Below are 72,089 nucleotides of genomic sequence, written 5' to 3' on the forward strand. Positions count from 1 at the left end.
AAAACTAATAGTTACAATGTTTTGAGTGAAAAGATTTACACTTTTACACATTGCAAATTTTTTTGTTTTGTGTTTGTTTCATTTTTGTGCATTTGTTCATTTTCTTGTTGAAGTGTGCCTTTTTATTTTGATATTGTCCACATTTTCCTGTATTTTCATTTGCATTCACAATTTAACTAACTTAGTTATTTTCATTGCTTAATCATTGCACATTTAATTAAATTTAACACGTGAATTAATCTGCATTTACTTAGAATTCTTTTCAAGTTTTATTATTGTTTAGCACTTGTGAATTAATTTCCAAATTTCAATTATTGCCTAACACTTTTGAATTTTGATTGAATTAATTTTCTTGAATTTTGTGATAAATTAATTTTGATTTAATTTCACTTAATTGATTCAAGAATTAATTAAACTTTACTTTGTTTTCAAGTAGCAGTAATTTTCCCTGATATTGTGAATTTCACTTATAAATTTTGAGTTTAATAATAAATGTTTGTATTTTAAATTTTTGTAAGTTTTTTCTTTATTTTATACCAGTATATAATTATATTGATGTTAGGTAGAAACATAGTGGTAATTGATATGTTTTTCTTATTAACTTAAAGTGACTTAGAACCAGGGAAGTACTTAGACTTCTGAAATCAGGGAAATACTTAGACTTCTAAAGTTGTTGATGGAGTGATGCCCTTTGATTAATTTAATTACTTACAAGATTACCTCACACCTGTTTTGATGAACTTGGTCTGATTTTCTGCAATACTGGTAAGTGTTAAGGGATTACTGTTGCCTTTAGAGTATTCAGTCGTTTAATACCTGTGATGAGGGTTCAGGTGTTTGGCTTTTGTGAGGTATCAGTTAATGAATGGTAAGTGTAGTAACCAGATACTTGGCACTTCGTCACAATATATATATATATATATATATATATATATACATATATATATATATATATATATATATATATATATATATATATATTAATTATATATATATATATTATAATATATATATATATATATATATATATACTATATATATATATATATATATATATATATCTATATATATATATATATATATATATATATATATATATATATATATATATATATATAGATATATATATATAGATATATAGATATATATATATATATATATATATATATATATATATATATTTATATAGTATATATACATATATATATATATATATATATATATATATATATATATACATATACAGTGGAAACTCAACATACGAAAGTCCCTACTTATGAAAAATCTAAGTTACAAAAGCAAATATGATGATTTTTTGCTTCTGCATATGAAAATAATTCAGGTTACGAAAGGGTGTTACTGTAAAGTCCCGAGATTCGCCCAGATTACCAATAACAATTTTAAAACTTGTGCGCCTCTAACTCTGTAGACTCGCCACCATCCTCCCACTCTCCCATTGGTTCCTGATGCTAGTCACTGGCGTAAGATCCTGCTCTCCTATCGGTCAGCATCTATCCCATCATGCCTCTACGTAAAGGCGTCCTTTCACCACTTTGTTGCACCAGCGTTATTGTACGCATGTGGAATTCGTTCGTTCACATGTAAGTATTTCGTTTTTCAATGTAAATTCGTGTAAGTGATTTCGCTTTCTACTTTATCGTGTTGTGTGTGAACTTAATTAACTTAATTATAGTCATGGATCCCAAGAAAGTTGCTGAAGTTCACGGAAAGAAGAGGATGCTTTCTATGGAGACAAAGATGGAGATCATTAAAAAGTATGAAGCTGGCATGCGGTTGAGTGTCATCACTAAGGAATATGGCCGAAATCCTTCGACGATAGGCACCATCCTTAAGCAGAAGGAAGCCATCAAAGCAGTTATACCTTCCAAGGGCGTGACTATTTTGTCCAACAAGAGGAGACACGTGCATGATGAGATGGAGAGGCTGCTTCTTGCATGGATAAAAGACAAAGAAATCACTGGCGATACGATAACTGAGACAGCAATCTGCCACAAGGCCAGCACTATTTTCGGTGATCTGATTGCCCAGGCCAAAGACGATGGAGGAGAAGGGACATCGATGCCAACCCCAGACTTCAAGGCTTCTCATGGGTGGTTTGATAAATTCTGTAAATGGACTGGCATCCATTTGGCGGTGTGGCATGGGGAGGCTGCCAGCTCGGATTCAAAAAAGGCCAAAGCCTTTATTAAGACGTTCGACGAGATGACGATCAAGGAAGGCTACAGTTCTCAGCAAGTCTTCAACTGTGACGAGACTGGCCTTTTTTGTAAAAAAAAAAATGCCTCATCGGACGTACATCACGGAGGAAGAGAAGAAGCTACCTGGGCATAAGCCTATGAAAGACAGGCTTATGCTCGCACTATGTTCGAACGCCAGTGGGGATTGTAAAGTCAAGCCCCTACTTGTGTATCATTCAGAGACTCCTCGAGCCTTCAAGGCCCACAAAATGCTAAAGGAGAAGCTTCCAGTGATGTGGAGGGCTAGTGCGAAAGCCTGGGTAACGAGACTTTTGTTCACCGAGTGGGTAAATCTGTGTTTCGGCCTGACAGTGAAGAAATTCTTGGAAGAGAAGCGCCTCCCCCTGAAATGTCTGCTGTTGTTGGACAATGCCCCTGCTCACCCTCCTGGCCTCGAGGAAGATATCCTAGCGGAGTATTCTTTCATCAAGGTTCTTTATCTTCCGCCTAACACCACCCCTCTCCTCCAGCCCATGGACCAGCAAGTGATATCGAACTTGACTCATCAATCAAGCTTGGCAGGAGGTTTCGAGGCGAACCTTGAATTCTTCGTGGAGGAAACTCTGGCCTGACGCCATATCCGCCCGAGACTTCGAGGGATTCAACGTGGGCGAAGCTGATGCAGATTCAGAAACAGTTGACAATCCTTAAACTGTTTCGCAACCAGATCTTGACGAGATCGTTGCTCTCGGCAAGTCCATGGGGCTGGTCGTTGACGAGGACGACATCAATGACCTTCTCCAGGAGCACCAAGAGGAGCTTATGATGGATGACCTGAAGGAGTTGGAGGCCATGCAACACAACGTCGTTCAGGGAAGAGTTCTCTAGCAGTGGCGAGGAGGAGGAGGAGGACCCTATGACAACAGCAGAAATTAAGGATGCTCTAGCTGCTTTTCATAAAGTGCAATCACTTGTAGAAAAGTGACGCCCTGAAAAGGCTTACACACGTTTGCCTGAGTCGTTTCAGGAACATTGTGAAAAGCAGGCAGAAGCAATCTTCCTTGGATGGTTATTTTTTCAAGAGGCCTTTGGTAGTGTTAACCAGACAGGAAGATCCAAGTAATACGAGAAAAAAAAAAAAAGTAAAGTATTATAAAAAAAAAAGTAAATAAATGTAAAAATCTAAAAAAAAAAAATCAGAAATTTAATTTTAAGTTTTTTGTAAAGTTAAGTGTTAATGTTTTCTGCCATTTGTTAATGTGTTTCATAAAATTTAGTGTTAAAGTTTTCTGCCATTGTTTAATGTGTTTCGTAAAGTTAAGTGTTCATGTTTTCTGTTTTCTCCCATTTGTCCTCCTCCTCTGTCGCCACTTTCGGAGATCGACTCACTCGAAAGGTAAGGTTCCACATTTTACTACATATGTACATACAGTATTTCTTGTACCATGTACACTAATACACTTTATTTACAGGTACATATAGTATATGTAGTTTGTTAGGTATTGAGTGGTCCAAATTGTTGTATTTCATTGTTTATTGGTCAATTCAGCTTTATTATGAAATTTACTGTGGTGTTTTTGTAGGGCTAGGACTGAATTAGGCAATTTGCATGTAGAATGTGGTTCAAGATACGAAAAAATCAGGTTACGAAAGCCGCTTCGGAACAGATTAATTTAGTATCCTGAGGCACTACTCTATGTATGCATGTGTGTATATATACATATATTATATATATATATATATATATATATATAAAGAGTATTATAATATTATATATATATATGATATATATTATATATTATATATATTATATATTTTATTATATATATATATATATATATGTATGTATAACTGAATCACGAAAGTTTGGAACGTTATAAATCCATAAATAATGGTATAAGCCACGAAGGAAAGATAAACAACGGAGTTTCTGCAAGATCTTCTGACTCAACGTCCTTTACTTAGCAGGCAAACTGACTTACATGAGAAATTGAGGGTACAGGAAAGGTCGTATAAGTGACAGATAGGGATTATAATGAGATTAGTACCTAGAATCCGACACACCTGGATAATGAGTAACCTTTCCAAACAAACATAAACATGGGTACAATTTAAGAACAAAAAGATTAAAGTCCAACTGCTCACACACAGGGACAAGACAATTAAAGGATTATACAGGGCGACAGCTGATCACATTCAGATCTTTGGTAAACAAACACTTATTCACAAAAAATACTAAACAAACATATAAAAATAAAATATATCTAAGGCAACTAATTTGTATTTAAGTCTGCAATTATATCTATGAGGTCATTCTTAAACATGTTACAAATACAAGGCTCTAAATGAAGCAGGCCACGATTAATGTTAAAATAACAATGGGAAGTAAGTTTTATTATGGCAGATTCTAAAAGATTTCGTGATAAGACATCTTTTGATCTTGCAATTACTGTTTTGACAGAATATTTATACTGTTTCAATCTTACTTCTAAGCCCTTGCTCGACTGTCCGAGATAAAAGGAGGGGCAGTCCATACATGGAATTTTATATATTATGTTGTTGCTTTCTCTGGGGCCATTTTTTATTAACATTCCTTTTAGTGTGTTATTATAGGAAAAAACAAGGTTGACCTTAAAGGCTTTTAGCAATGATTTAATGGTTTCAAATCCGTTAAAATAAGGCAAACCGAGAATATTCTTAGAATTTTCTTTCTCAGTGTTACTTACACTATAAAACTTTTTGTGGGCTTTATTATAGCAATTATCTAATATATGTGAAGGATAACATAAATCTTTCCCTATTTTTCTTATGTATTCAATTCCTAATCCAAATATTGGGGACTGACAATACGCAATGCTCGTAAAAACATACAAGAATAAATTGATATTTTGATGTTAAGATGGTGGCCTGAATAGAAATGAACATAAGTCAAGTTGTTGGTTGGTTTCCTAAAAATACTAAATTTATATTGAAAAGGTTCTCTATGTATTAAAACATCTAAGAAAGGGAGGCAATTGTCTTTTTCCAATCCTAGAATAAACTTAATCGATACTACCTGGTTATTTAATTTAGAAAGTAAATCATTTACATCAAGCTATAATCATATCATATATATATATATATATCTATATATATATTTGCTATATATATTATATATTTGTTTGTTTGTATGCTGTTTTTACGTGCATGGAACCAGTGGTTATTCAGCAACGGGATCAACGCTTTAAGTGACTTCCGAACCACGTCGAGAGTGAACTTCTATCACAGAAATATAATATATAGTGTGAGTGTAAATATATATACATTCTATAAATAAGGACGAGCATGACGGGCATTTGCCGATGCAAACTAAACATTGCGAATTGCAGAAGTTCCTTTCTTTCATTTCCAAACCTGACAGCCATTAACTCCGAAACTTAATAGGTTACAATGTACCTCCCTGTACTGCTAAAGATTTATTACAAATACACACACACATATATATAAATAAATATTATATATATATATATATATATATATATATATATATATATATATGATTGATTTTTATCACATCACCGTGATTCCTATACATGAGTTAAGCTACAAATGTCCTTTAATATCATATTCGCTCTACCTCGGCATTAATATATTTTCATATTATGTTAACCGAAGGGGAATTTTTTAGCTGATAATAATTTCGTCCTCTCGTGGATTCGAACCAGCGCACAGAGGAGTAATCAGGACTTCAGTGATGTTACTTGTTGGACTGGTCGGTAACATCACCGAAGTCCTGATTTCTCCTCTGTGCGAAGGTTCGAATCCACGAGAGGACGAAATTATTATCAAGTAAAAAATTCCCCTTCGGTTAATATATTATGAAAATGTATTAATTCCGAGGTAGAGTGAATTGGATATTAAACAGGTCCATTTGCTGAGCTTAAATATTATTATATGTATAATATAGTATAATTATTATAATAATTACATAATGAATACACATATGACGAGTACACATACATATTAATTCTTTACGTAAATACCACATAACGTCTATTATGTATATATATATATATATATATATATATATATATTATATAATATATATGTGCATGTATAATAACCATACATCCATACATACATATGTATATACACGCATACGAGTGTATACATATATATATATATATATATATATGTGTGTGTGTGTGTCACGTGATTTCAATGTGTTAGCCAAAAGGTAGAGGGTAGTACGAGAAGGAGTTGTGGCAAGTATTATATATGAATATTGTGAAAGAATCGAAGAGACCGAGGATGAAAATGAAACAAATAAAGAAAAAACTCATTTCATTATTCTTTAATGCAAATTTACTTCTTGTTACCTGCATATACATAGATACGCTTCATGACCACCATCGCTCCATAAATGTTATTGTTTTGTTCTGAGAGCCATTTTCTCATTAATTGTTTTCAGTTTATTTACTTTGACCTTAAAACTCTTTTTAGAGTCACGCCTTCCCCTGTTTAAGTTTGTTTGTATGGTGTTTTTACGTTGCATGGAACCAGTGGTTATTCAGCAACGGGACAAACGGCTTTACGTGATTTCCGAACCACGTCGAGAGTGAACTTCTATCACCAGAAATACACATCTCTCATTCCTCAGTGGAATGACCGAGAATCGAACTCGAGACCACAGAGGTGGCACGCTAACACCATACCGACCACGCCACCGATGCGCTCCCCCTCTTTAAGATTCACCTTTATTGCCTCTTCTCTCCCATCTTGTTAGCCCTTATGTGATCGCTTCTGCTGTCTTACAATTGTGTTAAAATCACCTTGTGTGTGTGTGTGTTTCTTAATTTCACTAATCCCCCCATATACTGTTGACTCAGTGACCCTATTCTGTCATATAATCACCTTTCTCAGTCACGTTTAATCTCTAATCCAATTAAACCTACTATCACATATCCTCTTCATTCTCACTTCCTATTCTGGATCCATATCCAGTGACTGTCACAATATTTTCTATGGTAACGATCATGTCCATTTACACAAATATTTTTTACAAACATTTTTGCATGTATTTACAACTAAATGAGTAAAGCAACAATATAAATACTGCCAGTGCATTATTTTTCGTGATTTTTCTTAAGGTGAACGATATCAGCAGCAACTACTTTAAGGTTGTTGCTTCTGATTTTTCCTTCAGGATTTCACCTTCATGCTCTTTACACTGTTGACAGCTGCGCCACATTTAAAGCATCCCGTGCTTTAAATAATATCCTATTTCGAATATTAACGGTGTAATTCGCATACAGTAAATTATTAAAACACTTTTCAGTTGCAAATGTACACCCAGATATCCTTTTATTTACCTAAAACTTACACATAGCGTAACTATATTTTAAAGCCCGGGACGCAGTGTTACCATACGCGACCACCACAGGCGGATGGACAGATGGAAAAAAACTGAGTATAGTCTGCTACAGCCATATCTGTACAGTACACCAACACAACAAGGTTTTACAGAGAACGGGTCACTAAAATACACCCAAAGATATGAATATGTATAAGCACATTAATATGAAATCCCAGCTTGAACACTTACAATTCTAAAATATTAACAGCTTACCTGTTTCTTCCGTTTTAACAGGTGGCGACGGATCCTTGGTCATATCAGACGCCATTGTCTTTTTCTACTCTCGTACTTTTTTTTATTTCGTTTTCAAATCATTACACTTAAGATATTAGGTCCCTCTCTCTTCTGCGCCCTCGATATCTCTTTCACTTCATCAGACAGCTATAAACTTTTGAGTTAACACATCGCTTTTCTTGTGTGAGTGGACTGCGTGTTATTTTACAGAAACAAACAGCATTAACTCATCAACAACAGAAACAGCACTGTTGAAGCACAACTTAAGACAGAGATTCTCTTCGCGAGCAAACATCTCATCTTACACAAATACAAGCGATGATCATCGAGTGATAAGAATGATTTCACGAACGAAAACGCCCCCTGACATTTCACGGGATCATGGAGGGGGGCGCAGTCACGGTTTTCTTTGAAAGCAATCCTGGCACAAAGAACCGCATGGGTGAATGAATGGTCACAAGCTTGCAAACTGACATGCGGTCAGTTGAGTAGTGATCCTCGAAAACTTCCTATTATCGATCGTTCTTGGCCTTTTTCAGCAAGACTCCCCAGCAGCCGCCGTCAAGTTGATGAAGTCTCACATATTCCACCGAGTCACAAGGCGCCAGGGGAGGGAAGGAGGAGACTTTGCAAGTCTTCTTTTATTCTTCTTCTCTTGAGAGTCCGGGCTTAAACGCAGATCTCTTATTGGTAGTCAGTCTCTCGTGGTTTTCATTTTGACGGGTCGACTGTCTTCTTTTTCCCCTCTTTTGGTGAATCGGTATGGTGGGCGAAATTCAATGGTTTCATGCGTCGTCTTCCTCGTTAATCATTTCCATATCAAATCACCTTGCCGTCAGTATTACGTTAAGTAAATAAGCAGCGTTTCCCTTACAGGTACCTAAATATCACATAAAGTCAGTTTTCATCACTCACAAAATAAACCTCAGTTTTATCACGTATCAAAGCAAGGCATACTTATTCTGAGATCTGGGGCCGCAAATTTTGCAATAGCTCGCACAACAAACAGCTCCACGCTCTTCAAACATATCACCACTTGTTTCAAGAACGTCTGCAGAAGACTTACAAAGACTCCTTCGTGCGGTGGCAATTTTCTTCCTTTATCTTTTTATTGTTAATATCGGATTCATTTCGGTGAAATCTACCATCTCCACTTCCTGGAGGGCGAGGGCTTAAAGAGAGAGGGCCCTTCTGTACCTTAAAACCAGCGGCGCTAGTTTGTGGAAAGAAGAGTTGGTTCGGCCTAGCAGAGCGAGGCACCGACGAGCATTGGGTCAAGGATCAACAATAATGGGACTAAACTCAAAAGAAAGAAACCTGTGCTGGACATCATCCATCGATGCCACACGCTGCTACACACTCGTTAACTTTCTGGTGGCAGTTTCCCCTTCACAGAACGGATAATTTAACGTTTAATCATTTTAATTTCGTAAATAATGACTAGGCCTTCGTAGGGAGAAGATGCAAGGGTGGCATATTAAAAAAGGAAAACGGAACGATGCAATACGTATTAAAAAAGGAAAACGGAACACTTCTCAATCTCTCTCTATTCCACCCAACGAACTTGGCCTGTCTTTTGCAGGGAAGCCTCGCAACTTCCCGAAACTCTGGAATGTGATTAATCGGTGAACTGCTGAAGAGAAGTTTCCTTTTGTACGTTTCTAAAATGACGAAACTGCTTATTGTGGTTCTGTCGTGAAACTGCAACGCCGTTTTTGTGCACATCATACTTTTATTGTTGGATCTGAGAAATGCAGAACGTAAACTCAGATATTAAAATAATATTTCACAGAGTTTCTCCTTAAACTTGATCAACACCAGGTGAAGAGCTGTCGTAAGATATTCAAAAGGTCGTAAATAATTTGTCATTATTTACCTCACTAACATTAAAAATAATTTCATTAATAAGTCTTAATGATTAACCACCGCCTTCGAACACAAACTATATGTCCCTGTTTCAGTGAATCGCTATTTTACCATTACTACATTAAAAATATAACACAACTTAATTATTTTCAGTTTATTTCCTTTGGCCTATATAAAGTTTTTTTCACGGTACTGTGACTCTAACTTTTTATTACATATAAATTAAGACTGACAATATGAAGTAATTGAGATATAGCAGTTCATCTGACAAGATAACCATGGAATCGCCTTGATTTAAATTAGCCTTTCAGACTGGCCAGATCACTTTACAAGTCTTAAAACATCTTCTCTTAAACTTGCAAAATACCTAAGTCTTTTAAAATATAATTACACAAGGAAAAGACTTTCAACTGGGAAAGATATCTGAAAAGCTCAAACTGGCTAAAATACTTTAATTTTTTCTGAAAATATCCAAAATATCTCCAAAGCTTCTTGAAACTGCGAAGATATCCCCAAGTCTCCGTTTCCCTTCCAGAGCTAAATGACCTCATGGTTTCCAGAACTAGATCTTTGGCCTAAATTTTATGTTCCATCCCCTTAGTGAAATAAGAAAGGAAGCAGGAAGAAGGGAGGAAGGGGTAAAACTGAACAGGAATAAGGACGAGGTCGCCACTGCAGGAAATATGTTGCTTAGCTTGGAGCCTGCAGAAAGCAGTGACACAGACAATGGACACAGACTCCGTAGCAGAGCTACTGTTTGAAAATATTAATGGTCACTATCTGGCGTAAGGCAGTTCGGTGGGGCACCACATGGAACAAAAGATGATACGAAAAAGTTAGAAAAACCTTAATATATCTCACTTCCACGAGAGATACTAGTTTAATCAACATTTTGACTAGCAGTGAGTGAGGATTTTAACCCGGTACCTTTTGATGACGTAGTTTAATCTTTTTAGGTTCAGTGGCCAGGTCTCCTCTATAGGTGGCCGTGGTTTAGTATAAACCGGTCGGGGATCACAGTAAAAACATAAAAAGGATTCTAAATTTCATAAAGATGATGACCCTCAAGATATATTAGTCCTATATAACGACCCCCGAACTTTGTTGGGGGTCACTATCTACGAAAGATCCGTGAGTGAGCATGACTTCAAGTTGCCCATTTGTTATTAATCCTCTAGTACGCTGTGGGAAATCCTTCAAACCCCATTTAAAGACAATGGGTACTCATTTTTTATTGTTTTCTGTGTGTAACAGTTAGTCTATAGGGAGCAGACACGACATTTAACCACAAACATATCTTGACAAAATGCAGAACAACTTATAATAGTGATATATTGAAATACGCACGATGGATAGTGAAAATCGTCCATATATGGCCGTCGTATATTCTGACAGGAATGGTACATTAGTCATAAAAAAAAGCCACATATGCTCCCATTTAGCAAAGGTTTCGAACATCCGAAGAATTTCTATGGATAGAAATTTACCTGATTGTAACCCCCCCAAAAAATTTGGTTATTACATTCAAACTGCGGCTGAAAATACAAGACATTTGACTGTGATATTTAGACCGAGCTGTCTTTTAAGTTATCACCAAGCTTCGTTCTCCGAGTAGCCTTCATCCACTTCTGTTTTTCTTTCTTTCCAAATTGGCTTAACACTTTAACAAGATCTCTTATTCTTTAATAATTTGACTGGAGTTTCAATAGCAAAAAATTTAGATCTTACGTGGTCCACATTTTAATGCCCAACCTCTGTTTTTGGCGCGAAAAGAAAACTAGGTTAAGTCTGTAACCAGACAAGAGGATAGAGCTTGGCCTAAACACTGGCCTTAATTGCAGTTGCGAAGATTCAAATTTCATACGCCCTGCACGTCCTGGCTGGTCGCCGTTTTAATTTTTTTCCATTAAAATCAGTTTAACACAATAAGTTTATCATACAAACCTCATATCTTAAAAGACTAAATAGAACGAAAGTGTACGAATCAACAACAAAATCAACACCTATGCGAAAAACTTGAAATTAAATAAGATCAAACTGAAGCAATGTTTAGAGTTATGTAAAGTACCATAGATAATCTGCTATTTTTTTCCTGTTCTTCAATTAATTAGCTTCAATTATTATTCTCGAATCTTTTAAACGAAAAATGAGGGATGGACAGCTGAGTGAAATGTCTTACCAGACGCTGCTCAGGCATATAAATAACCTATTAGTACGGGTGGTCCCATTCTGGATCGAGGGAATATGGACTCTAACGCATTAAATTTTTCTACCATACGATAGTGTTCAACTTTATTTAAATTATAATGTTCAAGCCTTCACCTATTTCCTTCGGACGTTAATTGTGATTACATTTTATCTTGCTCCATTCAGTGGCGGATCTAGACATTTTTCATTTGACGGATTATCATATATATGTAACATATATACATACATACATACAAATATATTTGTGTATGCACACACACATATAGTTGTTGTTGCTGAAATAATCATTAACTGAGCAAATATTTAAAATGACTTAAAATAAAATAATGTTCTATCATACCCGCCACTGACTTCATTGTATCTGAGCAGATCACTTTTGATAGTCTAGGAAGAGGCTCTAAGGTTTAGCAAAGTTCCCCTCCGCATAAATAACAGAAAACGTACTTCTTGTGTTATCGGCTGGGGTATTTTCGTAGTGCTTCCACATTTTTACTGTTTAAGTTGAATTTATTATATTCGATCACCACGTGTTTATCTCGAATAAAAGGGACTTGGGTTGATTGTGTGTGTTTTGTAAGGACAAAATCACACCTGTTCTTGGTTTCTAATTATCTTACAAATGATCGGTGCATTTGATTCCTGAAAACGATTACATATGCATTTTCGAACTTGACCAAAATGGAAAATATGTTATGGACCTAATGGAAAAATATGACCTAACGCTATTAACTGGAGATCCCAGCTGCAAAGGAGAGATAACCTGGAGTAGAGATCAGAACAGTGCTATAGACTTTGCCCTAGTCAACCAAAATATGTGTAAAAACTATGAATGTATGGAGATAGATGAGGGAAAATATGAATATGACCTATCAGACCATCACCTCATAAATGTCCAATTCAAAATGAACACTAAAGTAAGGAAAACATTCAGAAATGAAACAAAAGAAATCAAATATCTGAAAGTTACAGAAGAGTCTACCAGGAAATACCCTGAATACATAGAGTATACAGTAAGCCAACAAGACAGAAAACGAGATCTAACCCAGTTGGAAGAAACAATGAGTGAAGCAAAAACAAATAACCTAGAGAAGATAATCAAAAGAAGGTTAAAGACAGGAAAGCAAGAAGAAATAGAACCAGTATGGGTCACCAAAGAAATAAAGAAAGAAATAAGCCAAAGAAGGATATATAACAAATTAAAAAGGAAAGCCACAAGAATAGAAGAAAAAAGATACTATGAAGAAGCATATCTTAAACAAAAACAAAAAGTACAGATAATAATAAAGAAAGCATATGAAGAATATAAAGAAAAGATTAGAAATGAGATAATGAATGATAAAAACAGACACAAGAAAATCTGGGAATATATAGACATGCTGAGAGTAAAGACCATATCAGAAAAAGAATGGATAAGAATATTCGATGAAAATAAGCAAGAGATGAAGGACGAAACCCTAGGGAAAGAGCTGGTAAAATTCTGGGAAACAGTATACCAAAAAGAAGAAAACAAAATAGGAGAGATATGGAATCAAAGCAAGAAAGAACAGTAAAAACATGACATGGAAGAAATAGTGAAAAGATTAGGACAGCAGATGAAATGCCATATATCATTAAGGGAACATATGCATGGAGTGTATGACCTAACAGAGACAGAGATTAGACCCATGGAAGAAATCAACATAACAGAAGAAGATGTAAAAAATCAACTTGAGAAAATGAAGACAAATAAAGCACCAGGGCCAGATGGAATGAAGCCAGTTCTGTTCAAACTACTCTTACAAAGTAACAACCTTCAAAAAGAATTGGCAGTATGTTTAAACAGCATACTGAAGGGCAGGAAAACGCAGAAAAGCTGGTTTAAGTCAAAAACAACACTTACGCCCAAAAAACAAAACCCCACAGACAAATATCTAAGGCCAATTGCTCTAACAAATGCATCATATAAAATTTTCATGGGGATCCTGAGAACCAAAATAGAAAAACATATTAGAAATATAGGAAAAATGAATGAACTGCAATCAGGCTTTACCGCACAAAGAAGAGGAATCGATAATTTATATATCTTACAATACTGCATACAAGAAACGTACAGAAGAAAGGACCCATTATTTGTAGTATCAATAGACTTCCTAAAAGCATTTGACTCAGTTAATAGAAAAAAGCTCATTGAGGTCATGATGAAATATAGGCTGCATGCAGAAGTAATAAATGCAGTTGCAAAGATATATACAAATGATGTAACAAGCCTATGCCTTAACAATATAGAACAAAAAGAACTAAATGTAACTAATGGAATAAGACAGGGATGCAATGGCTCAACCATTTTCTTTCTATTAATAACGTACCTGATAATAGAAAAATTAGAAAATACAACAGAAGGTTTTAGAAATGAAGTAATAAGGATAGTGGCACTATTATATGCAGACGACGGATTAATACTAGGGCACACACTAGAAGAAATAACAAAATCAATAAAAACCCTTATGGAAATCGCAAGTGAATGTGGCCTAAACATAAACAAGGACAAGAGTAACATACTATGATACAACGACTGGTACAGTATCGATGATGTGGAGAATATGGAGCACATAGAAGGAATAAAAATAGTTAAGAATATTAAATACCTAGGAGTAACAATCAACAACATGAAAGACTGCTTCAGAGAGCAGATAAAAAGGGCCCAAATTAAAGCAAAGCAAATGGCAAATATGGCTAATGCAGTCATCAATAAAAGCTGTAGCAGAGTAAAAATAGGAAAATTGTACTGGAAAGGATTAGCGATGCCTTCATTCATGTATGCAATGGAAGTCATGAAACTTGACAGGAAACCAATAAATGAATTTCAGAAGATAGACAATAAAGTATATAGGGCAATTTTGAAAGCGCCAAGTTACACAGCAAGTTGTGCGTTAAGATCTGAAATAGGGGCCTCTTCCTGCCACTCTAGAGATATCAAGAATAAACTATTCTACCTGAAACACACACTGTAGAGTGGTGGAAATAGGCTCCTATATGGGATAGCCGTGGATCAGTATGAAAAAAAAAAAAAAACCTGGATAATGCAAGTAAAAGAGTATATGAAAGAACTAAACATAAACTTAAGTAAAATTGAAGCAGTTACAGATAAACAGTTAAGAGAAATAATAAACAATTGGGACAGAAAAACATGGCAGAAAGAAATAAATGAAAAGTCATCGTTAAGAATCTACAGAAAATATAAAGAAAACATAAGAGAAGAAATCTGGTATGACAACACTGAAAAAACAATGCTGATCAGTAGGGCCAGACTAGGTATACTAGGATTAAATGACAGAAATAGGATAAAAGAAGATACAAAATGTTTATACTGTGACGAACAAAATGAAAATCTAGAACATTTCTTACTTTACTGTCCAGCATACAATGAAATTAGAAATAGATATAGCTTTATGCAGCAACCATATCAAGAAAATAAAGAAGAATTAGTAGCAAATATACTCTTATTGGTAGTTCTACTGAGGGAGGAAGTGGAGAATAGGAAAGATTTTATAAAAGAAATGTGGTATTTCAGAGAGAAGCTCAAACAAACACAAACAAAGGAGGAATAAAAGAAGCAAGGGAGCCGTTTCAAAGGCATATCCCACCTACTACTACTACAACTACTACTAGTACACATTCTATTTTCATAAGTTTGTGTCTTTTATGATTTACTGCTGAATTTGTAGCATATTAATAAAAGAATTCTTCACATTTTTCTCTCTGTTTTTAACTGTTGTGTAAATCTTTACTACAGTTTATTCAGGGAAAAAATAAAGAACTTAACTACTGGGGGAAGAAATGGTAAAATAATAGAGAAAATTACGTTAAGCCCCTTAACATGAAAGCCAGTCACGTGGTACCCACCCAAGGTATGAATAATGTGACAGTGTTCTCTCCCAGTGAATCAATATTAATAGCAAAAATTTGCATAGTTAATGATTATTGCAATAACAATAACAACTGTACAACAACTAATACTACTGTGTATATATGTGTGCATACATATAAATACTGATATGTATGTAACGTATGAATGTGTTTTATATATATATATATATATATATATATATATATATATATATATATATATATATATATATATATATCATGTAAATGCGAAGCAACGTGCGCTAAGGAGAGGAAACTGTTTTTTACTTCTTTTTCTTCTTTCGATTTGCACGGAGGTTAAGCTAACATAGGGTTCGAACACAGGCTAATTAGATTTTCTTAAAAACATATGCAACTCCCCCTATAAAGCTATTACTTCTAACCCCTCCCCACCCACCCACCCTCCCAAATATAACTTTCTTATGTTTGGGCCAAATTGGTTTGAATTTTAAACGTAAGCTATTGGTGCCAACTGCATTACTCCAAAATAGTTATCAAGCCGTAGCCCCAATAGGGAGGGGATGGGAAGGGGTGCCATGTAAAGATAACATGATATGACGGATATTGGTGTCTAATCCTTATTTTTAGAGGTTCCTGAGATGAATAGTGACACTCCTGATGTCCTTTAAGGCAAAGTTCAGCTTCAATATGAAGGGTGAGCTGGGAAGGTGGCAACATGTAAAAATAACCCCCAAAAAATACAGGTATTAATGTTTAATCCATAGTTTTTGAGGTTGCTGAGATGAATAGTGAAACTCCCTATGTCCTTCAAGTCCATCAGGTTCAGCCCCGATAGGAGGGGGTGAGAATGGGTGAAAAAAAAAAATGTAAAAAAAAAATGAGATATTAGTCTAATCCATAGTTTTCAAGGTTGCTGGGATGAATAGACACTCTCCCGATGCCATTCAAGTCAAGTCCAGCCCTGATTATGCAAGTATAACAGAATGGAATTTGGTATGATAGGTCTTATTAAAAGTGGACAAATATACCACATTGTACAATACAATATGTATTGTAAAATTTGCAGTAATCACTATACATTTGGAATTGATTGTGCTTCAGATGCTTGATGCCAAAGAAAAGGAAAACATTAGTCAAATATTAATGAAATTTTGAATTATCCCTATGAATTAAAGGATTATTGGATGATATGAAGGACATAAGTCACTTATGCCCCTCACGCTGTCACTCAGTGCATAATCATAAGTAAATTCTCTCTACTTCAATATTTTGTGGTAAGCTGTTGTGGCAGAACAAGACTGTCTTCAGAGCAGAACGCACGCACGATCAGACTCCCTCAAAGGGCAGGACCCCAACTGCCTTAAAAGGTAGGACATGGAAAGCCTCATAGGTCAGATCCCTGACTGCCCAAAGGGTAGAACCCAGGCAGAGGACCCCATCTGCCTCACAGGACAGAGGATCCCGCCTACCTCACAGGGCAAATGACCCCGCCTGCCTCAAAGGGCAGATGACCCTGCCTGTCACAAAGGGATGAGGACCCCGCCTACCTCAAATGGCAGAAAACTCTGCCTGCCACGAAGGGACAGAGGACCCCCCTTGCCACAAAGGACAGAGGAGCCCGCCTGCCAGAAAAGACAAAGGGCTCCGCCTGGGCCTCAAAGCAGAGGATGACGAACTGCCTGGGCGCCCTGGCAGGGAGAGGATCCCACCTGCCGCAAATGGCAGGGGACTCCGCCTGCCTCAAAGCGCAGAAGATAACGACTGCCACAAAGGGCAGAAGACCCTGCCTGCCTCAAAGGGCAGAGGATCCCACCTGCCGCAAAGGCAGACTCCGAAAGAGCACGCCACAAAGGGATGACCCGCCATGCCTCAAAGCACCCAGCCCAAAGAGACAAATGCAGAGGATGACGACTGCCACAAAGGGCAGAAGACCCTGCCTGCCTCAAAGGGCAGAGGACCCTGCCTGCCACAAAGGGCAGAGGACCTTGCCTGCAGCAAAGGGCAGAGGATTCCACCTGCCTCAAAGAGCAGAGGAACCCACCTACCTCAAAGGGCAGATGACCCCACCTGCCTCACAGGGAAGAGGACCATGCCTGCCGAAATGGGGAGAGGACCCCATCAGCCACAAAGGGCAAAGGACCCCGCCTTCCTCATAAGGCAGAAGACTCCACCTGCTGCAAAAGGCAGAGGAGCCAGCCTGCTGCAAAGGGCAGATGATCCTGCCTTCCTCATAGGGAAGAGGACCCTACCTGCCACAAAGGGCAGAGGACCCCGCCTTCCTAATAGGGCAGAGGACCATGCCTGCCACAAAGGGCAAAAGACCCTGCCTGCCTCAAAGAGAAGAGGCCCCTGCTGCCACAAAAGGCAGAAGACCCTGCCTGCAACAAAGGGCAAAGGATTCTGCACGCCTCAAAGGGCAGTGGACATCGCCTGCTTCATAGGGCAGAGGACCCCACCTGCCACAGCCAGCAGAGGACCCCGCCTGTTGCAAAGGGCAGACAGAGGAGCCCACCTGCCCCAAAGGGCAGAGGAGCCCACCTGCCCCAAAGGGCAGAGGACCCCGCCTGCCGCAAATGGCAGAGGAGCCCACTTGCCACAAAGGGCAGAAGACCCCGCCTGTCACAAAAGGCAGAGGACCCCGACTGCCTCAAAGGGTAGAGGACCTCGCCTGCCTCAAAGGGTAGAAGGACCCTACCTGCCTCAAAGGGCAGAGGGCCCCGCCTGCCTCAAAGGGTAGAAGGACCCTACCTGCCTCAAAGGGCAGAGGGCCCCGCCTGCCTCAAAGGGTAGAAGGACCCTACCTGCCTCAAAGGATAGAGGACCCTGCCTGCCACAAAATGCAGATGACCCCGCCTGCCGCAAAAGGCAGAGGACCCCGCCTGCCCTCAAAGGGCAGAGGGTCCTACCTACCTCAAACGGCATAGGACCCTTAACTTTGGAATCTGCCACTTGCTTCAGAAACTCGAAGAAATCGTCTTCAGATTACTGAGGGAGAGATCCAAAGGAAAGACCTTCTTGATTCCTTGGATCTTATTTAACATCATTTCAATATTCTTGAATTACATTGACGTTTAAAGGATTTCAAAGAAGGAGCTGTATAGATGAAATGTTTATTGTGAAATGTGTCTTAGTATTGGACTTCTTATATAAAATATATTTAGAGAAAAAGTAAAGAAATAGACAGGTCTTTTTCCTTTGGCTCTCTCCCTCGGCAATCCGGAGACGATCTCTTGGAGCTTCTGAAGCAAGTGGCAGATTTCAAAGTCAAGGGTCCTCTGTTGTTTGAGACAGGGGGGTTCCTCTGCCCTTTGAGGCAGGCGGGGTCTTCTGCCCTTTGCGGCGGGTGGGGTCCTCCGCACTTTGAATCAGGCGGGGTCTTTTGTCTTCAATAAGTTTTATAGTGACAAGCAAATCCAACGAGTGTGAAGAATGTAAGAAGAGGGCATTAGTAGTAGATTCTATATATAGTATAAGTGTGTTTGTTAGTAAGTTCCACTTACTACCAGTAACGATAAAAATGAATATGCTCATATGCCAGTTATCAAACCAGATAAAACTGGAACACCAAGCACACAGGCTTAAAAACGAAAGTCATGCTACGTTTGCACACTAAACAACGTAACTGCATTAAGGTTTAGCATGAGTACAACAGAAGTGTGCTGTACATATGTAAAAAACGAACGCTCATGCTACAACTCTTAATAATTCAAACAGATCGATAAAAGACGAATAAAGGAACAGAAAAAAGAAGCTAATGATAATGGCGAGGCAATCGATCATCATTAGCGTAGTTATTGTCACATTAGATGAAATTTCAACAGGTAAGGTCGCTCAACACTCAATTAAACCAATTTGCATAAAAAAGGGTACGTCCTTCGAGGCCGATTTTAATATAAAAGATACCTATAAATAAATGACTATGCCAAATGAATGCTAAAATGGCTTTCTGTTTTTACTGAACCTACAGTTCGGTGTTTTTGCGTGAATGTGCGATCGCCAATGCTCATTCTCAGGCAAGTTAATTGCACTCGGTGGTGGCGTCTGGCAGCTCCCTTCAGGGTAACCAGAGTGAGCTCCCCAAACACTAGAGTAAGTAAGTCGGCGAGATAGTCCAGTTTGCTTTTCCTCGCTACCAGTCGCGACAGCCAATAGCGAAACTCGTACACCTGTGAGCTGTGGCTGAGAAATTTTGATTGTGGACGGGATCTTTTTATCTTATTAAGCCTGACACTATCTGAGGTAAGAGACTGTTAAATTTTACTGCTGAGAATTTGCGCTTTTTATATAATATGATAAATAAATAAATCTCAGTCCTAGCTCTACGGGTACAGTTTTATATAACACAAAATCGTTTAACCTGACACCATTTCTGTGCAAACTTATTTGCTGTGTATCGATGTTTTTTCACTGACGAACGCACGCACACACACACACACACACACACACACACATATATATATATATATATATATATATATATATATATATATATATATATCACACACACACACAACTTCCCGCAAGTAATGAACTTATAGTATTAGAGAGAACGACTGTATCATTCATTCTTAGCGTTGAGTCTGGGATGGAACTTTTGGCAAAAACACACAAAAATACAATAAAAATAACATAAAATATATATATATCATATATATATATATATATATATATATATATATATATATATAAAGAACGGCAAAGACAGACGAACAAAACCAAAAACATGACCTCCTTTATATACGGTTAAATAAGTAGAAGAAGCATATAGCACCCAGTAGGCAGAATACTTTTGTCAAGAGCACTCAGAAACTCATTATTAAAAAATCCCTCCGTTGGATTACGGCTCATACAAACTTATATTACATACAAACTGCAAACTCTCCTGTGACTTTTGTCTTTGACTTTCAAAGATGATGCTTGAAAATCGTAATAATTATGTAATTACTGTGAATGCGGCTAAATATATACGTAGTTGCCAGCGAACATTTAACCTGTAACCTTTAGGAAACAGACGTGTAACGTTGATTACAGTATTCGAAAATTCTCTGTATTGCTTATCAATATGGGAAGACACCGTAAATACGTAGTTCGATAGGAAGTATTTAAACAACTATTGACCTATCACCTTGACCTTTGACCCTTTAGAGGTCAAATTTAGTGAACTTAATTATCAAGAATCCTCCATAGGATCGAACCTCCTCAAACCACTAAAACATTTCAACCCTTCTTACTACACACACACACACACACACACACACACACAGAACTTTTTGAAAATCAGTTTCAGCTTCAGTCTTCTCGTTCTCACAGTCAACAACTTCACTTCAATTCCATAAAGAGAGGTTGGGTCCACAACAACTTTCTATGCCTCAACAGTTCCCCATGGGACAAGTGAGTTACCCTCTAGCCTTCCGATTCGGTAGTCCCGAGTTCGATTCCCCGCTCTGCCAACTGGAGTCAGAGGAATTTGTTTCAGATTAGAAATTTATTTCTCGATGTAATGTGGCCCAGGTCCTACAATAAGCTGTATGTCCCGTTGCTAGGTAACAAAATTGGTTTCTTGCCATGCAAAAATGGTGAATCCTTCGGGCTAGCCCTAGGAGAGCTGTTAATCAGCTCAATGGTCTGGTTAAACTAAAATGTACTTAACTTTGTTTACGCCTCAACATTCACACCTCCAAAAACTTATTATGAAAACCTGCTACCCTCCCTGCTTCACCAACTCTGCCACACTTTTTCTATCAAAAGGACGGTTTATATTACATTTGTTTCCAAACACTTACGCGAATCAACCACTTCCATTCTTCCACCATTCACACTAACATCCCTGGCTTCTACTTCATATCACAACCTTACTCTAGCTAACATTCACTTTCAACATTATCTACTTACAAACATTTTCAAGCTATGTCATATCATCTACACGCATAAGTCTTTCCAAACTCCATTAACGAGCTTGTATACCTACACATCTTATCCTCTCTCTGACTTGTTTCATAATTCCAGCCGCAAATATATTAGACAGCCATGGATACACAGCGCATCCTTGCCTCAAACTCATTTCTATGCCAAACTTGTCACTCTCTCATCTATATAAAAAAAAAAAAAAAAAAAAAAAAAACTTCAAAACAATCAGTTCGAACGAACTGTCTTCGTTACCGCCGAACTACATCCTCAGCCCTTAATGTTCTTCATCAGTCTTTCTGTTCCTTGTAATGCTCTTTCAATCAAAACTTCACCATACACATTCCATGAACATTGAGGAATGTTATGCTACAACAATTCTTACAATCACTTTTACGCGTACCTTTTCCCTTCAAATAAAGACGCAATGATTTTTTCACTCATTACTTTGGAGCTTTTCCCTCATCATGAAATACCATACACACCTTGGTCAGACAATGAATTACACTAATACTACCATACAACAGCACCTCACTTGTAATCCCGTGAATTTCTGCGGCCTCAACATTCTTTAATCGTAATGATACTTCTAATGGCCTTAGTAATTAAAACACAATTACACGTCTAATGGGTTCAGTAATTAAAACACAAGTATTTTTAAGTTTTACTCCCTTTCGCTCTTGCATCTTTCACATCTGCCCATTTGTACTAAGTATATTCAAAAACCTTTTGCTTGGTTTAATTCAAGCCCACTATAATGACTTCTTCTTCTTCTTAAAGTGTTTTCACAAAATTTACCTGTTGAATTTGAGTTTTAAAAAAGCGTTTTTCTTCGCTTGCTTCGTCACGGACATTCTTCACAGGTCTTTAATCGAGAGCCTGAGACAGACATGAAGATAGCATAAGAGGAGAAAGGTAGCCAGAATGTGGACTACTTCAGAAAAATCATTGCAAAAATATCCGTGGTCACGATAAGGAGTGAAAAGGGGGAGAGTTATTTGAGCCTCATTATACAATACAACGTTGATGATGAAGATCTGAGTTAGCCCCATCAACTGCTACTGAGAAAGAAAGATCAAACAAATCACAAATCAATTATTAAACAGTTAAGACAATAATTGCCCTCTCTAGAGTAGTATTCATATGTGCCTGCCTTCTTACAGGAATAGAATTTTAATTTCTAACTCAGTTTGGAAAATTCTTCGATCTGATGGACAGTTGGCCACTATAAAACCAGCTTATAGAGAATGAAATCACAAAGCTAACAGAGCCTTGAGTAAGGTAGATGAAATTACACAGGTTGTAAATATTCTCCACTTTTCCAATGAGATGATAATTGCAGTATTTTAATACAGAAACGAGAAGCGTAGACCATCAGATCATAATATGCAATGGAGAACATTATTATTATTATTTTTTTTATTTTTTATTTTTTTTTGCTCTATCACAGTCCTCCAATTCGACTGGGTGGTATTTATAGTGTGAGGTTCCGGGTTGCATCCTGCCTCCTTAGCTAAGAGTCCATCACTTTTCTTACTATGTGTGCCGTTTCTAGGATCACACTCTTCTGCATGAGGCCCGGAGCTACTTCAGCCTCTAGTTTTTCCAGATTCCTTTTCAGGGATCTTGGGATCGTGCCTAGTGCTCCTATGATTATGGGTACGATTTCCACTGGCATATCCCATATCCTTCTTATTTCTATTTTCAGATTTTGATACTTATCCATTTTTTCCCTCTCTTTCTCTTCAACTCTGGTGTCCCATGGTATTGCGACATCAATGAGTGATACTTTCTTCTTGACTTTGTCAATCAACGTCACGTCTGGTCTGTTTGCACGTATCACCCTATCCGTTCTGATACCATAGTCCCAGAGGATCTTTGCGTGATCGTTTTCTATCACTCCTTCAGGTTGGTGCTCGTACCACTTATTACTGCAAGGTAGCTGATGTTTCTTGCACAGGCTCCAGTGGAGGTCTTTTGCCACTGAATCATGCCTCTTTTTGTACTGGTTCTGTGCAAGTGCCGGGCATTCGCTTGCTATGTGGTTTATGGTTTCATTTTTCGCATTGCACTTCCTACATATGGGAGAGATGTTATTTCCGTCTATCGTTCTTTGAACATATCTGGTTCTTAGGGCCTGATCTTGTGCCGCTGTTATCATTCCTTCAGTTTCCTTCTTTAGTTCTCCCCTCTGTAGCCATTGCCATGTGTCATCGCTGGCTAGTTCTTTAGCCTGTCTCATGTATTGTCCGTGCATTGGTTTGTTGTGCCAGTCCTCTGTTCTGTCTGTCATTCTCCTGTCTCTGTATATTTCTGGGTCTTCGTCTACTTTTATTAGTCCTTCTTCCCATGCACTCTTTAGCCACTCGTCTTCACTGGTTTTCAGATATTGCCCCAGTGCTCTGTTCTCAATGTTATTATTATTATTATTATTATTATTATTCTCTCTCTATCACAGTCCTCCAATTCGACTGGGTGGTATTTATAGTGTGGGGTTCCGGGATGCATCCTGCCTCCTTAGGAGTCCATCACTTTTCTTACTATGTGTGCCGTTTCTAGGATCACACTCTTCTGCATGAGGCCCGGAGCTACTTCAGCCTCTAGTTTTTCCAGATTCCTTTTCAGGGATCTTGGGATCGTGCCTAGTGCTCCTATGATTATGGGTACGATTTCCACTGGCATATCCCATATCCTTCTTATTTCTATTTTCAGATCTTGATACTTATCCATTTTTTCCCTCTCTTTCTCTTCAACTCTGGTGTCCCATGGTATTGCGACATCAATGAGTGATACTTTCTTCTTGACTTTGTCAATCAACGTCACGTCTGGTCTGTTTGCACGTATCACCCTATCCGTTCTGATACCATAGTCCCAGAGGATCTTTGCGTGATCGTTTTCTATCACTCCTTCAGGTTGGTGCTCGTACCACTTATTACTGCAAGGTAGCTGATGTTTCTTGCACAGGCTCCAGTGGAGGGCTTTTGCCACTGAATCATGCCTCTTTTTGTACTGGTTCTGTGCAAGTGCCGGGCATTCACTTGCTATGTGGTTTATGGTTTCATTTTTCGTATTGCACTTCCTACATATGGGAGAGATGTTATTTCCATCTATCATACTTTGAACATATCTGGTTCTTAGGGCCTGATCTTGTGCCGCTGTTATCATTCCTTCAGTTTCCTTCTTTAGCTCTCCCCTCTGTAGCCATTGCCAATTGTCATCGCTGGCTAGTTCTTTAGTCTGTCTCATGTATTGTCCGTGCATTGGTTTGTTGTGCCAGTCCTCTGTCTCTGTATATTTCTGGGTCTTCGTCTACTTTTATTAGTCCTTCTTCCCATGCACTCTTTAGCCACTCGTCTTCACTGGTTTTCAGATATTGCCCTAGTGCTCTGTTTTCGATGTTGACGCAGTCCTCTATACTTAGTAGTCCTCTCCCTCCTTCCTTTCGTGTTATGTATAGTCTGTCCGTATTTGCTCTTGGGTGTAGTGCTTTGTGTATTGTCATTTGTTTCCTGGTTTTCTGATCTATGCTGCGGAGTTCTGCCTTCGTCCATTCCACTATTCCTGCGCTGTATCTGATTACTGGCACTGCCCATGTGTTTATGGCTTTTATCATATTTCCGGCGTTGAGTTTTGACTTGAGTATCGCCTTGAGTCTCTGCATATATTCTTTCCTGATCGTGTCCTTCATCTCTTGGTGTTTTATATCTCCTCCTTCCATTATTCCCAGGTATTTGTATCCTGTCTCATCTATGTGTTTGATGTTGCTCCCATCTGGTAGCTTTATCCCTTCAGTTCTCGTTACTTTGCCTTTTTGTATGTTGACTAAGGCGCATTTTTCTATTCCAAACTCCATCCTGATGTCCCCAGATACAATCCTTACAGTCTGGATTAGGGTATCTATTTCCTTGATGCTCTTACCATACAGCTTGATGTCGTCCATGAACATCAGATGGTTGATTTTGTTGCCTCTTTTCTTGAGTTGGTACCCGGCATCCATCTTCTGTAGTACTTTTGTCATGGGAATCATGGCTACTACGAAGAGTAGTGGGGACAGTGAGTCGCCCTGGAAGATCCCTCTCCTGATATTAACCTCTGCTAGTCTTATTCCAGAGCTTGTAAGTATTGTATTCCAGTTGCGCATTGTATTTTTGAGGAAGCTGATGGTATTTTCCTCTGCCCCATATATTTTCAGGCATTCTATTAGCCATGTGTGTGGTATCATGTCGAAGGCTTTCTTATAGTCTATCCATGCCATGCTTAGGTTGGTTTTCCTTCTCGTACTGTTCTTCATTACCATTTTGTCTATCAGGAGCTGGTCTTTTGTGCCCCTACACTTCCTTCTGCAGCCTTTCTGTTGGTGGGGGATGGTGTTTGTCTCCTCTAGGTAGTTGTATAGCCTTTCACTGATGATACCTGTTAGTAACTTCCACATTAATGGTAGGCAGGTGATAGGCCTGTAGTTACTGGCTATATTTCCCTTACTCTTGTCTTTTTGTACTAAGGATGTTCTTCCTGTGGTCATCCATTTGGGTGCATGGTGATTTGAGATACAATGCTGGAGTTGTTCTGCTATTCGTGGGTGTAGGGCCTTGAAGTTTTTGAGCCAGTATCCATGGACTTCATCGGGACCTGGGGCTTTCCAGTTTGGCATTTTCTTTAGTTGGTGTCTGACTGTGTCTGTCGTGATGTCTGTGAATCTTTGTTTTATTCTCCCTGTTTCTTCTTCCTTGACTTCCTGGAGCCATGTTGCATGTTTGTTGTGTGATACCGGATTGCTCCATATGTTTTCCCAGAGTCTCTTACTTGGTTCGGCTTCAGGAATTTCTGGGTGGTTGTCTTCCCCTCTTAGTTGGCTGTATAGTCTTTTCTGGTTGGTTCCGAATAGTTTGTTCTGTTGGTATCCCTTATTCCTGTTCATGTACCGTTGGATCTTGTGTGCTTTGGCCTTAAGCCTCTGTTTTACATCTTCTATTGTGTTGTTTAGTCCCCTCTCTTGTACTTTGTATTTCTCGTTGAGTTCCTCCCTTGTTTTCTTGCTTCTTAGCCTATTTTCTGCCATCTCTTTCAGTTTACTCAAGTCAGATCTCATCACCATGATTTGCTTTTCCAGGCGCCTTTTCCAAGGAGGTTGCTGTTTTGGTTTCTGTTGGGTTGGTTGTGACGGTGGTGTTGGTGTTCGAATCCCCATCAGTTCTGCTACTAATCTTGCTCCTGCATATGTCAAGTTATTTGTTTCTGTGATACTGGTGGTGTGTATTAGACCCATTATTTTATTGACCTCACTTGTTTTCTCCCTTAATTTCTTGGTGTTGTAGGCTTTCATGGAGGGGATCTTTGTTCTCTCTGTATCTGGCTCCATCCATTGTCTAATCTTTTCTACCCATTCCGTCCTCTCTGTTACTTCGTCGGTGTTTCTTCGTGTGTCGTTGTTTGATACTTCATCCTCCCTGTCGTCTTCTGTGGCATCGTCTCTCAGTTCGTCTTCGTGTAATTCGTCGTCGTGTGACATTTCCCTTTCCAGTTCTTCTCTTTCTGTTGGGGAGAGCCAGTTCTTTTTCTTTATGTTCCTTACTTGGTCTACCAGCCTCTGCTCTGTTTGGGGGGTGTTATTCCTCTCATTCCAGATGTTGACCAATCTTCTTCTATATCCTCTCTCCGTCGGGTTGCTTCTGATGTAGCATCTCCATATTTCCTTATTTTCTTCTCTTGTCCATTTCTTCCTTTTTGCCTCTGTAGCTCCAATCTCAGGCTGTTGATTACTGTCGTTGTGGTGATCAGTTGCTGGATGACGACCTCCAAGTACATGACCGTCTTCCCCTACAATTGGGTTGAATACCTGGTTGCCGGACGAAGCTCCTCTGTTGCCAGAGGTTCCATTTACGTCGTTGTCGTTTATTCCTTCATTTCTTTCCATCATTGCTGAGTTTTGCTATTTAACCCATAGCTGGACCCTACCCCATCAGGGATAGGTACTCATTTACAGCTGAGTAGACTGAGGAAATTATGGTAAAGATCCTTTCCCAAGGAATCAACGCCGAGAAGAGCGGTCACCCATCCAACGACTGACCAGCCCCAATGTTGCTTAACTTGACTTAAGTCTATTGACGACCTAACCCACTCCTCCACGGCGCCACATATTATTATTATTATCTTATGATTATTATTATTATTATTATTATTATTATTATTATTATTATTATTATTATTATTATTAAAATAGTTTAGTCAGACTGCTTAGCTGATCAACGGCTCTCATACGGCTGGCCATACGATGGAGAACAAATATAGTGTCTAACTCACTTCAAACAATATACATTTAACAAATTAGAGGACTTCGACTACCATACTCTAGCCAGCGAGGTAAGATAAGTGTGATCCAGGCAGAGTAAATCTTTCAGAACAACTGACTCACGAAAAGAATGGCAGAGAAACTTTAGGCAAAACCGTCAATCACTTTGTTCTGGAACACTCCTTTAGAAAAGAAATAAGTCTTTCTAACTGAGACACACACTGAATCGAAACTTGAGTATTAAGTTCGTTTAAATCAGTGGTTCTCAACTTGCTTCCTGTCATGGACCGCCAGCCCAATTAAACAATATCGCGGGTCATTTCTTTTTTGAGTAACGATAAATATAACCTTAGAAACAACCCTTTTACCTTGGGATAAATCTCTTTTTTTGGATAACATGCTTCTCACTGCATTTTCCATAAATTTAGAAATTTATGTATCAATGTCCAGTTAATTTACCAATATGGTGAACGTTACGTGGACAAGTTGAGAACCACTGGTCTAAGTGAAAGGAATCTAATATATATATATATATATATATATATATATATATATATATATATATATATATATATATATATACATACATACATACATACATACTTTTAGGGCCCAATTTTCACGGATACAACATTCACTGAATAGAATGGTTTTTTTCATTGTTAACCAGCTTTTTTGAAATTGCTTCACATTTTCTAATTATTTTCTTCCCTTCATTGTTCAGGTTACTATTGGACACATAATTGGGGTTCTTCCATTTACTCCAGTATTTTTACACGCGACAGCTGTTTCGTCAACACCTATCCGTATGACGCATGTAGGTTCATATTTGTATCATTACGCTTGATAACGACAATGCGTATAGGTTGACGAAACAGCTGTCGCGTGTATAAATACTGGAGTAAATGGAAGAAACCCATTATGTGTCCATTAGTAACCTGAACAACGAAATGAAGAAAATAATTAGAAAATATGAAGCAATTTAAAAAACGCTGGTTAACAATGAAAAAGCCATTCTATTCAATGAATCATACACACTATATATATATATATATATATATATGTATGTATATATGTATGTATGTATGTATGTATGTATGTATGTATGTATGTATGTATGTATGTATGTATGTATTTGTTGGATCTGGAAAGTTTCCGTTTTATGATTCGACATCAGGACGTACCATGAAACTTCTTTACGCACTTACTTGTAATATTCAGCACATTTCTTTGTTAACTGCAATCTCAAGACCTGTTAGTAAAAGCACAATGAGGCTGTGTTACGATCGTGCCTGAAAGGCCAAGAAAACCATTATGAAAAATAATTTTTGTAATTGGATCATTCCCACAATCAACATGGCAGTGATGCGTTGTATATGTCCAGGAATGATGAAATATAAGCTAACGAAACACTTGAAACAGCTCCTGATTAAAAATATATCTAACAAAAGAGTAAATAAATGAGAAAAGAAGAGACCAATTAACTCAACCAGATCAAGGTTATTTTACCTGGAATGGAGCAAGCAGCCTTGGCAAAATTAACAAAACACTCATGCAAGCAGCCTACGAGAGAATCGACTTCGGTATTAGTTACAGTACGTTTGTTTTAATGGCTGACAACATCACATGGACCGTAGGTCATGTAGGCTACATCAGCCTAGTGTATTTACCCAAGGTAAACTTTTATTTACCTTGATAAAATTAGCCGCGCTAAATCTACTCTTTACTTAGGCAAATTACTATCGGCTACAGCTACTTATATTTTGCTCTCGAGAACTCAAACACTTTCATTTTCAACCTAGCGTAAATATTTACGTTTACCAATGGTACGATTCTACCGTAAGTGGACATAAATCATAAATATATGTGTAAGTGTTACCACTACTACTGCACAGCTTTATCCACCACGCTGCGTACAAGCCGAGGGCATACGCCCCTCACCCAACAGTAACTCGGCAACGTGAGTCTACAAACCCAAACATTGGGGGTGTACTCGACGAGGCCAGGGTTATTTCCTCACCACTCGAACGTCAATCTGCTACAAATTTTATTGGAGAACGGAGGAGAATAAATATCCAAGCAACTACCCGCCGCCTTTTAAAGTACTGTGCGCGTTCCCAGTATAGATCTGACGGAGCTGGGCGCTTAAACTAGAAAATTTATGAAGTACAAAGAACGACGGACTGTTACTGATTTCTGAGTGGAAGATCCCCACAGAACGCGCGAAACAATCTTTTAATTGCCCTTAGGAAATAAAAGAGAAGCAAATGCCGACGTGGAGGGATTGAGGTATTTGGGCGAGTTGCTCCTGACCTAATTTTCGTATGGAAATTGGAACTGGAATTGGAATGTAAAATCTAGGCCAAGGGCCAAGCGCTGGAATCCATGAAGTAAATCAGTACTAGAAAGGAAATTGAGAACCGTTTGCAGAGGGTAGAAAGTAAGATGGAAAAAAATATGAAAGGAGGTACAGCAAAAGTAACAAAAGGATTGCAACTATGGGGCCGAAGGGACGATACAAAGAACCTTCAGTAATGTCTACAGTGCCCCGCGTGAGGTGCTCTGACGGCACTCTCACTCTACGGGGAGATTTTCCGTAGCACAAGATCCTTGCAAGAGCCGATGAGAAATGAGCGTCTCGTTATTTATTTAACACGCAATCTGCAATAAAAAAAAATATTTCTTGAAAATAACAATAAGAAACTGATAGTTTACGTCTAACGTGAACGAAAATAAACGAGTCTTTGACCTGGTAACTGAAATAACCCTACTTCGCCATAACCTTGAACCATGTTAGCAATAAATTACAGTTCAATCCATCCTTACGTCGTTACCTTGGCTATTCATACATAATTACATCCCACACCAACACCACACACACACAAACATCGACAGAAATCGATCAATCAATGAAACCCCCCTTCCCTTCCCTTCCCCGCGCCTATACAAACAATCTATGAACAACCATCCCGCCGGAACCCGGGATGCATTATTAATAAAAGCAAAATTCACCCGCCCGCCCCCCTCCTCTCTTTCTCCCTTGAACAGAGAGACTGATCAATAGCCCGCCTGAGTTGTTGCTGCTGCTGCTGCTGCTCCTCCTCCTACCTGTCGTCTTCTCTCCTACTGAAGAACACACAAGGGCGAGATGACCTTAATAACAGCATGGGACTGGTCAGCAGTATAGGACAGCAGACGGTAAGAATCTTTCTCTACTTTCTCTCTCTCTCTCCGTTGCTTCATGCAAATCAAGCACTAAGAATTGGCTTCGCGACGCGTGCTTGCGTGCCTGACTTCATTTACTTCACGTTAAACCGACCTTCGTTTTTGTTTAGCATCCATTTACTTCAAGAGTGATCGCAAAATGGCTCATTCTGATTCCACAATCAATATAGTTAATAATGGAAATGAAGTCCCAGGTGTGCCCGTTACAAAAACATCTAACGCTTTCATTTTTGTTTTTTTTCATGGAATAAAATATCTATCGAAGGGGACATCATTAGTGGAAGAAATACCCAGAATAAGTATACTATATTTAGTCGAAGTTGAAAATAACCCATTATAATATTGGCGGTTTGAGATGAACACCTCAAACTTCGTCCTACCCAGAATTCTGCGTCAAATTTCTTTCCTGAAGCCTCGATCACAGAAAACGGGGACATGGATTGAATATCCCGAGCGCCTCAGCGGCGTGGTTGGTATGGTATTAGCGTCCCACCTCGGTGGTCGCGGGTTCGATTCTCGCCCATTCCATTGAGGAGTGAGAGATGTGTATTTCTGGTGATAGAAGTTCACTCTCGACGTGGTTCGGAAGTCACGCAAAGCCGTTGGTCCCGTTGCTGAATAACCGCTGGTTCCATGCAACGTAAAACCACCATACAAACAAACAAAACAAACCGAAGCAAGACCACCTCTCTCGGTGGTCTTGGTTTAAGTGCCCTCCTGGCGGGGATGTAAGAATAAAAAACTCTTCCTTAAAACCCTTCCACTTTATTTCCTGCGTCAATTTTCTTTCCTTGTCTGGTTCTACAAATGTTTAATTGCTACAGAAAATCTGCTGCCGTTTCATGGAAACCATTCCTGCTTTATTTGTTTGTATGGTGTTTTTACGTTGCATGGAACCAGTGGTTATTCAGCAACGGGACCAACGGCTTTACGTGACTTCCTAACCACGTCGAGAGTGATCTGCTATCACCAGAAATACACCTCTCTCACTCAATGGAATGCCCGAGAATCGAACTCGCGGCCACCAAGGTGGCAGGCGCCAAGACCATACCGAACACGCCACTGAGACGCTGGCCATTCCTGGTAATACGCAGACACCTTTTATCCTGAGGAGTGCACTACCCTTACTTTCGTTAATGAGATGCTTTGCTTACAAACTCGTAATGTCTTCCATTACTTCATATATCGTTACAATAGCTTTCTTGCTCTAATGATGTTATGTGAGGTTTATCTAAGTCCTCCTCTTCATTTATTGAAAGCATATTTTTTCTTCTCTCTCTCGCTCTCCACTTTCACTTTCAATATTTTATTTGTTAGTTTGACCTTACAAGGCTTATGCAATTAAAATAGATCCGGGTGCATATCTGCATCCTGTCTCAACTGTGTCGTGTTTAAACTCCAGCCAAATTCTTTTAAGGGTTTATTCGATTCGGAAGTGAACCGAATATTCTCTTCTATAACTTTTCTATCGCTGAAGACTAGATTCTATTTCTTCTTAACAAAAACATAGAGATGCCCCAAAGAAATTTCATATAAGTATGGAGTGTGGGAAGAAGAGGGTTACTGGATTTACTTGGATTTACTCGTCTTTCTATCTGTCTTTCTGTAGCGAAAGTAAGCGGTTCTTGGGTATTTTTTGGACACTTCTTGTTCCTTGAAGGCCACAGTTTTTCCCGCCTTCAAATTTCTAACCTCACTGTTCATCTCAATTAAATCTCAGGCCTACTTTTACTTCTCGGGAGGACACACACTACTGCTTTCATATGGAGGATAAACCGGAATAAATATCTACTCTGTAGAGCCATAGATTAGCTATACTCGGTTTTTTTCCATCTGTCCACCAGCCTGTGGTGTTTGCGTATGGTAACACTGCGTCCGAGGCTTTAGATAGTTACATTCAGCTTACATTCAACAATAATAACAATATCCTATTTCGAATATTAACAGTGTAATTCCCATACAGTAAATTATTAAAACACTTTTCAGTTGCAAATGTACACCCAGATATCCTTTTATTTACCTAAAACTTACACATGGCGTAACTATTTAAAGCCCGGGACGCAGTGTTACCATACAAAAACACCACAGGCGGATGGACAGATGGAAAAAACAGAGTATAGACTTTGGAACTTCGACCTTAGCATTAATCTTTAGGTTCCTTATCTGTATGATTAACAATAGAGCACCTCATCATACAACACTATAATACATTTCATTTGTTTGCCATAATGAAACATGACTCAAAATAATTTAGGTATTATAAAATTCAACTTTTTTTACGTATCTGTTTTCTTACATAAAGGTTGTCTCAGGTTTATTCTTATTCATTATCTTTCCCTTTTCGTCTATCCAAAGGTGTTTTATCATTAGAGGGAAAAGTGAATGGAAATACCTATCAGCAGGTTTGTGACTACGTCCATGATGTTGTTATTCATTTGCCTTAATATGGCAAATATTCTGGATTCAGTATCAATATTGCTAGAAAGACTTGTCTCTGGCCCCATCTAGGCTTCCTAAACCTTAAGATGGTTTTGGCAGCATGGCCTAAGACCTCAAAAATCTAAATTCACTCTTTTATAAAGCCTCTTGTTATAAGAACTATCAAATATATCAGTTCAACTTCACAAAACCACTTAATAGAAAATGTCCTAATCACATTTACTGAATAAGCCACGTGGTCATCCAAACAGCAAATCATAAAGAAAGAAGATTCACATAATACCGACGAAGACAAGGACCTACTTTCACATCCCCAACACGTTCAGCTGAGACTGCCAAGCGTGGACTGCCTCTTTGCTTAAAAAGGCCCAGCAAAGTTTTATACAGTTTGCAAAATATGTCAGAAAAGTAGAAAAGCTATTATACCGCCCCGAATCTAACACAAAGAACGTTACTATAGTAGATTCACATCAACCGTGCATTTGATGTCTAGGCCAGTTCCTTACGACGCTCCTGATTGGCTGTTGATAAGCCAATCACAGGGCTGGAAACTCTCAGTCTCTCTCGAGAGTTCACAAGGGTAGGATCTATGTTCCACCTCTCCTGAGGGAGACGTCTTTCAGGAGAGGTGGAACATAAATCCTGTCTATGTGAACTCTCGAGAGACTGAGAGTTGCCAGCCCTGTGATTGGCTTATCAACAGCCAATCAGGAGCGTCGTAAGGGACTGGCCTAGACATCAAATGCAAGGTTGATGTGAATCTACTATAGTAAACTGTCCACTTGCTAGGACTCTGAGCTCACCAGAGAGACTTGATGATTAAATGATGAAACTTACTTTAAAATGTGTCCCATTTTTCCGTCTGTCTGATCTGGAGCTAAAGTGACCTTCATCTCCTCAGCCCCTTACTAAACATCCGCCCCAAGAAGGCAAAGCCTAAATCAAGATGACTATCGAAGTCGAACAGAAATCCTGTAAATCTTTCCTCTCAGACTATGAACATGGTAACCTACTTACAGGGTTAAATTTGTCTTGTAACTGGACATAGTGTTCCCGTCCATGGACATAGCTTTCCTGGTCAGCGCTCCACCATCTTGGCTACCCTCAAGCAAATACAGGTGCTAAGCAGGTTTCTGAAAAAAAAAAAAAAAAATTAATTGTTAGACCATTCATAACTACAAAATGGCAACCTTACATTTACTATTCCCAGTTTAGTTACAATTATACACAATATAAGAGTTTTATACATTAATACCATCAAGTATTGATACAAATTCAAGTAAAAACAAAAACTATGAATCAGACTAGCAGTTTGCATTTACCCTTTCAAAATATTCAGTATTCAGTTTGGGACAAGAGGAACTAAAGTAAAGTAATTGTCAAAGTTTTTCATGGAAGTTAGCACTTCCCTAGGACAATGATAAATGAAGTTTTTCATATAATTACTCATCTTTAACAAACCATTACAATTCAAGGTAACTCCATACAGTCTGGTCAACCCAACACGGCACCACACTGACCTAGGCAGAAAGACGGACGGACATAATAATCACACATGAATTAGCTTTGTTCTTGATTGTCAACTACTTGGTCTCTCTTTGACCAAAGGAAGACATTTGTCACTATTTATCCTATACCCAGGCCCGAAGTCTCTTTTTGGTGGCAGAAGTTCTATGGATAAAGACTTTGATTTCTGGACTTTGTCATGAAGTGAACAATTTTTTTTTAACATTGTTCAACCTTGAAGTCTGAAAAAAAAAAAAAGTCATCAATTTCTCAAGTTCATTAGGCATCAGTAAGGGCTGACTTCATAATGCCCACTACCACCAAAGGGTTGACACCAAAGAACGACGGTGACTTTCACCGGCAAATGAATCACATTGCATTCGAAAAATGGTTCCGAGAGCAGCTTAAACCCAATATACCACAACAGTCCGTTATAATTATGGACAATGCATCTTACCATTCAGTGCAAATTAAGACCTTCTACCCTGGCAAGTAGAAAGGGAGCGATCCAAGACTGGTTAAGAAATAAAGGTGAAAATCTCCCAGATTATCTGTCGAAGTGTGAATTGCTTGAAATGGTGAAAGCAGTGAAACATGTAAATGCTCCAAAATATGTCATCGACAGGATAGCTTTGGAAAAAAAAACACACACAAAAGCAAATTTTACGACCGTATTAAAGGACCCGGAATGGAAGGATGCGGGGATCAGCTTGAGCAAGATTAAGTCTTGAGGAAGTTTGACAACGCCGGAAACCTACTCATGTTTCATGACATTCTAGACAGACTATAGTGTCACGCAAGCGTAGGCCAAACCTTATTTATAAGACTGAGTTCATGAAATAATTCTAGCATGTCTGTGTAGTATGGCATATCCTGAAAATGCTTCTGGGGCAACTTATAATCTCCAACTTCAAGCAGTGTGGCATCGTTGAAAGCACTAGTAGCAAGAGAATCTTTGTAATGCCAAGCCAGCTTTCCACGGCACATTTCACTACCATCCATTATTATCATCTGCTTCAAGGAAAAAACTTTGTAGCTCTAAAGGACAAAATATTCATACAAATACTCAAGTCATTGCAAATTTGCAAGTATATTTTTCATACCACCACAGCTCCCACCATTAACTTCTAATATGAACCCCAATTAGAATATTCTTACACGAGGGGGTGGGGGGGTCCAACCGATCTACACCAGCACAACTTCGTGAAGAACATTTGGAACTGAATTCGGAAGTGAACACGACCAGGCAATCACAGGCCTCCTCTCCTCGCCACACCTAAGTAGCCTTCTCTTTGAGAAGCGCAATTTTGCATCATCTTAGGCGTATTATTGCATAACCATCAGAGTTTTCATTTGGTAATTTCAGCTTTGCCTGGTAACTACCAATCAGATTTCTCCAATTAGACTTAAGAAACCTCCATAATTCTTATGATGGTTTGGTATGTCCCAAATGGCAAATGAAAGTCAAAGGTGATTTTTTACGAAATCAACAATAATCAGTTGTACATACAGAATTACTATCATTTGAATAAGATGCTGTTAAAAACTTGAATTACAAAGTTTTCTACTTTTTATACTATTTTAATACTGTTACGTAGGGTATAATTACTTTTTCCAAACATGAAATGTTTCCTTATATTTCTTCGTTTCTAAGTTGACAGGCAGGATCAAGAACTAATTACTATACCTTTTCGAGGTTCGAGAGTTAAATTACCTATGATGTTTTAGATCCTTACATCTTAACACTATATTTTGCCAAGAATTAGTCACTATGTGCAGACAAAATCATTAACGGAGGTTTTCTGTTCCGGCAGCCCGTGAGAAGAAACCGCGAATCCAGCGACGACCCGCACAGCGTGGCGAGGCCTCTTCAGCCAGCTTACCCTCCAAATCAAACTCCACTGCAGAGTGCAAGACCCCTTTCAACAGCCCCTGCATGGCAGCAGCAGTCAGTGTCACCTATATTCTACAATAATTACCCGCAGCCTTACAGTCGGCCCCTCTCCATCCCGGACGAAGATGCCAGGTCATGGGAACTCGTGCCGGATAGATTTTCGTCGGCTGTGTCCAACTCACCCCTGCCCTTCCAACCTCTCCACCCTCCAGCACACAGCCAAGACAGTGCAAAATACACGGGCATGTGCTACTGTCCTTTGCAAATGGGCAGCGTACGGGCCACTGGCATCCTTTTGACGAGGGCAGTTCACAAACTGGAGGCCACGCCGCCAGCTTATCTCCTCATGCCTGACCATCCCAACAAATTACCATCGCCGCCATTTCGTTCACTGCCACAGGCCCCACCGAACACATCCCATGGCCTCCGGTTAGACAGTGGCGTGCCCCCATTCCCCGCCGTACATAAATCCCATTCAAGCAGAGATTTAGTTTCCGGGAGGCATCTGCACAATGATGCAGACAGATTTGATGGTGGCCCGAGACCCCCGTCGGTCGGTTAAGGGTAAACTATTCTACGGTGTAGAATTATTTCCAAAATGATGGAAAGTACTTAATTCTAGAGGATATTAATTAACATTCCTTCAATCTATATTCGTGACAATCGTTTTCTACGCGAATCTTGCATAAGCATGTGTTCATTCATGGATTCTGACATTACAGCGAGTTTGAGTTTACTACGTATAAAATGAAAGACATGATAATATCGTTTTCTGTGTATTGCCAAAAATAATAACTGATGAATGACAATCAACTCGTGAAGCCACATAAACATCAAATACGTAGTTTTTCCCAAACTTAAAAAGCGTACTGATTACATACAGGAATTATGGTCGTGCGTTAAGCGACTACAAGACAAAGGAGAGTACAATATGTTACTCGCAACCTTTTTCTGTTCAAATGAAGGCAATACCATGTGAACCTTGTGTATTACTTTCTCCATAGCGGGATATTAGTGATTTGTTTCCTACTTTACGGTGGAACAACTTACTTTCATAGATATCGTCATCCTGTTCCCTTTATTTGAGATTATGGCTATGTTAGCCACACAATTCTCAGCAATCTTTGACGAGTAGTTCTAACTTTCCTCTTTACTATTTTTCATTCCTGAACAAATTACAATGTACTACAAATTACACAAAATGCCAGGTGACAATGGATTATTCATAAAACTTTGATCCACGAAAGGGAGATGAGAGGAAACTCACGAATCTGACTCCGGCCTTTCGTGTGGTGTGGTAAACAAAATTTGTACATTTAAAATTGGGAAAGACAAAAGGAAGGGGAGAGAGAGAGAGACTTCATTCAAAGTTACTTTGTGGGACAGCCGAACGTAAGCAGAATTACTGGGTCAGTTGTGAACTAGATCGCTGTCTTATTTATATGTGTGGATATGTTTCTGAATACTCTGAAAGTTCACAATTCGATTAATATTTTGTCTGTAAGAACGTCATACATTACATGCAAACATATAAACTACGCCTGCGTAGACTTTGTCTCCAACTTCGTGTGCGTTTCCTTAAATTTTTACCGTTATCAAATTATCATTAATTCCTGTTATTTAAAAATTGACGATATTTGTACATCAGTATTGCCAACATGACTGTAATACAATTATACAAAACTCCGTTAGTACAAACCAGCATAAGCAAAATATTTTTATTTCATAATTAAGTTTGTTGCGACCTCTGATTTACATGTCAAACATTGGGAAAACAACAGTAAACCTTTAGCTTATCAACAAGATGTACAAATAGACATACTGAGTTGGAGTGGTTGGACGAAAGGAAGTGGCAACGGAAGTAGAGTAAACGGTTAAAAAGTGACTGGAGCCACCGCCATCTACGGGCCAAAGGAACGCTGCAAACAACCATTGGTGATGCCTACAGTATGCCGCATGAGGTGCACTGACGGCACTACCCCCTTATGGGGTATATGGACATATGTGTGTTTACGTTCTATTACACACAACTTGTGGGTTAGGTTAGATGTAAAAAAAAAGGGGGGGGGGGGGAGAATGGTAAAATAACAATCTTCAGTATGCAAAACTAAACAAAGTTTCCATGACCTGTAGTTTCTTTTGCATTGTTGCATGTTTCAATCTGTTAATTTCCGGTGCTGGGACAATGACTAAATTACATAACCACTTTTCTTTCAAAATATATTCACGAAAATCATGACTAAAGAGATACCTGAATGTGTCACAATTACCTTTTCCTCCATAGCCTATAGTTTCCAACCGAAAAAAGTGGAATATTTATCAACAAAATTCTAAACTATTCGACAGAATTCTAAACTAGTCTCATTACTCCATTAGTCAATTGGCGCTACATCAAAATTCAGAAAATATTATACCATAATTATAATCTACTCGTTTCAGAGAACTTCCTACACCAGTGCGGATTCGTCTACTGTATTCCGATGTGATGTCATTACCTCGGCACGGAGGGAAATCACAAATTGTGAAAAAGGTAGAATATTTAAGAAATGGGGGAGGCGCACGAATTAGCATTAGGGAGAGAATGAAATTGGCAAATTTATCCTTTCAATTATGTCTTTTGTTTGTACGGTGTTTTTACGTTGCATGGAACCAGTGGTTTATTCAGCAATGGGACCTACGGCTTTACGTGACTTTCGAACCACGTCGAGAGAGAATTTCTATCACCAGAAATACACGTCTCTCACTCATCAACGGAATGCCCGAAAATTCACTTATGTCTGAAATAAGTCAACATCTTGTCCAGTATTCACTGTGACTGATTTCACACTAAACTATTGTTATTACGTTGTTGTAAGCGTTTGCCGATTCCTAAGTGTTATTATATAAGATCATCTTACCTAGGGAATATTAAGCACAATTATTAGTAGTTTGTCCTTAAAGATAGTGAAAGGAACGTGAACGTCATGCCATGTAAAGGAAAACTGCACCATTTAATGCGAAGTGTATTTTCGAAGACATCAGAAAAGAAAAAATATGGATGTGAACAATAATCACATGTTCCCAACTTGAACATGACAAATTTCCATTAATGATTTAAATTACATATAGGTCAGTAGTGCTATAATGTACAGAAATAAGTCTCAGTATTTAACTGGCTTCTTTCAAGACGTACAATGACTGGGTTTATTTATCTTTAATTAGTTGTTATTCATCCATTTCGTAAACTCAACAATACCACAGGTGTAAAAAATACTGTATGAAGGCAACAAGATCATCTTTCCGAGAAGAACATGTACATAATTATGACTTGGATATGCCAAGTCTGGCTCATGAGAATTTGTAAGCCGTCAATTAGAGATTTTAAGTTTTTTACCATGTGAATATTCACAAATACTGTATATACCTGCATGTACAGCTACACGAAAAGGCTTTTGTCAGTCTGACATGTAGTATTGTTTAAGAAGGTTTACTGTCATTCTACTTTATTTAATAATAAAAGATGTAAGTACATAAACCAAAATTATTGTAATTCTCCTCAAAAATATGAAAGGAATGAAAACAATGATGGAAAGGGCCTCGTTCACTATCTATTTCTTATACGGGAATCCACAGTTTAAGAATTTAAGCCTGTTAGTAAAACTGCTGAAAAAGGTAAAGGTTGATTTTTTCCATATCATTTGGTGTTTGAAAACAAACAGTTTAATGTTTGTTGTTGTCCAGTATTGCAACCTATACTCTGTTTTTTTCCATCTGTCCATCCGCCTGTGGTGTTTTCGCATGGTAACACTGCGTCCCGGGCTTTAAATAGTTACGCTCTGTGTTAGTTTTAGGTAAATAAAAGGATATCCGGGTGTACATTTGCAACTGAAAAGTGTTTTAATAATTTACTGTATGCGAATTACACCGTTAATATTCGAAATAGGATATTATTATTGTTGTTGAATGTAAGCTGAATGTAACTATCTAAAGCTCGGGACGCAATGTTACCATACGCAAACACCACAGCCGGATGGACAGATGGAAAAAAACAGAGTATAGGTTGTAATACTGGACAACAACAAACATTAAACTGTTTGTTTTCAAACACCATATAATATGGAAAAATTCAACCTTTACCTTTTTCAGCAGTTTTACTAACAGGCTTAAATTCTTAAACTGTGGATTCCCGTAAAAGAAATAGATACAAAATCGAATATATTGATGCCTGTTCATAGCCTCCACCTAACAGTACTACTCATGAGGAGGCAATCAATCAAGTCCTTTCATATGAATATTGTATAGCCCTTGCCATATCCGCCATAACAATTCCTGGCCCATTAGACGGGTGATGTTTGTATCAATATTTCATTTGCCTCTTCCATCAAACAATTCAACTTATGTCATGAAGTGTTGGTGAAGTAATCAGCCAAAATTTAGTAGGCTATACGATCACATCACTCAAATTCTTCAATGGTGGCTAAAAACAATCGTGACCCTTACTTTTCAGAAGGGCTTAATCTTCCAAACATAAACTCTCAGGGGTCTCAAAGGACACAAGGGCAAATCTTCCTTATTGTCCCGTTGTACTGGCATTGGGGGAACAACAAAATGGGGAAAAAGTGGAGTATGGGAAGGTGCAGACAGGGCAAGACCTACACAACCAAATATGTTCTCAAGTACAATTCTTGTTCTTTGTACAAGTAACTTGACTGCAAATGGAATGCAATTCACAGAACTCTCTTGCACCTAGCAGACGCTAATGTTACCAGGAACAAATCCTTTATGGAAGTCTTAAGGGTTCATTTGCTGAACATGAAATGCTTTAATGCAAGAGAGATATCCTATGAGGCCTCTAGAAGGAGCCTTTCTCTCAAGACACTCGCACATCCTTCAGCTCTGGCTGGCCTGTATCTCTGCCTGCTGCCACTAAAAGGTTTCTAAATTGTCATAGAAAAATTAATCAAGACTGTAACCTGGGAAATAGTAACAAAGAGTTGATCACTGTGTCCCCTAGAACACTAATTAAAAAAAAAAAAAAAAAAAAAAAAAAAAAAGGGACATGCCACTTGGACTGATACAATATAAGACTGGAATGTTTGGCAGGGTTGGCAATTACCTCAACAGATTGGCTCGGAAAAAAAAAAAAAAAAAAACTCTCCTTTAATAATATCCTCCAGGTGTGTAGATGAAGCATTCTTAAGTTCTGGTGGATGGAAAAAAAATAAAAATAGAAAAATAAAAAAAACTAGATGTGGGATCGGCATAATAGTCTTCCAATTCGGAAGAGACCTCAGAACAGATATACAGGAAGGCATCACTTACCAAGCTGCCTGGTTTGGCATGGCGAAAGAGAAATTTAGCAGCTTATGTTTTAGATTTGTTTTTTGTGTGTTTGGTGTTTTTACGTTGCACGGAACCAGTGGTTATTCAGCAACGGGACCAACGGCTTTACGTAACTTCCGGACCACGTGGAGAGTGAACTTCCATCACCAGAAAATACACATCTCTGACCCCTCAATGTAATGCCGAGGTGGCAGGAAAAAGACCATACTAACCACGCCACTGTTGAACATGTGGATACAAGGCTTACAGACTGTTGTGCTCTCACATTTCCTCCAAGGACAACAGGCCTGAAGCTACAGAGTCTATGTTTTATACAGGGTTTCCAACCTTCTCTGTAGGAGTCTGTGAATAATAGTACCCCTGACTGAGGTAGCAAAAGAAGAACCTTCTTGCCACCATTAAATCTGAACTTTCTTTCTTTTTAACCACACTGGAAGGTTTCGAGTCTTCAAACACAGCAAACAAGTCACATTTTGTGTGAATTTGCCAACTTATGGCTCTCATCATCATTCAGAGTAAGAGGGAAACTTGCAGTTGGAACTTCATTATGAAGAAAAAAAAAATAGATTCACATCAACCGTGCATTTGATGTCTAGGCCAGTCCCTTACGACGCTCCTGATTGGCTGTTGATAAGCAAAGCACAGGGCTGGTAACTTTCTGTCTCTCGAGAAAGTTCACAGAGGCAGGATAAGTTTGAAATACGTGTCCCTCAGGAGAGGTGGAACATAGATCCTACCCATGTTAACTCTCGCGAGAGACTGAGAGTTTCCAGCCCTGTGACTGGCTTATCAACAGCCAATCATGAGCGTCATAAGGGACTGGCCTACACATCAAATGCACGGTTGATGTGAAACGCAATGCAAAACTACCCTAATACACTTCAACCTGTATTTTAATGTTTTACTTACATTTTTATTTATTTATTAATGATAGTTTATCTGGTTTTCCAATAACCATCTGTATTTCCCATTACCTTCTTTTACTTTCGAATGGACACCATATTCTATGGGATTGTTCCATATGAATAAGATTCATTTTCTGAATAATAATAATAATAATAATAATAATAATAATAATAATAATAATAATAATAATAATAATAATAATAATAATAATAGCAGGATTTAGTTATAATAGGTTATACAATTTGTTCGTAGTGAATAACGGATCTGGTTTTAACTTAACAGTTTAACTTAGTTTTTTTTTTCATCTTTTCTTTTCGTTTCACTGATCTTGTTGATGCTTTGGAATTTATGCCACTAATTAAAGGGAGAACCGGTCCCATAACAATCCATTATAATGAAAGTACAGGTCATGGTGGAGGGATTGTACTGAAATTCAAGGCGAAATTAATCAAACTCAACAGAAACAATTTTGGGAGAAAAGTTCGGTAATTTGTTCCTTGACATTTTCTTTTCTTTTTTTTTTCTTTTACTTCAAGGAATTTTTTAGCTTTCCTCTGAAGAAGTTTTTCAGTTTTTTTTTATTATTATTATTACAGCATGGTGAATTCCATTACAGAAAATTAAGTAAACTGTCGACGGAACGACATATACCTAACATTTGCTACAAAACTTTTATTTTTGCGATTGTGGAGTTTAAACATACTTTATTGCCTATGAAAGTTACATAAAGATTAATTATAAATAAACATCTGTAACATAAATCTGAATATTCAGATGTGATTTTCCCATCTCCCCTACGCAAGGCAATTTGGATTACATGAGAAATCAGTTCTAACAACGATAATTTTGCAAATAAAATGCAAGATTTCTTTGGGGTAAAACTGAATGAACGTTAAACATTAAAAAAGAATGTAAATATAACCAAAAGGCAGTAACTATTACGGTAGACGGCTGGCGGAAACGAAGCCGCGGTAGTATGTCCTGTTTCTTTTTTTACTATAAATTAAACTTAGGTAGATCCATGTACAAGCAATGAGTATGAGGGAAAACAATCACTTGAGGGAGATGAAAGTAAAAATACTATAGTTATCGATTACTGCAAGTAACCGAAAACCACTTTGTATTGTGCAAAGAAAATGTTTTCATGGGTAACAGTAGAAAATCAGATGTGCGGCCCACATACGACTCCTGCAACTTTTCCGCTAATTAAAAATAGGCATGGCGGAACGAAAAATCTGTTTAAGGCCTATAATGAACTTCTTTGGACTATAATGCTTAAGCATAAAAGTTATGGCAAAGGCCAGGGGCTGGGACCTATGAGGTCATTCAACGTTGAAAGAGAACCCGAGAATAAAAAGGTTTAAAGCCATAACAGGAGGAAAACCTTGCAGTTGTACTATGAAATAATAGTTAGGAAATGGTGGTGGGTAGGATGGAAGAAAAAGAGGGTAGTAAGTAGAATGGGGAGACAGGGTTATTAATGTTATTTGCGGGTGGTGGGGGCCAAGCATCCCTAGCCAGGTCAGGGCACAGGTTAGGTAATGTTACAACATACTAGGATAGGTTAGGAAGAGCAGTATCAGTTATGAAAAGGGTTGCAGCTTGGGGCCAAAGGACCCTTAATAATGTTTACAGTACACTGACTGCTCTACCCCACTGCAGGAGTGTGAAACTACTGAATTGATTTGCCTCACTCATTCTACATTTGATGCCAAATACCCAGTACAGGATGGTCGGAAATATCCTAATTGTACTAAATGAAATTATATGCATGAAGCTTTCAAATTCTGCTTAAAATAGAAAATCCATATCTGAACCACAAGGCACCTCCAGTGGATCCTGATCATAAGCTTTATCGCCAAACTAGGCTTCTGTATTCTTAGACACCCTATCATTAGGTCTACTTATAGGCTTGAGATCATTAGACAAGGAAGTATTACTCTCAAGATCATCTCACAGAAAAGATCACTTCCTGGTTTCTGCATCACCTTCTGGTTTATTTGATCTCTTACTATCTAGATTGTTGTTTGAATCTTCAAGAGGACTGGATACATTACAGACTTTAAATAATTATACAATGAAATTTAAGTCGTGAAATTTATCGTACAAAGCCTAGCACCAGGCCATTTTCAACCACTGAGCATTTAATATTATAAAAATGAAGTGGTTGAGCAGCAAGATGGACAGATTTGGAAGATAAATGAAGTAAAACATCTAAAGGTGAAACTGAGAGTAAAACCCTACAGTTGCACCAAAAGGTAGTCTTGGTTTTTCGATAATTCACATACTGTGCCACGACATTGATTAAGGATTTCCTTTTTGTGCAATTCATAAAGCTTATTTAAGTAAGTCACTCCCTTCTTAACGTTGAAAAGAACATACAATTTAGGCCAAAGGCCAAGCGCTGGGACCTATGAGGTCATTAAAGTGCTGAAACAGAAAATGACAGTAAAATGGTCAGAAAGGTGTAACAGGTGGAAAACCTCGTAGTTACACTGAAATAATTGTTATATAGGATAACTATGTATCATGTTACTGATATCAGGAATACTACGTACTGAACTGAGTGTTGTTGTCTATGGTTAGCAATGCATTACCTAACTCAGTCTTGGCGCGAACACCAGTTACCCTGTACCCAACTTAGGATTAAGACGCCTCTGTAATAAACCATCAACATGGGAATGGGAATAGTACCTCTTACTTACCTTGCCCATAGAGTATCCTATAGTTAGAAGAGGATGAAAAGTATGGAGTGGAGAGAATATGATTGGAGGTACTACAGTAAAAGGAATGAAAGGGGTTGCTGCAAAGGGCTGAAGGGATGCTGCAAAGAACCTCAAGTAATGCCTACAGCACTTACCCCCTACGGAGGCTAATGCTATGTTTTTTGAGGAGAGGGGCCCCCCTTTCATTTGATACTACCAAGCAGTGCAGCTTTGAAATTCTAGAGTAGTCTACCTTGGATGTCATTTCCAGCTTTAATCGGATGTCTTGCCCACATCTTTTCACAAGCAGGAATACAAAATTAAGGCGAAATGCCAACACTGGTACCTATGAGGTTATTCAGCACTGGAAGGGAAATAGAACCTAAAGTACAGTAATGCTATATTCCACTGCTCTACTCACATTGGCCCTTACCCTTACAGGCAGCATTATGCCATCCAGGAATAGGTTTCCTTTGTTTCTATTCTTTCCATTCATTCTTTGCAACAAAACCATACTGATCACCTTTAAATTACTGATAATAAACAGCCTATGTTGAAAGTATGCTTGTTAAATCCATTGTGGGACTTTACAGCCGAGATGTTCCCCTCAGAAATAACAATGCAGTTAAATGTTTCATTACCTGCTTGAATAATACATGTTTCTTCATAATCAATACCAAAGCACCCTATGTACTTTGGATTATGTCCACCTTGGTTTCCCAAAGAATTTGACTGAAGTGTGTCCATGACCATATTACCTTTGTCCAGTAACCATATGTATCAAATCAATATTCATGGGGTCCATGGGTATTAGAATCAGTAGGTGAACAAATCATAAAGGGAAAAAAATTGAACCTGTCTGAAATTTTTAGATATGTACTAGGCCTTCCTGAAGTTCTAATGACATAGAGCTGCCTCCTAAATGTCCACTCCCTACCCTACCCTACCCTGAAGGGATGGTACTAACATAATTAGTAGTTCAAGTGTAACTAAATCCTCATGGGATTAGGAGTACCGTACTGTATTACATAAATACAACCATCCATCATATCCCTATATAACCCGCCTACAAGTAGAAGAGGTCTAACAATAGGATAAATTTTCTTAACAATGGGATAAATTTTCTGATGCCAGCTGGAGACTGGTTAAAACAATCAAAGATTGTAAATGCAAGGAATCCCTGGCATCTGGCATCTGATGCGTAGTTAGCTATTAAAAATACAAATTAATAAAAAAAATTTCATTTGTTCATACACGGAACAAACCTTCAGTCTTCAAAATAGAATACTCACACTTGAAGAGAGGTTTGAGAATCCTAAACTGACTGGAGGTTCAGCACACCTGATCATTCTTCTTAGAAATGAGTATTCTAAGGAAGAGTAACTAAGCCTTTGAGATGTTAGATATAAGGATATCTAACACTCAATCCACTGGGTTTAAATCCAATGAAACATGTTCAAATTCATTGCATACATGTTAGTCAAAAGAGATCATCATCTGTTCAAGCAACAAACCATATTAGCCACAAGAAATGGGTTTGTCACCACTCCTCACTCCCCTTGCTGTAGAGAGGAGTTGAAGCTACTGAGAAGCAGATTTGTACGTTGCAAGGAACATAAGAGGTGCTGAGCAGTACGGCTGCAATGCTAACCTCCATCAAACCAGTTACAGCATATGTGTCTGTTCTTCAAACCACCCGCAGACATGAAGAAAGGAGAAAAGGGAAAGAAAAGAGGCCAGTCATCTCACTCATTCTCTAATCTACACAATCAACTTAGGCAAGATACAAACTGTCCCACCAGGGGCACTGGATGAGTCACACTTGTTGAATAGCCACCACTGGACCCATGGAAAAATTGCCCAAGGATCTATGGGCAACATCCTTCAGGTAGAAGAAAGTGAAAGTGGTTTGACTTAGTCAGGAACCAGACTTTCATATCCTACAAACATTTAAGTTCTTCTAAAATCTCACTCAAGCTCCTTCAAACCCATAATCGTCTGATGTTATGCACTTCTGCATGCACCTAACTGGTGACAGAACTTGACGATGAGGAGTAAGCTTGCCTAACCACTTTGTGTAGTTAAACAAAAGGGTATTCTACAAAACCTCTTTCTTGACTTGGCTTGTGTTAACATAAAGTCTATGACACTCAACTCTCATGGACAAGACCCTCCGATAACAACACAATGCTTTGAAACTCTTGAGGGTTACTGATATGAAACTCCACACCGTAAAGAACAGAAAAGGAGGCAAAGCTGTCATCGGGGACCGTGGAAATCTGGGTCTTGGCCATAAATTCTGGGGCAAATTCAAAAGTTACTGACCCCAAACCGTTGTGAGTCTACGTCATAAGCCTAACCCTGAAGCTCTCCAACTCTTCCAAGGAAGCAAAGGTCAGAAGGAAAACTTTTGCAAAGTTAGTTTCCTGTAAGACAATTGACATATGGGTTTGAAGGAGCTTGAGTGAGACTACTCAGTACCAGAGTAAGGTCCCACGTTGGAGGTCTGAGTTTCCTAGGTGAGCAAGACCACTCAAAGCTCTTGAACCAAATTGAGAAACCTTAAGGAGAAGTGATGTCCACATACTTAAGAGAACTAATCACAAATCAGCCCTGTAGCGCCTCACCAGCATCAACAGAAAGAACTTCCTCTGTTATGACAAATATCCAGAAGATCTTGTCAACTAAACAGGAACTCTGAGTGGAGCGAAATTTTTTTGATGACACCAATCACAGCAGCAGACGGTTCATCTTGTATAAGGCTGATGAAGATTGTCTGGAGTACTAGCCTTACATCTGAGTCGCTACTCCACAAGAAAGATTTCCAGCACGAAAGAGAAACTAGACAGACTCCAGACATGAAGAGATATGGATTCTACTGACTAGTGGCATCTCTCCACTGGAGACTAGCAAAGAAGGCTGTGCTAAGGCAGAATCTCTCTCGGCCATTCAGCTTGGGGTCACAAGGAGCTACTACGGTTAGCCTAAGACTTTGGAGCCTGACAAACGAAGTTCCTCTTAATTCACCCCCTCCAGATCTGTTCCTGTATGTACTTAAAACACCTCCTGCGAATGTTGGAGTGCTCATCTTGAAGAGCTCCTGGTCTCGGGGGCATGGAGCGTACAGGACAAAGAACTCCTCATCATATAGAGTTGGACAAAGAACTCCTCATCATATAGAGTTGAAGGCAGCTTTCCCAGGTCTTCGATAGATTCAAAAAATGGAAGTAGGGTACTCCATCGTTCAACCTCCCAGAATGTTCCCAATATGCATAAGGGAGTCTTCTGCCACAATGAGCAAACCTGGGACCATGAACAGCAGAACTCTAGCTTCCTGTTGAACCATGAAGTGAAGAGGTCTAATATGGGTCTTCTTCAAGCAGACATAGGAGACAATAGGATAACCCAAGGGGATGTCCTATGATAATATGCTCTTCGAAGATACGTTCTAAATATCTTACTCTCAATTTGTGCACTGTCAAAGTACTTGGACGGTGGACCAACACGTCCTTGCACTGACTAAGGAACATGCATTTCCAACAGAGGGGATCCCCTATGATCACATACATCTACTATGCTACTCATCAGGGGATACGTCCTTTGATGATAGGTCACGGCCCCGTTTAGACTATGGAACCAGCGAGGTGACGTTCCTGGACAACATGGCACAGCACAAAGACAGATCTTAACTCCTACAGAGACAAGAACAACTAGGATATTGAGATACAGTACTGGTTTGGTTACTTGGATATGTAAAGGTAGGTTAAACTAAAAAACAAACCCAACCTAACCTAACACAACCTCAAACTCTTGAAGAATGAGAAAATTTTCTTGCAGAATTCATGAAGCAGCAAAACCTCCCTTGGAAAATCAATGAGCAGTTCTGATAACGAAAAGCTAAAACCAGCTAGGCTAGGCTAGGAAGGAGAGATATGTTTGCACTATAGTAGATTCACTTCACCCATGCATCTCGTGCACAGCGCCATTCCTTATGACGCTCCTGATTGGCTGTTGATAAGCCAATCACAGGGCTGGAAACTCTCAGTCTCTCAAGAGAGTTCACATAGGCAGGATGTATGTCACACCTCTCCTCTTTCAAAAGTTATAACTTTCATTGCACCTCAGTTTTACCTGTAGAAAAGGAGAGCTTCCCAATTTCATCACTAAACGTTTTCAAGCCAATGATTTAAGAATTATAATGATATCAGAATTATGTAGAAATCGTAATATATAATAAAAAAAGAATAGTGAGAGATATATAGGAGGACTGATTGTAGCAAAATAAAAATCAATGGGATAAATGAATATCCTCCATAAGGTATCAATATCTAAGTAACGATTTTTTTTCATTTAGATTTCCACTATAGAATATGAAAGGGTGATGAAGATAATCATAGTGCTGGTAATGAAGTCTTAATATTCTTCCCTCCCTCTCGTGCTCATGATGATGATGTCATCGAGTAATCATGTGAGCAACACCTGGCTACACGAAGATAAGCGAAAGAGATTAATATTCTTAAGCTTTTGCTTGTTATTTTCTTATATTGATGGCCTTACCTATAATTTTTTTGGTAGCATTGTCTTCCATGACATTTTACTCTACGAAACTGTATGAAACACAAGATGATAAATGATGAATGCATTTCATATTAAGAATTTTGTTTGTTTCACTATAAATATTTCAGCATTAAGTTTACTGAAGTAAATAATTCTTATATCATTATAATCCTTAAATCACTGTCTTGACAATGTTTAAAGATGAAATTGGGAAACACTCCTTTTCTGCTTGTAGAACTGAGGAGCAATGAAATCTGTAACTTTTGACAGATGAGAGGTGGAACATACATTGTGCCAATGTGAACTCTCGAGGCTGAGAGTTTCTAGCACTGGAGAGGCTTATCAAGAGCCAATCAGGAGCGTCATAAGGAACGCCGCTGGGCATGAGCTGCATGGGTGAAGTGAATCTACTATAGCTAAGCTAGGCCTATAACCACTTAGGCTAGGTTAAGATAGAAGATTTAGGTTCAAACTAGCTAGGCTATGATAAAGTGGAAAGGAAGGTTCGAAATAACTAGGCTAGACCAGGCTAAGAACTCAACCACTTGCTAGGCTCAGAACTCAACTACTTAGGCTAGGCTATGATGGTTAAGGCAGGTTTGAACTTGCTAGGCTAGGATAAGTACCCAACCACTTGTTAGGCTAAGAACTCAACCACTTAGGCTAGGCTAAAATAAGGTTTGAACTAACTAGGCTAGACTAAGCTAAGAAATCTACTACTTAGGCTAGGCTAAGATGGTTAAGGTAGTTTCGTTCTAGCCAGGCTAGGCTAAGAAATCCATTATTTGCTAGGCTAAGAACAGCTGACAGAGGAGACAGAAGGGCTAGGACCAGTGAGGCGCTATCAAGGTCATCCTGAGATTCCTGGAACCCATTACTCTGTTCAAGAACTCACGAATCAGAAAGGGGGGGTAGGGGTACACCTCTAGATTGTCCCAAGGGCGCTGAAGGTTGTCCTCCGTCAGCGAAAGGATCCAGGACCACCGAACAGACCTCTATGTTCCTGTTGAAGCATGTGACGAAGAGGTCTAACATGGGTCTTCCCCACAGGAAAAACAGCCTGTCCGCTATGTCCTGATACAGAGACCACTCCCTAACTAGAACTTGACTCTGATGACTTAGGTTGTCGGCCACCACATTCCTCCTGCTCAGAATGTACCTGGCCATGAACTCCACCGAGTTGTCGATCGCCCACTGGTGCAATTCGATGGTCAGCAAGTGAAGCTGGCATGACACCAGCTGCCCCATGTTTGTTCACATACACTAACACTGTAGTGTTCTCCAACATCAGAATGATGGAGGGACCTACCCTCTCCCAAAACTCCTTAAGACCCAGGAAGGTAGCCTTCAACTCCAACACGTTGATAGGGAGTTGCTTGTCCTGGGAGACTCATGCCTTCAAAAGTCAGGACTTCTTCTAGATGAGCACCCCAAGCTTTGCAGGAGACATCCAAGAACAGGAGATCTGGAGGGGTTGAATGAAAAGGAACCTTTACTGTTAGGTTCTGGTCGTTCAACCACCATAGGAGGTTGCTTCTCACCTCTGTTGACAAAGGGACCTTGAGCTGAGGGGAGTTAACTGCTGGGGACCAAAACTCCTTTAGTCTCCACTGCAGTGATCGTACATGAAGATGCCCATGCTTCTTTAGAGAAGTCAAGAGGCCAAGAAGTACTTGCTACTGGTGAGCTGGTTGCTCGCCCCTCGAAAAAAGGAGCGAACTACCATTCTGAACTTCTCTATCCTCTGGTCGGATGGAAAAACCCTCGACAATACTTCCATCATCATTCCCAAGTATATAATCCTCTGGCTGGGAAGAAGATTGGACCCCTCCAGATTTATCAAGATACCTAGACTATGGCAAAATTGGAAAAGACAGTCCTTGTCCCAAACCAGCCTTTCCCAGGAACTTGCTGAGACCAACCAATCACTGAGATATCTCAAGAGGCGAATCCCCAGTATGAGCCCACGTCATCACTAGGGTAAAGACTAGTGAGCACTTGTGGAACTGTTGTCAACCCGAAACAAAGGACTTTGAACTGGAATACTTGCTCCTCAAAACTGAAATGGAGGCACTTCCAGGACAAAGGGTGGATAAGAATCTGCACTGGTCTCTAATCGTCAATGGCTTTTGATGCCAGGAAGACTCAACTGCAGAACCACTGCCCCTGTCCATCATCTTCCTCACTTCCTTCTGAAGAGCTAACTGCTTCAGAAAGCCTTGGGTGCAAGTCAAGTGTTGAAGAGGACAATTGGAGAGAGGAGGGAAGCTGAACAGAAGTACAGTGGAACCTCTACTTACTAAAGTTCCTACATACGAAAAATTCAGGTTACAAAAGCAAAGGCGAAGATTTTTTTTGCTTCTGCATATGAAAATTATTCAGGTTGCAAAAGGGTAAAGTATGAGATTTGCCCGGACCACCGAGAACAATTTTAAAACTGGTGCGCCGCCAACTCAGTAGACTCGCCACCATCCTCCCGTTCCTGATGCTAGTCACCGCCGTAAGATCCTGCTCTCTTATTGGTCAGCATCTGTCCCATCGTGCCTATATGTAAACGCATTCCTTGACCATTTTTTGTGGCAGCGTTATCGTAAACTCCTGGAATTCGTTCATTCACATATATTTCGTTTGTTAACGTAAATTCGTGTTAGTGATTTCGCTTTCGTTGTACTGTAAGTTACTTTTCTGGGTTCGACCTGTGTCGGCCAGTGAAATGTCCCTGTAGCACACATTTCTAGGAATAAATAGATGCTAAATATACCAGAGAAAAAGCTAAATGGAATGCTGAAGTTACTACCTTCAGCTAGCTCACCCATAGGGTGTTGGTATAAACACAAGGGCGAGTGGAAGCCACTACCACAGGTTTTCTACCAATTAGAAGACTCCTCTCAAAACCCCCCTCTAGGTAGGTGCCGTCACAAAGATTACTTTACGTCTACCTTCCGCTCGCTACTACTACAACTCCCGCCCGAGGCTTCATTCCTGTATTAGCACGCTACAGTGTCCGCACGTCTTTTTTCGCTGTCCTCTTCGAGTGTTTTTGGCGAAGCATGTCTGCCCCAGAGCCCCAAGCTTCTTCATCTATGTTGAGTATTCCATTTTTCGTTTTTGTATCTCGTGAGGGCACAATGCATCCCCTTTTTAGCCCTTATTTGGCCCCTTGGTTCTCGCGAACCGGGGTGACGCTCCTTTTATATCCGCCATCTTGGGTGCATCATTCGCAGCGTGCATTTTTTCCCATTGTTATATTATGGTGTTTTTTATCTCACCGTTTGCATTTCTCAGTTTAGACTACTGTTCTCGTATGCCCCTTCATTATTCTAGCTCCTGTCGTTTTCTGGAGCATTAGCTTTACAAATTTTATCCTTACGTTGTAGGGCCTAACTCGCTCCTGATGTACTCTAAGGTCTCTTCTTTTATGTTTATCTTTCGTTATTTTAGCCTTTTGTGGCCCCCTTTTTGTCCTCAGTCCCTCAGGAGTGTGTTGGTTTCCCTTCGTACGTACGATTTTATTTTTCATATGTTATACGCGAGTAGTGTGTTTTTGGCTTCTAGGCTAGCCTAGCAGTACGCCAGTTTTTTGTTGTGAGGGCGGTTCCTCTCTCTCTCTCTCCTGGTATTCATGCATGCATTCTTTTAGTGTGTATTTCGATGTTAGTCAGTAATGCACTCGATTATATGCACATTTGTGATACAATATTCATATTCTTTGTTGAGGTTGGAAGTCCTTGCGATGCCCTTCCCTGGCCTACCCGACCAGACCTAGGCTAGGATTTGGAAGGTAGGTCAGGCAGTCCTGCCCCTTCACCCTTTCGGCCCCATCCTTACTGCCTCCTGTCCAGGCTATTATGCTTGCTGGGAGAGTGGTCCAGGACAGAGAGTCCCTCTCGTGTCATGTTTGTAGGGCCTAGACCTATCGTACCTGACCAGATTGGAATATTCTATTTTTGAGGGTTTAGTTAGGTTCTATCCGTCCACTTCATGACGTCCTTTGGAGGCCATGCTAGTCTACCTGACCGGATCTGTACAGATCTCGGAGGGTTAGGCTGGGTTCTTGCTGGGTGCGTCCCCCTTTCCTCCTTTCGCAGTTCTTCCAGTAATTCCTCATCATTTATTTTATGTTTGTCTTGTTGTGTGTAACCTGGGCCTTTGCCCCCTTAAGGGTGTCAGTTGGCCTACTGTCTTCTGCTCCCATTAGTGGTAGGCTAGTTACAGCTCCCGAGAGGTGGTGGGTCACTGATCGGTTGCTGTGGCCAGGCGATCACGACTCATCCACTCTCCTCCAGACACTCCCCCCCACCCCTGCCCCGGTCTCGTTCCAGCGCTGCCTAGCTAGCTCGCTGTTCAAGTAATCCTACCGATGAATGACCGCTAGAGCATATAGCTTATCCAGGGGGATTAGTCAGAGGAGATTGGTTGATTAACCCTTAAACGCCGAGTGGACGTATTTTACGTCGACATTTTTTGTCTCTCGGGTGCCGACTGGACATATTTTACATCGACATACAAAAGTTTTTTTTAAAAATTCGCGGAAAAATACTCTTGAATCACACGCCTTGGGGGATGCTGGGAGTTCACGGATCAAGGTGTTGTTTTGTTTACAATCGTTACGCAGGCGAGCAAGCGCGAATTTCTTTCTTGCCGCACTAAAAAGTATCTGTGACACATCTCGGAAATTATTTTGTCACTTTGACATAATTTTTGTACCATTTTAAATTATCCGTTAGATGGAGTATTATATATGAAAATGTGCGCATTTTTATGTAGAATACAACAATAAAATACTCATGATTGTAGCTTTTATCAGTTTTGAGATATTTTCATATAAATAATGATAAGTGCCAAAATTTCAACCTTCGGTCAACTTTGACTCTACCGAAATGGTCGAAAAACGCAATTGTAAGCTATAACTCTTATATTTTAGTAATATTCAATCATTTATCTTCATTTTGCAACAAATTGGAAGTCTCTAGCACAATATTTCGATTTATGGTGAATTTAAGAAAAAACTTTTTCCCTACGTCCGCGAGGTAACTTCCGAAAAAATCATACATGCGATTGTGGTAATGTTTGCACCATTTTAAAATTAGCAGTTACATAAAGTTTTATATATGGAAATGTGCGCAATTTCATGCACAATACAACTAAAAACAACCCATGGTTGTAGCTTTTATCAGTTTTGAAATATTTTCATATAAAAAATGATGTGACAAATTTTCAACCTTCGGTCAACTTTGACTCTACCGAAATGGTCGAAAAACGCAATTGTAAGCTAAAACTCTTATATTCTAATAATATTCAATCATTTACCTTCATTTTACAACAAATTGGAAGTCTCTAGCACAATATTTCGATTTATGGTGAATTTATGAAAAAAATAACATTTTCTTTACGTCCGCGCGGTAACTCTTCTGAAAAAATCATACGTGCGAATGTGGTAATGTTTGCACCATTTTAAATTAGCCGTTACATAAAGTTTTATATAATAAAATGTGTGCAATTTCATGTAAAATACAACAAATTATAATTGAAGGTTGTAGCTTTTCTCATTTTCGAAATATTTGCATATAAATAACGATAAATAGAAAAAAAACACATTCGGTCAACTTTGACTATACCGAAATGGTCGAAAAACGCAATTGTAAGCTAAAACTCTTACAGTCTAGTAATATTCAGTCATTTATCTTCATCTTGAAACAAATTCGAAGTCTCTAGCACAATATTTAGATTTATGGTGAATTTAAAAAAAAAAACTTTCCTTCCCTCCGCGCGCGGATTCTCCGCCACAAATCTCCGAAATGCGTACGTCCCATTCTCGGAATATTTGCTCCGTTTCATATTAGGCATTTCATAAGAGTTTTATATATGAAAATGTGCGTAATTTCATGTAGAATAAAACGGAAAATTTTTGAAGGTTGTAGCTTTTCTAATTTCCGAAATAATTGCATATAAAAAATATATAAAAAAATTCTACATTCGGTCAACTTTAACTCGTTAGATATGGTCGAAAACTGCAATTGTAAGCTAATACTCTTACAGTATAGTAATATTCAATCATTTGTCTTCATTTTGAATGAAATTGGAAGTCTCTAGGACAATATTTAGATTTATGATGAATTTTTAAAAAAAATATTTGTTTACGTCCGCTCGTTACGAATTCATGCATTATTTTGTGATAATATTTTCTCTGTGTTGCTTTTATCGTTTTACAATGTGTTATATACCAAAATGATCGCAATTTAGTGTACATTACAACGAAAAAAATCAACTAGTTACCTTTAACCGTTTTGCGCATAGCGCGATTGAATACAATTATATATGAAATGTTTTCGCGCTATCATATATCGCATTATTTATATATGATAATTTTTTTCATTTATGATGGTTGCATACTAAACTTCAGGCAATGACAAAAAAAGGAGCCCAAAATTAACTCTTAATCTTGAAAACTAAGCGCGCTATGATTTTTTGAAAAAAATATTTTTTCCGCTTCCGCGCTCACTCCGAGACCGCCTCGGCACACGGAAGATGATTTTTAATATACCCCTTCGATGTTTAAGGGTTAATAATTTGTGTAATCTCTTTTAGTATGTCTCTGGGCCTGTAGGTCCTCTGGCCAGGTGGGGTCTACCATCACACTAGCCAGCAGGCTATACGCCGGATTGTACGTACCACTGCTCCGCCGCTCAGTTGTCTATTCTCCCTTGTTGTCTCCGCCTCCCTACTCATGTGGGGGCGGAACTGGGCTTAGAGCTGCGTTTTTAATTACCTTAGAATTGCTTCTCTTCCCCGGTGCGATCAGACTCAGGCCTAGGTTCTACCTATTTTCCCTGTTCTGCTCGTATCAGCCCGTCTCCGCCGGCCTTTACTGTTATGGTAACGGGATTATGGATTCCGGAGTAGGTGAAACCTTTAAGAGATTATGTTAGAACATGTTTTATTTAGCCTCTGTAGGTATGTCTCCGGATCCGTATTTGTTCCGACGTAGTGTGGTCTACCATCATACATGCCAGAAAGTATATACCGGAGTTTATTGTACCGTTGTTTCCGTCGCTCAGTTTTCCATCTTCTTTGCTATCGCTGCTCCCCATTTTGGTGGGGACGGAACGGGGCTCAGATAATGCGCCTACATTGGTTATGTTGCATTACTTTGCTGTGATGCGATCAGACTCAGGCTTAGGTCTTACCTTATTCCCCTGTTCTGGTCGTATCAGGCCCTCTCCCCTTGTTATAGCCTTACCGATCCCAAGTACAGATTCCGGAGCAGGCAGAGACATCTAGAGCTTTATTGATAACCAGTAAGTTGAAATTTATACCCGATATTGCCTTTAACGGATTAAATATCTAGTTGAAGTGCACTCATCCCACTGGAATTAACTCTGGCAGCTTTATCTGATGATACTCATTTGCCTTTTCAATTTACAGATGGTCCATTGCCAGGTGACGGGTTGTCCGGCCGTCCTGTACAGGCCGTACAGGCATGAGGTCTGCCGATCTCATGCCAACTGCGCCATCCTGGTGGAAGGAAGTATGGTCTGGCACCCGGAGGCCTGTACAGTATGCTATGACTTAGTGAGGATCGTGACAGACGAGTCGGTAAGTAACATTCTCGCCTCGTTGTTTCTGTGAAATTTCTGCTACACTTTGGCTTTGGTGAAATTTCCTCAACACGGGGGATCCTAATTTGGTTATTTTTACAGGTTAGTTTGGCACTCAAGACTTCGTCGATGGGGTCCCTTAAGGCCTGGGTGGGAGGCTTCGGGAGAAACACAAAATCCGGAATTGGTGTCCGGATTCCTCCAGTCCGGAACCAAACTGCAGTCCGTGACGGTACTGGACACATCCAAGCTACCGCCATTTGAAAACAGCAACCCGTGGCGGTTGGCCCTGCACGCCCTGTTCTCAGAGGGTAAGCTTACCATTGAAGGTTGCGGAACCCGACCGGTAGAATACTTTGAGTTCTTCCCGGTGGGCCTTCAATTTCCATTCCCAGGCTACGCTAGACTAGCCGAAGATGCGCTAGTCAGGGTAGACAAAGTCCCAAAGGAGATGGTTATCTACCCTAGGGACCAGGCCCAGTCTGCATGGGTCCGCACCCTCACGGAATGGGAGTGTGTCACCACAAAGTTGACACCCCATAAAGGATGCTATACAATGTTTGTGGCCCCACAAGGAGTTCCGACTCCTTGTACGTCGAAGGTTGCAGAATTGACACTGGAGGACAAACTGCCTCAGCTAAAAGAGACGGAGGCTACCTCCTTGCTCTTCCCCGGCGTTATGGAATTTTGGACTGACGCTCCGGCAACGTTCACGGTGGGCAGACTCGATCCGGAGTGTGCCTCCACCCTATTCAGTGAACGTTTGCCTAGAATTCCGGACCCCATGGTCAAAGCAGAATTTGAAGCAAGGTGCAGGCTGAGTAGGTCGATTAACTCAGTCACCACTGCGGAGTTGACTGCTATGACCTTTGCAGATGAGCCTCTATTTCGGATCCACACAAAGTCACTACTACAGGCCTTCCAATCAGACCTGTATGACTTTATAGTGGCTAGACGAGCCTGCAGGAAGCATGTTTTTGTGAATGCTTCCATAAGACACGAACCGAACAGGCCCATAAAGGCGTCGATCTGGGGTGCCAACCTCTTCCCTGAGGACGTGGTTAACAACGTCCTCAGAGAGGCTGCTAGAGCCAACCAAAACCTTCGTGTCCGCTGGGGACTTTCCTTCAAAAGGAAGTTTGATACCCCCGGACCACAATCCAAAGGTAGGAAGAGGCCAAGGAAATACCAGCCTTTCCAGTCCTCTCAACCTCAGACATTGGTTCAAGCGGTTCCTGTCTCCCAGATTGGCAAGCCTTCGACATCCAAGGCACAGCCACAACAACAGTTTGTCCTGCTGCAGAGTCAACCGACTCAACAGCCTTCGGGTTCAACCGCACTAGTAACTTCCCCAGCCTTCAAGGCCTCCTTTGAGTCACAAGGAGCATTTCGAGGCTACAATAAACACACAAGAAGCAGCAGAGCCAGAGGTGCCTTCCAACAGAGAGCTGGCCTTAGAGGCAGAGGCTTCAGAGGAGGCAGAGGAGGTAAGACCTCAACCAATCAGTGAGGCTCCGCAGGTGGGCGGGAGACTGTATCTCTTCCGGGACCATTGGACCTTCAGTTCATGGGCCCACAGCATTGTATCGAAAGGTCTGGGGTGGAAATGGGAGAAAGGGCCTCCTCCACCAGTCAGTTTTCACCAGACTCCAACGACAGACCTACTAGACAATACCAAAGATCTCCTTAAAAAGAATGCAATAAAGAAAGTCAGTCACCTGAAATTTCAAGGACATCTGTTCAGTGTACCAAAGAAGGACTCGGACAAATGAAGAGTGATTCTGGACCTGTCCCGTCTAAACTCATACATTCAATGCGACAAGTCCCGCATGCTGACCGTCTCGCAGGTGCGGACCTTACTTCCCTGTGGGGTCATCACCACCTCTATCGATCTTACAGACGCTTACTATCATGTACCGATAGCAAGAAACTTCTCTCCATACTTAGGCTTCAAACTAGGAAAACAAGCCTACTCATTCAGTCATGCCATTCGGGCTCAACATAGCACCCATAGTATTCACCAAGCTAGGAGAGACAGTAGTCCAAGAACTAAGACCTCAGGGGGTAATGTTAGTAGCTTACCTAGACGACTGGCTCATTTGGGCAAGCAACGACAAGGAGTCGCAAAGCAACAGCCAAGGTAATAGAATTCCTAGAATATCTGGGTTTCCAGATAAACAAGGAAAAGTCCCGTCTCATTCCGGCGTCCCGCTTTCAATGGTTGGGAATCCAATGGGGCCTAACCTCACACAAACTATCTCTCCCACCAAAGAAGTGCAGAGAGATAGCGAAAGCTACGAGACAGTTCTTCAAGAACAAAAGGGCTTCTTGTCGTACCCAAGAAAGAATTCTTGGTTCTCTTCAGTTTGCCTCAATAACTGACGTTCTATTGAAAGCCAGACTGAAGGATATCAATCGAGTCTGGCGGAAAAGAGCCAACAACAAATTCAGACACAAGATCTCTCTGATTCCGCCGATATTAAAGAAAAGACTCCGTCCATGGACGGAAGACCGGAATCTCTCCAAATCAGTGCCACTGCAATTTCCCCTGCTGTCTCTGATAGTCCACATGGACGCCTCTCTGAGCGGTTGGGGGGGGGGGGCGGGGGGGGGGGCTACTCCCGATACAAGAAAGTTCAAGGAACGTGGTCAAATACATTCCACCAGTTCCACATCAACGTCCTAGAAGCAATGGCCATTTTTCTGACCTTAAAACATCTAGCTCCAGTCAAGAACAGTCATGTAAGACTAGTCTCGGACAGCGCAGTGATAGTTCATTGCATAAACAGAGGGGGCTCCAAGTCGAGCAAAGTAAATCATGTAATGATTGCAATTTTTTCGTTAGCAACGAAAAATCATTGGCACCTGTCAGCTACTCACCTGGCAGGAGTACGGAATGCCATTGCAGACTCACTATCCAGAACAACTCCACTGGAGTCGGAGTGGTCCTTGGACACAAAATCATTCCGTTGGATTTGCATTCAAATCCCGGGCCTTCAGGTAGATCTGTTCGCCACGGAGTCCAATCACAAACTTTCGTGTTATGTGGCTCCCAATCTGGACCCTCTAGTTCACGCCACAGATGCGATGTCCATAGACTGGAACAATTGGCAGAAGATTTACCTATTTCTGCCAGTAAACCTCCTGATGAAAGTCCTGCACAAACTTAGATCTTTCACAGGACAGGTAGCATTGGTAGCACCCAACTGGCCGAAGAGCAATTGGTTTCCTCTTCTACTAGAGTTGAATCTCCGTCCCAGACGGATTCCCAATCCAGAACTGACTCAAATAGTACAAAATCGGACTGTGTCAGCTTCCTCAAGAATTCTGAATGCCCTAACTTTATGGACTTCATGACGTTTGCGGCACAGAAGGATGCTAGTGTCGATCCACTAAACATCCTGTTCATAGTCAGATAAAAGAGAATCAACACTCAGACAGTATGATTCAGCAGTAAAGAAATTGGTCATCTTTCTAAAAGAATCAGATGCCAAGAAGATGACTACGAATCTGGCAATTTCATTCTTTAGAACCCTGCTTGAAAAAGGCTTAGCTGCTAGTACCATTACTACGACTAAATCTGCCTTAAGGAAGATTTTTCAGCTTGGCTTTAATATTGATTTGACAGATTCATACTTCTTGTCTATCCCTCGAGCATGTGCCCATCTGAGACCGGTGGACCGTCCCCACACGGTCTCCTGGTTTTTAAACGATGTACTCAAGTTGGCTTCAGACGCTGATAATGAATCATGCTCATATATAACCCTTCTCAGGAAAACATTATTCTTAATGAGTCTGGCTTCAGGCGCCAGAATATCTGAACTGTCGGCTCTTTCTAGAGAACCAAATCACATTGATTTCCTCCCGTCAGGTGAAGTTCTACTCTCCCCAGATCGGAAATTCTTAGCTAAGAATGAAGACCCACAAAACAGGTGGGCTCCATGGAAGATTATACCTCTTACACAGGACCCATCATTGTGTCATATTGTCACATTAAAATCTTATCTGGGCAGAACTTCTGAGAAGTCTTCAGGTCCTCTTTTTACATATTAGAGTAAAAGGCGGAACCATTTCCTTAAAAGGAATCGGACAGCAAATTCTTTATTTTATTAAACAAGCCAATCCGGATTCAGTCCCTCACGTCCATGATATCCGGGCAGTGGCTACCTCAATTCATTATTTTCACAATATGGACTGAGGATCTTAAAAAATATACGGGTTGGAAATCCCAGTCAGTATTTAAATGCCACTATCTAAAGAATTTAGAGGCCCTTAAATTTTCGGCAGTGGCTGCAGGGAGCATTGCCTCCCCTGATACGGCTTAGTCTTATAACTCTATTTCCTATTCCTTTATTCTGCTATTAATTTTCCCTTGATACTCGCTCTTTCCTACCTGCCTCGCTCGTAATCCCTACCTGTCTCCCTTAGGTTCCGGGCTGGTTTGCTTATCAACCCACTTCCAGACATGTACATAGTTTATATTTGTTGATTTTGTATTCCTTACCTGTTGTTTTTCCCAGGATAGTATGGATTTGGTCATATTTGATCCCACTTTTGTACCATTGTAACTTGTTACTCTTACATTGGTTATTAAAACTTAATTGTAAGAGAAAATTTTATTTTTATTTTTCCTTATATATCTATTAAATTTTGTGTTTTACCAAGCTTGTATGGCCAATTCTCTGATACTATTTCACCGGCCGACACAGGTCGAACCCAGAAAAGGGATTTTGACAAAGGAAAAATCTATTTCTGGGGGAAGACCTGTGTCGCCCGGTGAACCCATCCCTCTCTTTTCCTGGTCCCCACCCTTTAGCTGGCACAAGCTTGGGTGCGTAATTCAGGAATGAAGCCTTCGGGCGGGAGTTGAAGTGGTAGCGAGTGGAAGGTAGACGTAAAGTAGTTGTTGTAACGGCACCTACCTAGAGAGGGGTTTTGAGAGGAGTCTTCTAATTGGCAGAAAACCTGTGGTAGTGGCTTCCACTCGCCCTATGGGTGAGCGAGCTGAAGGTAGTAACTTCAGCATTCCATTTAGCTTTTTCTCTGGTATATTTAGCATCTATTTATACCTAGAAATGTGTGTTACAGGGACATTTCACCGGGCAACACAGGTCTTCCCCCAGAAATAGATTTTTCCTTTGTCAAAATCCCTTTATCGTGTTGTGTGTGAACTTAATGACTTGCATTATTAGCCATGGGTCCCAAGAATGTTGCTGAAGTTCACGGAAAGAAGAGGATGTTTTCTATGGAGACAAAGATGGATATAATCAAGAAGTGCTAATGTTTTCTGCCATTTGTTAATGTGTTTCGTAAAGTTTAGTGTTAATGTTTCCTGTCATTTTTTAATGTGTTTCGTAAAAGTTAAGTCTTCATGTTTTCTGCCGTTTGTCCTCCCCCTCTGTCGCCACTTTTGGACATAGCCTCACTCGAAAGGTAAGGTTCCACATTTTACTACATACGTACGTACAGTGGTTACCCCAGTATTCGCGGGGGATGTGTACCAGACCACCCCCCCCCCAAATAGTTAGAATCCGCAAATGTTTGGAACCCCCCTCTAAAAATGCTCATAAACTCCTCTACTGAACATGCAAACACCAAAGTATCCCTAAAAAGACCATCCTTCATCAAATATACATAAAATATCCTATTATGATTCATATTAATCTTTGAAATACTATTAATACTGTTTTAAAGTAAATCTTACATTTTATGGTTATACATAAATACATACTATGTACGTACTGCATGACTTAGTTACGTATGTGAAAATAATTCAGTCCCCCCATAAGTATTCAGTATGTACGTTTTCTTTCATACTGTTACTATTTGAGACATCCATTTTCTTTTTACAAGGGAAACAATTGTATGTGAAATCACAAATACCAAATGTCTACTTAAAGTATTATCCTACATCAAATATACTATTGAATTGGTATTATTAATATCATTTTAAAGTCATCTTAAACATTTTACCATTAGAAATATATAAACAGCCAATAGCAGAGAGAGAGAGAGAGAGAGAGGAGAGAGACGAGAGAGAGAGAGAGAGAGAGAGAGAGAGAGAGAATAACTCCTTACGATTTCAATAGATTGAAATGAACGTCCGTAGGCAACTTTTTTCCCCTCCCATAAATACATATATTTCTCCAGAGAAGAGAGAAAGAGAGGACTGTGCAATTATGTTTGTCTATCAATTCTTTTGCTGAGAGCGAGAGAGATAAAAGAAGGAAGAAATAGAAACACCAAATGTATACCTTATTTAACATCCTGCATCAAATTTACCTTAAATTATTATCATATTACTGTATTAATCTTAAGAGATTAATATAATTTCAAAGTAATCCTAAACATTAGTAGCCTTAAAGGTATATACTTACTTATAACACTTGCAGCCAAGAGAGACAGAGTTACCACTATGACAAATATCTTGTAGGAGAGAGATGAGAGAGAGAGAGAGAGCAAGAGGAGAGAGAGACGAGAGAGAGAGAGAGAGAGAGAGAGAGAGAGATTGTCCTTACAGTATTTAAAAGAGAGAAATGGAATGATTATTGTATTTAAAATACTCACATATGAATTTTGTACTTACAGTTATAGTATTATTATTGGAAAATATTAAAGATAAACTTATTACATGTCCATGAAAATCTCAACTCAGTAATAGAGAGATAGAGAGAGAGAGAGAGAGAGAGATTACTTAAAACCATTAAATTCGTTGACCATTGTATGGCATTGTTACTTTCCCAGCTCCGAGCGTCACTGGAGTTAAGAGGTAGGGAAATTGATACAGAAAAAGACGAAGGGAAGAATTTTCATTTGAAATTAGTTATCGTATTATTACTACTTCTATTATTATTATTATTATTATTATTTGAAAATAAAATAAACACGTGCACCTACCATAAAAATTCTCTCATCTCAGTAAGAAAGAGGAGTTATCCTTACAAGTGAAATGTAAAGGTCATTTTCATCTCTTTAAAATACTACCATTATGAATTTTGTAATTACAGTTTTATTATTATTATTATTATTATTATTAAACTGAAATTATCAATAAACATTTTACATACTAGTACCATAAAAATTCTTTCATCTCGGTAAAAGAGAGAGAGAGAATGTTTATCTATCTGTTCTATCAAAAAATACTTATAACACTTCCAGCGAAAGAGAGGGAGGGAGTTACCACTATGACACATTATTATCTTGTGTAGCAAAAGAGAGAGAGAGAGAGAGAGAGAGAGAGAGAGAGAGAGAGAGAGAGAGAGAGAGAGAGTTAGCCTTAATTAAAAGTGACATGGATAGATTAGTATTGTATTTCTTTAAAATACTATCACATAATATGAATTTTGTAATTACAGTTATTATTATTAGTATTATTATTATTATTATTTGAAAGTATTAAAAACATATAGTACAAGTACTATAAAAAAAATCTCGAGTTTCAGTAAATGAGAGAGAGAGAGAGAGAGAGAGAGAGAGAGAGAGAGAGAGAGAGAGAGAGAGAGAGAGGGGGGGGGGGGGGGGGGGGGGGGGGGAGGGGAAATTTCATGAGCACTTGATGGCAACACAACAGCTCTTCCCCCTCCTGTCACAGAACTTGATATATCTGACAGTTTTAGTACCTGGAGTTAAAGAAAGAAGACTGGGATTTCCTTCATTCTTTCATAATTTTTTAAATTTAAAAGCTAAAATCTTACTAATTCACTATGGTATTTTCTTTAATGAATTGATATTATTGCTGTATAAATTAATATTAATATTTGAAAATAGTAAATATGATATTGTTATGATACAATAAAGTTTGTTCATACTTACCTGGCAGATATATATATAGCTGTATTTTCTGAAGTCCGACAGAATTTTAAAAACTTCCGACACACGCAGTGGTCGGTCAGGTGGTTAGTACCCATTCCCACCGCTGGGAGGCGGGTATCAGGAACCATTCCCATTTTCTATTCATAATTTTTTTTCCACTGTTCCCTGAAGGGGAGGTGGGTGGGTACTTGATTATATATATCTGCCAGGTAAGTATGAACAAACTTTATTGTATCATAACAATATCATTTTGTTCATGAAACTTACCTGTCAGATATATATATAGCTGAATCCCACCTTTGGAGGTGGGAAGGGACAGAATAGAAGGATTTTGGGAAACAAATGCATGCAGATGATTTACATCTTGGTTCCACCTGTTAGCATAGCTGACTTCGTGATTACTGTCACCCAAGTCTGCTTCTGCTTTACTAGAGTTGCCAGCGAGGTAGAGACCTATAAAGCTGGTGCACTCCAGATGATCTGTCAACGGGGGCGGGGGGGCGTGACCACAATGTGACTAGACCATATTGACCATACCATGAGGGCTAAGAAGTAAAATAAATATATATATATATATATATATATCACCACCTGACCAACCTAGCCAAAGTTAAGGTGTGTTAACTAAGGCTTAAGAGTTAAGAAGTCGCCGTTGTCGGCGACTCAACAACTAAATTAAGAGCTCTTCCTAACCATTTTCTACAGGATAGGATGAGTGGTACTTCTTGCCCCCAAGATTGTGTCTGCAGACACGTATGGCCCTAGCGAGCAGCAGATCTCATATGCCATCTTCACATCTCGCAGGGAGTGTGAAGTGAACACAGAGTTGCTTCGCTAAAACATGGTACTCAGGATGTTGCTGAGTGCCATGCTCTGTTGAAATGCTTCCGAGGCCGCGCCCTCACCTCGTGAGCATTCAGATAAAAGATTTCAATTCTTTGTGCAAACACAATGAAGGAGCATTTTTGAAAGAACTCCTTAACACTAAAGCCAGGGTGTTCTTCGATATGGGCAAGTCTGGTCTTTTTCGGAACACTGCAGATTGCCCGAATGGACTTCGACTTTCTTGAGTTTTATGTAGATAAAACTTGAGAGACCCGACAGGGCACAGGACTCTCTCTGGCTCCTGCCCACTAACTTGTGCCATCCTTGCTTCCAAGCTCCTGGCCCCAAGGACAAAACGGGTTTCCATTCTTAGGCCACAACGGAAGGCTTAGAGAGCACACCGCCTTGTGTTCTCTAAAGCCAAAACTTGTGACGATGGCTTAAAATTTCACTAACCCTCTTTGTCGTATCTAGGGTGGTTAGAAGAAGGCCTTCCTGATCACATGCAAGAAGTTAACAGGTAGGAGAGGTTCGAATGCTTTGACATCAAGAACTTCAGACTACGTCTAAGTTCCATATTGAAAGCTTCGATCTGGACATGCACAGTCAGTACGTCTGTACTAAAGTCAGGTGACCGACCAGTTGACCAGTCAGACGAATCAAGGACAGCAAGGCTGTACCTGAAGACCATAAGGCACTATTCTTCGCTGAAGGATGAGTGTCTGGACTGCCTGGGCGATTCAATCTAAGCAAACCTTGGGGGTGTATCAACGCAACCCAACGTCGTCAGCGAATCAACTCCTGACTCGAGCTCTGGTGCCAGGAGAAAGGAGCGAGGAGCAAAAAGGCGATTCAGTCCCGAAGGACGAATGCCTGACAGTCCAACCTGGTCTCATGTTACACGATCATCGGGGGTGTATAAACGCAACCGACTTCGTCAACAAGAAACTCAGGGCTACTATATGTCGCCTGATCTCGCACGAGTGTCTGACTCCGAGAAAACAGGTGAGACAAAAAGTAGATGGTGAGCGAGTTTCGAGATTCCACAGAACTCAAAAATCGTGAAGGGCTTTGTTGTTTGACAGACGCAAATCTCTGAGCCCAAAGGCCGTCAACAACATATTTGCGTATTCTTTAATAGTTGTGACTGCCAGCTTATCCCATTCTTCAGACGGAAATGGAAGACGGTAATCTTATTCCTGTCAACATCTCGATAGTCTGAACGTAGTCAGACTCAAAGCGGAGAGGTTATAGGTACCTTTCGAGTTAGAGTAGACCGACTCTCTCGGAAAAGGTCCTTGGAAAGTGAACTAGGAAGTATGTGACCTCTGTGAATCCAGGATCCTGAAGGCCAACATGGGGCGATCAGCGTCATTGTCGCTCCCTGTGACGTCATAAATCCTCTTATTACATTCCTAAGCGATTGAAAAAGGGGAAAAGAGACTAAACATCCATCCCCGTTCAATATCATAGGATGGCGTTTAATGGTACCGATCCCGGATCGAGAATAAGGGAGCAGAGAAGAAGAAGCCTCTTCGTCCTCAACATATCGAAGAGAAGAATGAAAGGGCGTCCCTAAAGTCTACACAACTCTCAACTTACTTCTAAAGAAAGATTCCACTCGGAAGTGAATAGTTGCTGCCGTCGATCGAGACGATTCGTACAGACTTTTGCAATCCTGTAACGAACCTGTAGAGGATCGTTACATTCTACGCCTGTTGTTATAATAGGCTCTTTCTCGTAAACTCGAACAAGGACCGAGAGAAGACACTTCTTAAGATATGAGAGAGCTGTGGAATATCAGAGTTGATCTGGACCACTGGTTCCCAAAAACTCGTTTCGAGGACTGGAGGGACTACCGAATCGCTTTTACTTCTTTCAGATTAAGATCCAGGACATCTGAAACCCTATCAGATGTCCGGCACCTTCTTTCTATCACCTCAAGGTTGATAGCCACACTGAGAGATGTTCAGAATCATTCCTAGATCTTGAATATTATTTCAGTTTCCGGTAGGAAAAAAACTGTGGTCTGAATTGCAGTCTATTCGGGAAACAAACTTCTTCAGGAAGGAAAGGTGGTCCCAGCAAGCTCATCCATTCCCTCCCCGAGTATGCTTACTTCCCTAATAAGGCTGCGCTTTGCCTAAGCAGGAGAGCATATAAAAGTGCAATGTTGCGGTAGACTCGTAGTTCCATACCGTGCGGTAACGAGCACCGAAAGGATTAAGAGATAACTCTGTTGAACATAGTAAGGCAAAACGAATGCAACGTTTATTCATTCACGTAAGAAATCCCCTCAATCTTAGGCTAAAGTCCGTGATTGTAGGACAGAGATACAGTTAGTCAGTCAATCCCCCAGGAGAGACGTAACCATCAGCACAGAGATACGGTTAGTCAGTCAATCCCGCAGGAGAGAGAGACGTAACCTACAGCGCATGACAGCGCACGATCTGTTACTGGCTCGGTTGGACTGGAGGACAGACACAGCGTGACAGCAGCAGCCAGCAGCTTACGAACGTCGTCTCTTAACTTTATGTCTGGGTTGCCAGCTACCCTATTCTACGGAGAAATAGGTCCGTTATTTTTTGAGCAGAAAGACTCTCAAGCTGGTATATTTAAGCGAAACAGAAAACGCTAAATATATAGATGCGTTTGTGTCGTCAGAACACTACCATACAACGGTAAAAGATAATCGGAAACTCCTGGTAGGCTGCAGGGAGTAACGATTAAATGTCCTTAAAATAGACAATAGACCTCTCGGTTGCCATCCGAAGAGGTAACTACAGCAAGCGTATATGACTTGAACCAACAGAAGTAAAATAACGCAAGGCAAAATATGAAATTATATCACAATAAAGTTTGTTCATACTTACCTGGCAGACATATATATAGCTGAATTCGGAAATACAGCTACATACATATCTGACAGGCAAGTTTCATGAACAAAACTTAAAGAGAATCTAAGCAGTCAGCTAAAGATTCTTATGTTATTGGACATAAGCGTTCATTGACGTAGTCGACAAGTCTATTTCTTGTACGAGTCTGCGAATGACGAATGAGAGCTCTTCCGAATCTTGTCAATAAGAGCTTATTCGCTTACGCAATATCAAGTTAATGAGATGTTTGTCAATGAGAACTAACCCATTTACGGGACAAAGAGATATTTTGTCAATGAGGGGATACCCACTTACTTGACAAAACGATAGTATATTGTCAATGGGGGAAAGTCACTGAATTGACAAAACGTAATCCAGGAAGTCGAGCATTTAATTTTTCCGATTCCCGTCTCAAACAAGGAAGGGGCAAGAATCCTGTTAAGAGACTGGGCTTACGGCAGGTAGAACGACGATGTTCAATTCGGCAGCGTAGTCCCGACTAGAAACTAACAAAATCTATCATCTGAAAAACCCTTTCAGATGGGCTAAAAAGCTTGCAAAATTATCCTGGGAAGAGGAAGAAACTCTCCAACCAGCTTCCTCTACCGTATCACAACTAATGCCTGTTAAAGCTTAAAATATATTGGCAGTATGGCAAAGGAAGTCCTGTCTTGCGCTTTCCTGAAGAGCGTCCTTTTGATGAGTGCCTTTGCAAGAATCCTACTGAACGTTGCCGAGAGTCCTGACGTGCAGGACATCGAGCCTTATCGCAAAGTCTTGACTGCGGTAGTGGCAACTTAAATTTATTGGCAGAATGGCAAAGCTTGCGGTAGAGCAAACGAGATCTTCCCTTAACTCCATCCACCTATGCGAAAAGCAATATTAATTGACAGAGACCTCTTGAATTCACGAAACCCGATGTCTTGCTGGGTTTCGAAGAAGAAGTTACTTCGTCTGTTCACTTTAAGCTTCCTCCGAAGCACTGCCTACTTCACATTCTTTGCAGGTGAGGTAGAAGGTATCACCGAAGGTAGAGGTAAAAATTCTTTAGGCCCAAATCTGAAACAACAAGAGCTTGAAGAGTTCAACAGAAACATTCAGCCAGGGGCGACACAACTGGCGTGCGCTGGTGCACGCTCGGCGTCCACTGGCGCGCGCTCGGCGTCCACTGGCGCGCGCGCTCGGCGTCCACTGGCGCGCACTTGGCGTGCACCCGCGCGCGCCTGGCTTGGGCGTCCGCTCTCAAAAGCTTCCTGCTACTATGACTTCTTTTACGTATTTCTCGGTGGAAAGACGGACACGAGTTCAGGCGACGTTCGCCTTCTTACTTCTCACTGAAACGCATAACGAGAGAGAGAGAGAGAGGATGTGAAGCGTCCTCTTCTATAAAGCTTCTATTTAGAGGGCGCGAGTCCTTCCGAAAGCTCCAACCCCTGCACGGGGAGGACGCTTCGGCGGACGAGAAGCAATCTTTCAGGATTCGTGCACGCGCACGCACTTTGGCAGTCTGGGGATTTTCATCAGAAACTGCCGAAGGCACGCCAGATCGGTGGGGGTTCCTTGTAACCCTCCTTAGGCTTTCGACATGCTCCCTCCCCGGGTCCTGGGAGTCAAGCAGAGGTCCCGGCCTAGAGGCGAAACGAGGCCGATCTGACGCACCCTCCACTACACAAGTGGTATCACTGCACTTCTGCACTTCACTTTTACTCTCTAAAGCAAGCACTTTCGATTCTAAGTTACGAATCGAAAGAGTATCAGAGAAAGGGCAATTCCTCTACAGAGACTGCTTAGGGCCCGAAGGCAACAATGCAGGGTTAGGAGTAACAATTACAGAAGTAGCACTTCACAGCAATGAAGGAGAGCGACCACCTCTCGTAGACATATTCATAGCCCGTAGGCCATACTACAGGGTTAGGCAAAATAAAGTCTACAGGAAGGTTAGCAGGTTCACTACCCTGACTTTTGTTACTGATTAATTGCGTACATACGAATCATACGTCTTCCTTACGGAATTAGACATGTTTACTGATTAATTGCGTACATACGAATCATACGTCTTCCTTACGGAATAGACAAAGTCTCACACTCCTTACATGACAAATCGCAACAAAGAAGCAAGACCCATACCCCTCGTACATACCAAGTGCGGATCTACCGAAGCTTTCGGTAGCCACACCCTATCTTTGCAGACAACCCCGTCTGAAACTAGCCTAACTAGATTCAGATATTTTATGCAAAAATGAATCAAATTCAAATCCAATTAAGATAGCGTTATGCCTAGCCACAAATCCCACAAATCCAAGTAAATAAATCAAAAGACAATTAGGATACTTAGCGGCAATGATGTTTCCAAAATCCTAAGACGGAGGTACTGAAAACAGGTGTTTTCAGCACCAGCGACAGAAAAATTATGAATAGAAAATGGGAATGGTTCCTGATACCCGCCTCCCAGCGGCGGGAATG

At 39.9% G+C, this 72,089-nt stretch overlaps 1 protein-coding gene and 1 long non-coding RNA gene across 2 annotated transcripts in view; one reads left to right on the plus strand and one right to left on the minus strand.

Moving 5' to 3' along the window:
- The window catches only part of LOC135216105 (uncharacterized), a 78,632-nt gene extending 68,994 nt beyond the window's left edge, over positions 1 to 9,638 (minus strand). The window contains exon 1 of the mRNA XM_064251143.1: positions 7,807 to 9,638. Within this exon, the coding sequence (XP_064107213.1) occupies positions 7,807 to 7,861 (55 nt within the window). The 5' untranslated portion in view covers positions 7,862 to 9,638. The remainder of the gene's footprint in view (positions 1 to 7,806) is intronic.
- Positions 9,639 to 19,873: 10,235 nt separating this feature from the next.
- On the plus strand, positions 19,874 to 40,525 carry LOC135216106 (uncharacterized). Its single transcript, XR_010314808.1, has 3 exons — positions 19,874 to 20,007; positions 31,010 to 31,159; positions 36,946 to 40,525. It is a non-coding gene; the product is annotated as an uncharacterized LOC135216106 (long non-coding RNA).
- Positions 40,526 to 72,089: the final 31,564 nt, after the last annotated feature.

Source organism: Macrobrachium nipponense, chromosome 6 (assembly GCF_015104395.2).
Source record: "Macrobrachium nipponense isolate FS-2020 chromosome 6, ASM1510439v2, whole genome shotgun sequence".
Lineage (NCBI taxonomy): Eukaryota > Metazoa > Arthropoda > Malacostraca > Decapoda > Palaemonidae > Macrobrachium > Macrobrachium nipponense.